The sequence below is a fragment of the Xenopus tropicalis genome, chromosome 10 (genome assembly GCF_000004195.4).
Source record: "Xenopus tropicalis strain Nigerian chromosome 10, UCB_Xtro_10.0, whole genome shotgun sequence".
Classification (NCBI taxonomy): Eukaryota; Metazoa; Chordata; class Amphibia; order Anura; family Pipidae; genus Xenopus; species Xenopus tropicalis.
In genome coordinates, this window is record NC_030686.2 from 383,267 (window position 1) to 452,478 (window position 69,212).

The following is a 69,212-nucleotide window of genomic DNA, read 5'->3' on the forward strand; positions in this document are numbered from 1 at the left end:
TGGTGGAGCCAGAAGAGACCTCCCCTTCAAAGGAGACAGTTTCTGAGAGTGCTGCACATTTTAGTGATGGGAAATCCCAGGCAAGGCGGTAAGTTATGGTTTCTGTGCATGAGACCCCCACACTGTATATATAATATAATATAAGGCCACTGGGTGTGGAGCCTCTGCCCCACTTACTCTGGGTTCCTGCACCCCAAACACATCCCCTCTGTACCGACACGCTGAGCCCATTCTGTAACGGGAGGGGAACACACTACTGACTGAGCCCATTCTGTACCGGGAGGGGAACACCCTACCAACGCACTGAGCCCATTCTGTAACAGGAGGGGAACACCTTACCAACGCACTGAGCCCATTCTGTACCGGGAGGGGAATACCCTAAAAACGCACTGAGCCCATTCTGTACCGGGAGGGGAAAATGTTGCCTTAACTAAGCTCAGGGGGAGTTTCTGTAATGGATCCTGAGATCCTGGTGGGTTGAGGATACAGTCCTGGATGCACTTCTGTTGGTTGTGCTACAGGCCCCAATGGCAGGGTGGAGCCTAAGTTGGGGTTAGATGGCTGGAGGGAATGCCACCTAGTCTAAAGGAGAACTAAACCACCAACATAGAATGTTTATATAAGTGACTTGTTTGCTCCCTCAGTCAGGTGGTCTTTTAGGAAGAAATGTTGGGGGAAAGATGGTTCCATCAGCCAATAAAGCTAGTATGTATGCGCCAGGGGGCGGTCCTTCCCTTTAGGGTTATCCAATGGCCGATACTGCTAGCAAAGCACATACTTGGGCCAATTGCTTATTTGGATGAAGCAGTGTCTTGCATGCAGACATGATGAACATTACAGGTCTCCCTAGTTTTCCCTTTAATACAGTAAAATCCCATTGACCGGAATGTTTCTACTTGTCACTGCCATGTCATGTGACTTCTCCGGCCCTTCCCTCCCAACAGGTCATCCAGGCGCATGTCTAGGAAGCACCGGCAGAAGCTCCTCGTGAAAATGAGAGAGACGCGCCTGGAGAAAGAGACTGCGCAGTCAGACTGCCCGCCAACCAAGAAACTAAAGGGGTATGTGTGCCATTCCGTTAATGAGCCCCAGTGACGGCCATATTCCTTCCTGCTGACAGTCTGTAGGACTTGCCGCCTCTCTCTGCTGGGGCCCAGTAACCCTGGCTGCTCAGGAAAGAATATGGTGCGGTGGGGTTTAATGCTTGTGGGTAGCAAAGGCTGATTTCTAGCTGCCGATATCGGTCCTTTAGACTGTGCCCATACACAGGCAGAGTCAAACACTGGGCCTGGCCAATCAACATCTGGCCTGAAATCGGGCAGATCTCGATCGTGCAGGTTTGATTTTTCCATTGGATAGGGGACCGCATCGGCTTGTTTATGCAGCCCCTAAACAGATTGTGCCTGTACCTACCGTTCTAATTCAATCGACAACTAGCCTGATGTTGCCCACCTGTAAATGGGGGATATTGGGGGAAGATCCGTTTGCTTACCGACCTCGTACCCTGTATGTCCACCTTAAGATTCTCCCACCAGGAGGCGCCAGCGTCCCAATTGCAATCTGAACAAATCTACAAAGTGCTTATTTAGAGGCCCATAAGATCATGTCTTTCCCTTTTAAATGGGTTCTATGGGAATAGGCCCTTGGGCTGGTAACCTGAGGGTGCCTGGCACTTATTCCTTATCATTCATTCCCTCCTTCTGTCTCTTGCAGGTCCAGCACTAAAGGCGCACGTACCCCAGTAATCCGGGGCCAGCCCAGAAGCGGCCATGGCAGCAACACCTCTCCCAGACCAAAAGCTCCACTGACCCTGCCCTCGACTCCGACTGTACTGAAGTATGTCTGCTTTCGTTTCATGATCGATTGGGGCCAGAATTCTTGGCATAGCCATACAAACCCCTGATTGGCTAGGGGAATAGATATACATTGGGGGTAATTGCATCTATGTACCAGTTCTGTTTCTGTATGGGCCAAACAATATCCCAGCTGTGCCTTTAGCTCAGCACTGCTCCTGCCTCCATGGTTCCTTCTCTAATTTAACCACAGAGCTGTACAGTGCCAGAGCCTGATCTGTTCCCAGTGTCTGGGAGTTGGTGCTTATTCCCTTAAGTCATACGGTTTTCTTTTCAGGAGGAAGAATGTAATGGTGAAGCCTAAAAGCTCAGAAGAACAAGAGCTTGAGAGAATGCAAGAACTTCAGAAGGAAATGCTGGAGAATCTAAAGAAAAATGAGCATTCAATGAAAGCTGCCATAAGTGGCACAGGTATGTATAACATATGGGTAGGGGGTGCCATAGTGTTTCCCTTAGACAGTACAGTATGGGGGTACAGCTTATTGTGTGCCCAGAACATTCCCCCTCTGTATATTTGTATTTATACATATGGGTAGGTGGTGCCATAGTGTTTCCCTTAGACAGTACAGTATGGGGGTACAGCTTATTGGCTTTGCATCCCCTGTTTCCCAGGACCCTCAGTGAAGAAGAGTGCCGTACCTATTACAAAACCAGTGGATTTTCACTTTAAAACCGATGACCGGCCCAAGCGGGTTGCTGACCAGCCTAAGGGAGAGGAATATAAAGAGGTGGACTTTGCCGCAGCGTTGAGGAAACACCCACCATCCCCGGTGAGTTAGCATTTAGGGGGCGGGGGGGTAGCATTGGGTTTATATCCCAGATGTGGGGGGGCATAATACTAATTCTCTTGGACTGTATCACAGGTTTCCAAAGCGGCGCTCACAGTCCCTAAACCCTTTAACCTCTCCAAGGGCAAGCGCAAGCACGAGGAGGCCTCAGAGTTTGTCTCCACCGCTGAGCAGGTTATATCCTTCTCCAAGAAAACTCCGGCGCGGTACCATCTGCGCAGCCGCCAGAGGGAGCTAGAGGGTACGGGGCACATCAAGGGTGTGGGTATTGTAATTCTCCCTGTATAATGCACCTACTGATTGTTCTTCTTCCCTCATAGGCCCCTCCCCAGTGAAGATGGTCCGCCCTAAACTGACCAACCCAAAGACCCCACTGCTCCAAACCAAACAGCGGCTCCGGCCTGTTATGTGTAAAAGTGCCGCAGAGCTGGAAGCAGAGGAACTGGAGAGGATCCAGCAGTGAGTAGGGATGGGGAGGGTACAGACTGTTGTGGGGGGTAACCCTGTATATGAGAGCCCACCTACTGTATAATGTAGTGCAGCTGAATGCACTGGGGCCGGGACTGACTGCTTCTGCCTGTGTCAGGTACAAGTTTAAGGCTCAGGAACTGGACAGCAGAATCCTAGAAGGGGCTCAAGTTCTCCCTAGGAAGCCCCCCGTTAAGGAACCCACTAAAGCCATTGGCTTTGACTTGGAAATAGAGAAGAGAATCCAGCAGCGGGAGAAGAGAGACGAAGGGGAAGAAGAGGCTTTCACCTTCCATTCTAGACCTTGTCCTTCCAAACTGCTGACAGAGGTGGTGGTGAGTATTTACCCCCAAAATCTGCCCAACTACCCTCCCCTGCCCCTTCTCATGTATCCCCTTATTGTTTTCCAGGGCGTCCCCCTTAAGAAGCTGCTCCCAGTGACGGTGCCTCATTCGCCTTCTTTTGCTCTTAAGAACAGAGTGCGCCTCCCAGCGCGGGAAGAGAAGGTGAGGAGTGGGGACACTGGGCCCCCATTGGCCACTATTAGGGGAGCCTACAGCTCTGGACTGGGGGTGCGATCGCTGGGAGTGGCGCGGGAGACAGAAAGCCTGGTGCCTGTACTTACTTTGTGCATTTCTGTTCCTGGCAGGAAGAGGAGGTGCCGGCTATTAAAGCCACTGCAATGCCCCACTACGGCGTGCCTTTCAGGCCAAAACTGGTACAACAGAGACAAGTTGAAGTCTGTCCTTTTTCATTCTCTGATCAGGACCGAGAGAGACTTCTGCGGAAAGAGAAACGGATGGAGGAACTCCGCAAAGAGGAGGTGAGTGGGGTATAAGGGTGGGGTCTACTGAGCTCAGGGCAGCAATGGGCATTGGTACAGGCTGAATGGGGTGGGTGCTGGGCAGCAATGGGGGCATGGGTACAGGATGAATGGGGTGGGTGCTGGGCACAGGGCAGCAATGGGGGCATGGGTACAGGCTGAATGGGGTGGGTGCTGGGCAGCAATGGGGGCATGGGTACAGGCTGAATGGGGTGGGTGCTGGGCAGCAATGGGGGCATGGGTACAGGCTGAATGGGGTGGGTGCTGGGCAGCAATGGGGGCATGGGTACAGGCTGAATGGAGTTGGGTGCTGGGCAGCAATGGGGGCATGGGTACAGGCTGAATGGAGTTGGGTGCTGGGCAGCAATGGGGGCATGGGTACAGGCTGAATGGAGTTGGGTGCTGGGCAGCAATGGGGGCATGGGTACAGGCTGAATGGAGTTGGGTGCTGGGCAGCAATGGGGGCATGGGTACAGGCTGAATGGAGTTGGGTGCTGGGCAGCAATGGGGCATGGGTACAGGCTGAATGGAGTTGGGTGCTGGGCAGCAATGGGGGCATGGGTACGGCTGAATGGAGTTGGGTGCTGGGCAGCAATGGGGGCATGGGTACAGCTGAATGGGGTGGGTGCTGGGCAGCAATGGGGGCATGGGTACAGCTGAATGGGGTGGGTGCTGGGCAGCAATGGGGGCATGGGTACAGCTGAATGGGGTGGGGTGCTGGGCAGCAATGGGGGCATGGGTACAGCTGAATGGGGTGGGTGCTGGGCAGCAAATGGGGGCATGGGTACATGGGTACAGCTGAATGGGGTGGGTGCTGGGCAGCAATGGGGGCATGGGTACAGGCTGAATGGGGTGGGTGCTGGGCAGCAATGGGGGCATGGGTACAGGCTGAATGGGGTGGGTGCTGGGCAGCAATGGGGGCATGGGTACATGGGTACAGCTGAATGGGGTGGGTGCTGGGCAGCAATGGGGGCATGGGTACATGGGTACAGCTGAATGGGGTCGGTGCTGGGCAGCAATGGGGGCATGGGTACATGGGTACAGGCTGAATGGGGTGGGTGCTGGGCAGCAATGGGGGCATGGGTACATGGGTACAGGCTGAATGGGGTGGGTGCTGGGCAGCAATGGGGGCATGGGTACAGGCTGAATGGGGTGGGTGCTGGGCAGCAATGGGGGCATGGGTACATGGGTACAGGCTGAATGGGGTGGGTGCTGTTCACAGGGCAGGAATGGGCATCGCCCAGCCTGGGTACTTGTATTTGCAAAGCTCAACTCTGGATCTTTCCCTTGAGGTCCACAAGTTCAAGGCTCAGCCGCTGCCCGAGTTTGGGCATGTCTCTCTGCCTGAAAAGAGGGTGAAGATGCCAACCCAGCAGGAGCCGTTTGTGCTGGAGATTGACAAACGGGGGGCCCCCAGGTTGCAGCGCTGGCAGCAGCAGGTGAGTACAATTACCCTACATTCACTTGGGTAGGACTTGGGGTGCCATCGCCCTCCTGACTCTTTCCATTGGTCAGGTCAAAGAAGAACAAAAGCAGCAGAAAGAAATGGCCGTGTTCAAGGCAAGGCCCAACACTGTGGTCCACCAAGAACCCTTCCTTCCCAAGAAGGAATCCCGTTGCCTCACAGGTATGGGGGTCTGTGCCTGGGGGAGGGGGTGGGGGAATTCACTGACTGGTTATGATCAGGCTTGATATTCTTGGTCTGGCCCCTGGCTTCTCCAGGCAGCAGTACTGTAAAAGAGTATAGCTTCTTAATGGGCAGTATGTCCCCCTCTGCAATGAATAGGGCTCCATTAGCGGAGCAGTGTCCTCTGTGCTGTGCCATGTGGCTAAATAGCCATTACTCCTCCTGTAATTTATTGGCAGCAGCCTGGCACTGAGATCGGTATGGGGGTTACGGCTGTGCCCAATGAGTTCTTGCCCATACTCCGGCTGCCAGGGTCCCTTGTTGCTAAACTCAGCGAGCCTTTCTGGTTCCATAGCTACGGAAGGCTTTGAACTGGCCACAGAGAAACGGGCCAAGGAGCGCCAGGAGTTTGAGAAGAGTTTGGCAGAGATGGAGGCTCAAAAGAGCCTTTTGGAAGAGGAAACCCGGCAGCGACAGGAGGAAGAGGAGAGGGAGGAGATCAGTCATCTGAGGAAAGAGCTGGTGAGTGGCTGTACATGCCCCATGGAGGGGTAACTAGGGGTGGGGGTGCCAGCCAATGACCTCGGTAAGACTGCGCCATGGGAGTTGTGATTGTCCCACCAGCAGCTCACCTTGTGCTCATTGGTATCTGAATCCCACCCATAAGGTATAAATGGCACTCACTGGTGCCCGGGGGGGGATATGTATGGCATGAACTGTACTTACTGGGGGCAGGGGGCTCATGATTCTCCTGTGTTGCAGGTACACAAAGCGCAGCCAATCAGGAAGTACAAAGCTGTGGATGTGAAAGCCAGTGACACCCCCCTTACCATCCCTGAGTCCCCCAACTTCTCAGACAGGTTCAAATGCTGATGCCCCTGCCAATCTGTTTTTCGGGGGTTGCTGCCTGTTCATGCCCTGGATCATACAGTCTGTTGCACAAACCCATATCCTGTGCATAATGGCATGGACGCAGGGGCGTGTCTCTGGGCAATGGGGGCGGGGTTTGTAAATTCTAAATCTTGGATGGCTATTATATTAGATGGAGGCGTCTGTTTTTAGGTCTCCCTGTGTAAATATGTATGCTTTTATTCCTTGTAATAAACTTTGTAAAATGTGTCATTTGTCTAATTGATTCTGGCTCCTCCCATCAGCCAATGGGGCATGTAGCCAGGGGGCTTGTGGGTCCCACTGCAGCAGGAAACTCTGCCATTTGCACCACTGGGGTCTTGGGCCGATGGGCGGAGTTCCAGTAAGGCGGGGCAGCGTGGGGTTCTACCTTGGCTCTATTTGCACAATGGTCATCTAACGGCCAATGGGATTAGTGCTATGTGCCTGGTAGCGCTAATTATTGCCCAGTGGAACATTGCAATGCCCTGAAAGTGTATAAAAGTAATTACAATATAATGTACTGTTGCCCTGCATTGCTACAACTGGGGTGTTTGCTACAGGAACCCTACTATAGTTTATATAAATACCCCGCTGTGTAGCCCCGGGGGCAGCCATTCCTGCACTGGTACAGCTGGGGTGTTTGCTACAGAAACCCTACTATAGTTTATATAAATACCCCGCTGTGTAGCCCCGGGGGCAGCCGTTCCTGCACTGGTACAGCTGGGGTGTTTGCTACAGAAACCCTACTATAGTTTATATAAATACCCCGCTGTGTAGCCCCGGGGGCAGCCATTCCTGCACTGGTACAGCTGGGGTGTTTGCTACAGAAACCCTACTATAGTTTATATAAATACCCCGCTGTGTAGCCCCGGGGGCAGCCGTTCAAGCTGGAAAAACGGCCCAGCCGATAAACCCCCCCGATTATATGGGGCTTATTTACTAGTTATCGGCTGTGTAACCTCTGCCTTTTTTCCAGCTTGAACGGCTGCCCCCGGGGCTACACAGCAGGGTATTTATATAAACTATAGTAGGGTTTCTGTAGCAAACACACCAGCTGTACCGGTGCAGGAATGGCTGCCCCCGGGGCTACACAGCGGGGTATTTATAGAAACTATAGTAGGGTTTCTGTAGCAAACACCCCAGCTGTACCAGTACAGGAATGGCTGCCCCCCGGGGCTACACAGCGGGGTATTTATATAAACTATAGTAGGGTTTCTGTAGCAAACACCCCAGCTGTACCAGTGCAGGAACGGCTGCCCCCGGGGCTACACAGCGGGGTATTTATATAAACTATAGTAGGGTTTCTGTAGCAAACACCCCAGCTGTACCAGTACAGGAATGGCTGCCCCCCGGGGCTACACAGCGGGGTATTTATATAAACTATAGTAGGGTTTCTGTAGCAAACACACCAGCTGTACCAGTGCAGGAATGGCTGCCCCCGGGGCTACACAGCGGGGTATTTATATAAACTATAGTAGGGTTTATGTAGCAAACACCCCAGCTGTACCGGTGCAGGAACGGCCGCCCCCGGGGCTACACAGCAGCTTATTCATATAGTCGCTTTTCTGTGGCAGAAACACCATTATTTTTTGCAGAGCAACAGCACATTATATTTTAATTACTTTAAAACACTTTAATTTTTTGATGTTACTGTTCCTTTAAAGGAGCCGCTCTTTGCCAACTGCCCATTGGAAATAGGGGCCCCAAGGGGCAGTTCTTAAGATGAAATATCCCCTTACTACAGGGGTAGGGAACCTATGGCTCGGGAGGCAGATGTGGCTCTTTTGATGGCTGCATCTGGCTCACTGCCAAATCTTTAATAAAAAAAAATAACTGGGGGCGTGGCCTGCGCTTGGCGGATAGAAGACATATCTATTTACGCCTTAGAACACGCCTTCTATCCGCCGAGCGCAGGCCACACCCTCCTCGGCATCCTTGGGACGCCCCCTCCCTTGCCTCACAGCATCTGCGGCCAATCATATTGTAGGGCTCTGACGGAATTACTTTTTAAAATATGTGGTGTTTATGGCTCTCAGCCAAAAAGGTTCCCGACCCCTGCCTTACTGCCAGAGCCCCCGATCATGTCATTGCTGGAGTATATATCTTTTTGTTTGTTTTTTTTTTTTGTCACCCCATGAGTTTCCTATTGGATGACAGTCGGGGGATTGGGCCCCTCCATAAACTCAGTCTTGTTGGGCCAGAACCAAGATGTTGCTCGGTTACTGGTGTGTTTGGGCATTTCTGCTTTGGCATAAGGCAACATGACCTGTATTCAAACTGCCCCATGGCCCCAGGTATGTGATAAATGCCCCCCCCCCCCCCCCCCAGTATGAGACACCCCCATACCCTGCACCCAAATAGAACAATCAGTTCACAGAACGTTGCACCATTTCTCTGTAGCGGAGCAGCCTATGGCTTTCTTTATATCTGTTCCCCTCTCCAATCAACTTTATTTAAACTTTATTTTTACATTTTCCATTAGTACAGTAACTGTTACTCCATAAATACTGGTCACATGGTATGTTGGGGTAACCGGAAAGGAAAACCAGTAGCACAAAATGGCGCTCTAGCCCCATTGTACTCTGCCACTTTGGGTGCTTACATATTGCTGAAGGAGGAGATATTAAAGGTTGCACCTCTTGCCATTGAGTGACCCCATATTGTACCCTACGATAGCCCAAGGTGGGGGGGCCCTACCCATAGACTTGTGCCCAAGAGAGATGCCCTCTGTTTATTACCCAGGTGCCCCATATATTGAGAGAGAATACTATCTTGTTGGTATTTGACGACTTCATTGCTGATCAACATTTTAATTAAAGTAGTTGTTCCTCAGAGCCCCATAACCCGCCGGCACAGCTCTTGCTGTAAATAGGGGCCGGAATTGATGCCCCCCCCACAGAATGAATGACCCCGCTAACTGAACCCCATACTGTTATTATGAACAATAATCACTATAACGGAATCAATGAATGGTTGAACTACACTGAATCCGCAGCAACAGGTCATGGCTGTTGGCTCTGTTGGTTTTTATAAGCAGTAAATGATGTGCCAGAAATCTCTATTTCCCACCCAAAACAGTGATCCGGTTAGTGATGTCGGCCTGCTGGGGTGTCTGATTCCCAGGGAAGCCTTTGCCCACTGCCAGGTTCCACTCCCAAAATCTCTGGCTGTACGAGAGGGTTTTCTGTTTTCCTTCCACAAAGGGGTTTAACAAGGAAATTAGGGGGGGATATGAGGAAAGGGGGTGAGCAGGAGTGGCTAACCCAGAGCAGTGGGGATTAAAGGAGAAGGAAAGGTACAAACTCAGTAGCTTTATCAGAAAGGTCTGTGTAAATACAGCCATAAGCACTCACAGCTGAGTCCTCTATCAAAAGAAACAGGATTTGTTGTCGGTTTCCCTATGCCAGAGACACACAGCTCTCTCTCCTCCCACAAGAACTCTTGTACTCCTGTGATGGCTCCCTGATAGGATCTTGGCCAAGCTCTTTCAACTTCATATTGGCTTCCCGAGATCTTGGTTTCTCTGAGGATACGGATTTGCACTTTGGAATTGAGTTCAGTTCCAACTTTATATCCTTCTGACAGAATTTTTAAGTGTTTTGAGCCCCTAAATCTTTCAGTCTTCCACCAACTGTGGACAAAGGGATTTCTTTTCAGACTTGAAGCCACTTTTCCCTTGATTCTGGCCCTTGGGTCTCCAAGCTTGTCTAGCAGATGATTTTCTAGGCTTATATTGTTTGGCCTCTTGAAAGGAAAGTCTCCTGAAAGGTTGGCGCTCCTTTTTATCTTGGGGCAGAAAAGCCGACTTGCCTGCCAACTTCTTGGATATGATTTGATCCAACTGTTCTCCAAATAACAAAGATCCTTTAAAAGGATGTGAACAGAGATTGTTTGGACTGCGAGTCAGTGTGCCAGTGTCTGAGCCCGAGTGCCCTGTGTGTGCCAGTGCCTGAGCCAGAGTGCCCTGTGTGTGCCCCTGCCAGGCCCATGGATTTAGCTGCTTCCATCCATGGAAGCCTCTGTAGAAAATGTGTTGCCAGTCTTGATATCCTGAATCCTATCCAGAAGTTTCTCTCTATCTACACCAGGCTGAATCCATTCCCGAGGTCACTGATCCAGATATTATTGGCCCTGGCTAAAGTGATGGCAACTGATGTTTTACACGCCACCAGCCAAATAAAGCTTCTTAGGAATCACATCTTGCCTTCTTTCCATGGCATCTCTCAGACTCCTTCACCCAGAGGTAAGTAGTACATCTGGCTTCTCTCAGAGAGACTCCTTCATCCACAGGTAAGTAGTAAGTCTGGCTTCTCTCAGAGAGACTCCTTCACCCACAGGTAGAGTAGTACGTCTGGCTTCTCTCAGAGAGACTCCTTCACCCATAGGTAAGTAGTACGTCTGGCTTCTCTCAGAGACTCCTTCACCCTCAGGTAGAGTAGTACGTCTGGCTTTTCTCAGAGAGACTCCTTCACCCACAGGTAAGTAGTACATCTGGCTTCTCTCAGAGAGACTCCTTCATCCACAGGTAAGTAGTACGTCTGGCTTCTCTCAGAGAGACTCCTTCACCCACAGGTAAGTAGTACATCTGGCTTCTCTCAGAGAGACTCCTTCATCCACAGGTAAGTAGTACGTCTGGCTTCTCTCAGAGAGACTCCTTCACCCACAGGTAAGTAGTACATCTGGCTTCTCTCAGAGAGACTCCTTCATCCACAGGTAAGTAGTACGTCTGGCTTCTCTCAGAGAGACTCCTTCACCCACAGGTAGAGTAGTACGTCTGGCATCTCTGAGAGACTCCTTCACCCACAGGTAAGTAGTACGTCTGGCTACTCGGGTAACAGCTGCCTCAACTTTTTGGACAACATCCCAGAATGTAGAATATTCTTCACTGAAAGGATCCATTTTTTTAATTATCTTGGAAATCCCAGTGTGTGACCTGCTAATGTGGAAACTTCCATCAGAGGTTCAATATACTCCAAGTTGAAAGACGCAGAACCTTCCTGGTGTTCTCCTTCTCCAGAGAGAAGCCTATTACCCCTACTGCAGAGGTAGATGGAGCACTGAGCTGTTGCGCTTTACTCCATCTGTGACTTTGTCAACCATTTAATTCATAGAACATTTAAAGGTGGGCAGCAGCCATTCCATCATATTGGACAGTTGTTCAGACGAGGATTCTCCTGCTTCTTGGAGACATTTGGTACAAAGCTGCTCCTCAACAACCAACACAATCTCTTCTTGGTGTTTTTCTTCTCTGTGATTCTTCTCTAGAAGACTCCTGAAGAGGAGCAAACCACTCACCATAATCTGAAGTTCTTCTGCTGTTCTCCTTTCAATCAGATATGATACCACATTCTCACCACTTACCCCCTGGGGCCAGAAACGGATCATCTGGAACTCATCCCAGACCTTGTGTATAAGAGAGAAACCAAAACACATCAGGTTCAATAAATTATCTGTGGCTCCAAGTGAATCAGACATTCCCTTACACCAGTGTCCAACGTCTGTGGCACCGAGAGCCAGAATTTTTCTGGAGGGCTGATAATGGAAGCCAGTTTTGACCACTCCCCTTTTTTAAACTGCACCTACTTGAAACCACACCCGTGTTATCACAAGAGCTTTTAAGACCATCCATACCCACATTAATGGTGGTAGGGCAGCAAAAACCCAAATGGTTGGTGCTCACTGTAGGGATATCCCCCTTCATTCATATGTGAAAAAATTATATTATGCCATATTAAGGTGCACCCTTAAATCCATATGGCTCCTCCTCCCCCTGGATAGCACAGCAAGCCCCAGCATATAATTACACACCTTAGGGGACTATATAATGACTATTTCCAAATGCTAACAAGCTCCCAGAAGAAACCCCTGCCAGTACTGCCTGTGTGCCATACTCTGCCTGCCCTATGCTGCCTGTGTGTGCCATACTCTGCCTGCCCTATGCTGTCTGTGTGTGTGCCATACTCTGCCTGCCCTATGCTGTCTGTGTGTGTGCCATACTCTGCCTGCCCTATGCTGTCTGTGTGTGTGCCATACTCTGCCTGCCTTGCCTGTGTGCCATACTCTGCCTGCCCTATGCTGCCTGTGTGTGCCATACTCTGCTTGCCCTATGCTGCCTGTGTGTGCCATGCTCTGCCTGCCCTATGCTGCCTGTGTGTGCCATGCTCTGCCTGCCCTATGCTGCCTGTGTGTGCCATGCTCTGCCTGCCCTATACTGCCTGTGTGTGCCATACTCTGCCTGCCCTATGCTGCCTGTGTGTGCCATGCTCTGCCTGCCCTATGCTGCCTGTGTGTGCCATACTCTGCCTGCCCTATGCTGCCTGTGTGTGCCATGCTCTGCCTGCCCTATGCTGCCTGTGTGTGCCATACTCTGCAGTGGCTTGCAAAACTATTCGGCCCCCTTGAACTTTTCCACATTTTGTCACATTACAGCCACAAACATGAATCAATTTTATTGGAATTCCACGTGAAAGACCAATACAAAGTGGGGTACACGTGAGAAGTGGAAGGAAAATCATACATGATTCCAAACATTTTTTACAAATAAATAACTGCAAAGTGGGGTGTGCGTAATTATTCAGCCCCCTGAGTCAATACTTTGTAGAACCCCCTTTTGCTGCAATTCCAGCTGCCAGGCTTTAGGGTATGTCTCTACCCGCTTTGCCCATCTACAGACTGAAATCCTTGCCCATTCTTCTTTGCAAAACAGCTCCAGCTCCAGTCAGATTAGATGGTCAGCCTTTGGGAACAGCAGTTTCAGATCTTGCCGCAGATTCCCCATTGGATGTAGATCTGGGCTGTGATTGGGCCAGTCTAACACATGGATATGTTTGGGTTTAACCCATTGTTGCGCTGGCTTTATGTTTAGGGTCGTTGCCCTGCTGGAAGGGAACCTCCGCCCCAGTCTCAAGCCTTTTGCAGACTCCAAGAGGTTTTCTTCCAAGATTGCCCTGTATTTGGCTCCATCCATCTTCCCATCAACTCTGAGCAGCTTCCCTGTCCCTGCTGAAGAGAAGCCCCCCCAGAGCATGATGCTGCCCCCCCATATGTGACAGTGGGGATGGTGGGGTCAGAGTGATGTGCAGGGTTAGTTTTCCGCCACACATAGCGTTTTGCATTTTGGCCAAAAAGTTCCATTTTGGTCTCATCTGACCAGAGCCCCTTCTCCCACATGTTTGCGGTGTCCCCCACATGGCTTGTGGCAAACTGCAAACGGGACTTCTTATGGTTTTCTGTTACCAATGGCTTTCTTCTTGCCCCTCTCCCATAAAGGCCAACTTTGTGCAGTGCAGGACTAATAGTTGCCTATGGACAGATTCCCCCCCCTGAGCTGTAGATCTCTGCAGCCCCCCCAGAGTCACCATGGGCCCCTTGGCTGCATTTCTGATCAGCGCTTGTTGGGCCTGTGAGTTTAGGGGGGGCCGTGCCTGGGTAGGGTTACAGTTGTGCCATACTCCTGCCATTTCTGAATGATCGGTGGAACAGGGCTCCGTGGGAGGTTCAAGGCTTTGGGAATCTGTTTGTAGCCTAAGCCTGCTTTATATTTCTCAATAACTTTATCCCTGACCTGTCTGGTGTGTTCTTTGGGCTTCATGGTGTTGTTGCTCCCAATATTCCCTTAGCAACCTCTGAGGCCGTCACAGAGCAGCTGTATTTGTACTGACATTAGATTACACACAGGGGCACTCTATTTAGTCATTAGCACTCATCAGGCAATGTCTATGGGCAACTGACTGCACTCAGACCCAAGGGGGCTGAATAATTACGCACACCCCACTTTGCACTTATTTATTTGTAAAAAATGTTTGGAATCATGTCTGATTTTCCTTCCACTTCTCACGTGTACCCCACTTTGTATTGGGCTTTCCCGTGGAATTCCAATAAAATGGATTCATGTTTGTGGCTGTAATGTGACAAAATGTGGGAAAGTTAAAGGGGGCCGAATACTTTTGCAAGCCACTGTATGTGGTCACAGAACCCCTCAGTGACTGCATATATCCTTATCATTTACAGTAGGGGGTACAGTATCCCTTATAATACATGAGTGATACTCAGAGTTCCCTGTATAACTCAGCCTGCAGCCTTGTGCCTTTATATGGGGGGCACAGAACCCCTCAGTGACTGCTAATATCCTTATCATTTACAGTAGGGGGTACATTATCCCTTATAATACATGAGTGATACTCAGAGTTCCCTGTATAACTCAGCCTGCAGCCTTGTGCCTTTATATGGGCACAGAACCCCTCAGTGACTGCTAATATCCTTATCATTTACAGTAGGGGGTACATTATCCCTTATAATACATGAGTGATACTCAGAGTTCCCTGTATAACTCAGCCTGCAGCCTTGTGCCTTTATATGGGGGGCACAGAACCCCTCAGTGACTGCAAATATCCTTATCATTTACAGTAGGGGGTACATTATCCCTTATAATACATGAGTGATACTCAGAGTTCCCTGTATAACTCAGCCTGCAGCCTTGTGCCTTTATATGGGGGGCACAGAACCCCTCAGTGACTGCTAATATCCTTATCATTTACAGTAGGGGGTACAGTATCCCTTATAATACATGAGTGATACTCAGAGTTCCCTGTATAACTCAGCCTGCAGCCTTGTGCCTTTATATGGGGGGCACAGAACCCCTCAGTAACTGCTAATATCCTTATCATTTACAGTAGGGGGTACATTATCCCTTGTAATACCTGAGTGACAGGCCTAAGCCCAGGGCACATTATGATACAGCATTCAGGGCAGGTGGGTTTGGGGGTGTCAGGCCTTATTGTACCCCAGTTGCTCAGTTTGGGGAAATGCCAGTGCTTAGTAAGTTTCAGTGTTGGCTGGGATATATACAGTAGATGGGATGTTGGCACTGGGCACAGTGGGTTGGTGCCAGCTTGGGGCAATAGACTCAAAAATGAGACATGATGGTTTCAGCTGTAGGTACAAGATGTGCCAATTGCCCTGGCATTATTGCCCTCCTCCCCATATGAATGTGCCAGTCCTAATGCTACCCTGATTCTAGGGGTGCCACTGCCCTTATTCTAGGGGTGCTGCCGCCCTTGCCCCAGGTTGCAGAGCCATGGGCTGGTGAGAGATGCCTCAGGCCCACAAGCTGGCACTGCCCCTCCCAGGGTGGGCATGGGAGATACTAATGATGCGGAGCAGCTGCCTCTGTACATCCCACTAATCCCAGTGCCCAGGTCCCTTCCAGGGTAAACAGAACTGCCTGTCCCAGTCCGTCACACTCTGCACCCTGGGCAGGGAGGCTCTTGGGCTGAGCCCCAGTGAAATGGATCTGTGCGGGCAGCACCCTGGGTGGGACACTGGGGCTCCCAGGAAGATGGATTGGTCACATGGGCAGCGCTTTCAGCAGGAAGAATGGCAAGTTCCTTTGCCCAGGATCTGCTTGTAACAGGTGCAGCCCAGTAGGTTCCTGGGTAAGGGATACAGTGCCCACTCGAGCAAGTGCCCGTCCTGCCCACTGGCACTGCCACCACTGCACCGAGCAAGCTCCCGTCCTGCCCACTGGCACTGCCACCACTGCACCGAGCAAGCTCCCGTCCTGCCCACTGGCACTGCCACCACTGCACCGAGCAGGCTCCCGTCCTGCCCACTGGCACTGCCACCACTGCACCGAGCAGGCTCCCGTCCTGCCCACTGGCACTGCCACCACTGCACCGAGCAAGCTCCCGTCCTGCCCACTGGCACTGCCACCACTGCACTGAGCAAGCTCCCGTCCTGCCCACTGGCACTGCCACCACTGCACCGAGCAGGCTCCCGTCCTGCCCACTGGCACTGCCACCACTGCACCGAGCAAGCTCCCATCCTGCCCACTGGCACTGCCACCACTGCACCGAGCAAGCTCCCGTCCTGCCCACTGGCACTGCCACCACTGCACCGAGCAAGCTCCCATCCTGCCCACTGGCACTGCCACCACTGCTCCGAGCAAGCTCCCGTCCTGCCCACTGGCACTGCCACCACTGCACCGAGCAAGCGCCCATCCTGCCCACTGCCACCACTGCGCAGAGCAAGCTCCTGTCCTGCCCACTGGCACTGCCACCACTGCACCAAGCAAGCTCTCGTCCTGCCCACTGGCACTGCCACCACTGCACCGAGCATCGTATCGATACCCAAGGCTTTCTATTCCCAAGGAGGGAAACTGAGCAACTTCTGTCCTTCCTGGGCACCGACTCACTGGGCAAGGTAGGTGTCTGTCCGGAACCTGCTCTGGAACCCACTATTCAGGGCAATGCCTATTTCATCCACTCTCTACCTACCTACCTGCCCAGCTCAGCCATAACCCCTACTCACTCCTTCCCTGCCCAGCTCAGCCATAACCCCTACTCACTCCTTCCCTGCCCAGCTCAGCCCTAACCCCTACTCACTCCTTCCCTGCCCAGCTCAGCCCTAACCCCTACTCACTCCTTCCCTGCCCAGCTCAGCCCTAACCCCTACTCATTCCTTCCCTGCCCAGCTCAGCCCTAACCCCTACTCATTCCTTCCCTGCCCAGCTCAGCCCTAACCCCTACTCACTCCTTCCCTGCCCAGCTCAGCCATAACTCCTACTCACTCCTTCCCTGCCCAGCTCAGCCATAACTACTACTCACTCCTTCCCTGCCCAGCTCAGCCATAACCCCTACTCACTCCTTCCCTGCCCAGCTCAGCAATAACCCCTACTCACTCCTTCCCTGCCCAGCTCAGCCATAACCCCTACTCACTCCTTCCCTGCCCAGCTCAGCCATAACCCCTACTCACTCCTTCCCTGCCCAGCTCAGCCATAACTACTACTCACTCCTTCCCTGCCCAGCTCAGCCATAACCCCTACTCACTCCTACCCTGCCCAGCTCAGCCATAACTCCTACTCACTCCTTCCCTGCCCAGCTCAGCCATAACTACTACTCACTCCTTCCCTGCCCAGCTCAGCCATAACCCCTACTCACTCCTACCCTGCCCAGCTCAGCCATAACTCCTACTCACTCCTTCCCTGCCCAGCTCAGCCATAACTACTACTCACTCCTTCCCTGCCCAGCTCAGCCATAACTACTACTCACTCCTTCCCTGCCCAGCTCAGCCATAACCCCTACTCACTCCTTCCCTGCCCAGCTCAGCCATAACCCCTACTCACTCCTTCCCTGCCCAGCTCAGCCCTAACCCCTACTCACTCCTTCCCTGCCCAGCTCAGCCATAACCCCTACTTACTCCTTCCCTGCCCAGCTCAGCCATAACCCCTACTCACTCCTTCCCTGCCCAGCTCAGCCATAACCCCTACTCACTCCTGCCCAGCTCAGACATAACTCCTAACTCCTACTCACTCCTTCCCTGCCCAGCTCAGCCATAACCCCTACTCACTCCTTCCCTGCCCAGCTCAGCCATAACTACTACTCACTCCTTCCCTGCCCAGCTCAGCCATAACCCCTACTCACTCCTTCCCTGCCCAGCTCAGCCATAACCCCTACTCACTCCTTCCCTGCCCAGCTCAGCCCTAACCCCTACTCACTCCTTCCCTGCCCAGCTCAGCCATAACCCCTACTCACTCCTTCCCTGCCCAGCTCAGCCATAACCCCTACTCACTCCTTCCCTGCCCAGCTCAGCCCTAACCCCTACTCACTCCTTCCCTGCCCAGCTCAGCCATAACTACTACTCACTCCTTCCCTGCCCAGCTCAGCCATAACCCCTACTCACTCCTTCCCTGCCCAGCTCAGCCATAACCCCTACTCACTCCTTCCCTGCCCAGCTCAGCCCTAACCCCTACTCACTCCTTCCCTGCCCAGCTCAGCCATAACCCCTACTTACTCCTTCCCTGCCCAGCTCAGCCATAACCCCTACTCACTCCTTCCCTGCCCAGCTCAGCCATAACCCCTACTCACTCCTGCCCAGCTCAGACATAACTCCTAACTCCTACTCACTCCTTCCCTGCCCAGCTCAGCCATAACCCCTACTCACTCCTTCCCTGCCCAGCTCAGCCATAACTACTACTCACTCCTTCCCTGCCCAGCTCAGCCATAACCCCTACTCACTCCTTCCCTGCCCAGCTCAGCCATAACCCCTACTCACTCCTTCCCTGCCCAGCTCAGCCATAACCCCTACTTACTCCTTCCCTGCCCAGCTCAGCCATAACCCCTACTCACTCCTTCCCTGCCCAGCTCAGCCATAACCCCTACTCACTCCTGCCCAGCTCAGACATAACTCCTAACTCCTACTCACTCCTTCCCTGCCCAGCTCAGCCATAACCCCTACTCACTCCTTCCCTGCCCAGCTCAGCCATAACCCCTACTCACTCCTTCCCTGCCCAGCTCAGCCATAACCCCTACTCACTCCTTCCCTGCCCAGCTCAGCCATAACCCCTACTCACTCCTTCCCTGCCCAGCTCAGCCATAACCCCTACTCACTCCTTCCCTGCCCAGCTCAGCCATAACCCCTACTCACTCCTTCCCTGCCCAGCTCAGCCATAACCCCTACTCACTCCTTCCCTGCCCAGCTCAGCCATAACTCCTACTCACTCCTTCCCTGCCCAGCTCAGCCATAACCCCTACTCACTCCTTCCCTGCCCAGCTCAGCCATAACTCTTACTCTCCCCTGAGTAATACAGTTAGGAGTAGGAGGTATTTGACCACTGAATGTGCCAGAGAGGGGAATCTCCTTAATGAATTCCCTGACACCATGTGGGGTGAATAGTCTGATACCTGATCCCCTATTTGCCAGCAGGGGGGGGGGGTTTCAAACAGGAAATTGCACTTGCACACAGCTGTTATAGAAGCCCCCCAGCTTGGGACTCCCCTATCTCTAGTTAATTGTAATTAAACATCATTAATACCTCAGTACAGACTGGCTACACTGGGCCCCTTGGTAGCACAGTCAGGGCCTGCCTTTATACTGGGTTTCCTGTTCCCAAGAGCTCACAACTAAAATAGCAAGAAACTTTTTGAGGTGCAGATAAATGTGGCCCTAAGATTTCTAGAAATAATTACCCATGTCCCTGTAAGTACCCTGATCTATTGCAGAAAGAAACCTCAGTGTATTTTTGGGGGGGAGGGGTCAGGGTAGGCCCCCCTAACAGCATAGAAACCCAAGAGACTATGTAGAAATGCAGAGAGGTATAGTCAGGCAATTTATTCCCTCCCCCCAGCGGGTGTGCTTATTGGTTTGGCCTAGAACTCCCCTCCCCACGTGGCATTACTGGGGTGCAAGCCTGACACGTTGGCTTGTATACGCTGACGCCGGTTCCTTCTGCCCCCCCCCAGGGATCACATTTCTCTGAGCTCAGAGAGTCCCAGATCTGTGGGGCAGCTGCCAATGACAGTGCCAATCACTAATGGAATTCACAGGCTCTAAACTTAGTCCTGGAACATGGTCAGGGGCTGCCACCTTGGCACTAGGTCGGGTAAACACGAGAGGGAGGGTAGGGAGTGTAGAAGTTACATACCCTGGGCAGGGGCAACTTTTGAGAATCCAATGTATTGTCTCTGCTCAGTTCTACTAGTTAGTCCTAATCCCACTGGGAAGGTTCCCCCTACCCCACATGTACCGCTACTGTACTGGGCCCAGGAGGGCACCATCTATGTACAAACAATAAAGCGTTCTAGAGGTTCCCCCCAAATCTAACAAGGCCTCTATTTCACAGGGCAAGAGGGTTCCCTTCGGCCAGTCCAGTCACACAGAGAAAGAAGGCTTTACAGCCCCAACAGAACTCAAGGACAAGAAGTAAAAAAAAATTGGGGGCACCAGCACCAACACAACGGCCCCTCTACAAAGACCCCTCCACGGCCTTGTGAGGACACGGTGGAAAAGCAGATCAAGAGTCCACAAATAACAGCCTCTCCCAGTCCTAGTGGGGGCAGGAAGGAACAGGACACTCCAGGGATGGATACAAAATGCACCGAGGGGTAACATTCACAAATAAGCAGTGTAATATTCAGGAGGAACATTATAGCTCTCACATGTGTCCCTCAAAGGTCTCTTAGATACAGAGCTCTTTAACCCCCTACAGGTCTCCATGTACAAGTATAGAGCTCCATGACACTCATAGGTCTCTCAAGTATGAGAACAGAACTTCCAAAACCTCTCAGGTCTCCTTCATGGAAACAGATCTTTATGGGCCTCTTCTTTATGGGTATAGTGGTCTCTAGGAGGCCAACTTCCCATCCCTCCTGTCTGTTCTCTGTATAAGCTTCTCCTCACAGGTATCTCCTCCATGGTTCTAGAATGATCTTGATCTCAAAGGACCTCCCCTTTATAAATATAGGGTCATCCAGCCCTTGTAAGTCTCTCCTTTATGGGGACAGAACTTTTCTTGGAGGACTTGAAGCTCACAGACCCTCCCATGTCTCTCCTTCTCACAGACTCAGGCAGCTTCCTTTAATGGCTTTAGAGGTTCCTCAATACACATGGGTCTCTTCTTCATGCAAACAGTTTTCCAAACATCATGAGTCTCTTCATTCAAGGGCAAGTGGTGCCCCCCTACCATCTGTCATTTCATATTGCCTTCCTTTTTTGCAGACCCGAACAGAGCAGCAGCCAAGTGGTGGAGTCATGTGAGGGTGACAACATCAAGCCCAGTGACATTGACTCCCATGCATGTCCTACAAATGTTCAACCACCAAAAATGCATCTCCCGATTGCAAGAATTAGCAATGAGGAGGCCCCTGTGGAAGCCCTAACAAGCCCAGAGGGCACGGTGAGCGTGCCGCAGAGTCCAACTGTTATAATAGGACAAGACGTGTTTCAGATAATTGGTAAGAAATGGGACATGTTGGCCTGGCCTGGGCGGTTTGAGGTTTTTTGGTCAAATAAATTTTTTGGGGTTATATAAATATTTAGAAATTTTGTGTCAACAAATGCCCCAAACTGGTCCTCAGCGAGGGATTCAATGGATACCCAGGGGAACAAAGAAGCATTCTAGCCAAATGTCACCATCAGTTAAGACCCTCCAGTCATATTGATTCTGGGTCACTTGGGGGAAGGGCTGCCCCCCAGTTTGGGAACCACTAGTTTAAAGGATAAGAAATTCTTTCCTACTAGTTTTGGGTAGTATTCAGCCCTATTTAGGGTTCTTATACACCTTTGGGCACAAGGTTCACTTAATAGCATGTTGGGTGTGAGTGTTGGGTGTGAGTGGCCCTACCCAGGAATATGCCCATGAATATGGGACAATGGGTAGGACTGGGGTAGGTGAGCTCCTTTCTGGATATAATATTTCATATGGAACTGAAACTTTCTAGGGAGTCATGTACAGCCGGGGCCCCCACAGATATTCATTCTTCTTCTCTCTACAAACAGATGACTGTCCCCCACCGGCTGCCCCTTTCCCTCACCACTTTGTCACTTTGCATCCAGGAGATGTCTCCAGCCTGTATGAAATGAACATGGAAGAGACCCTTGGAGGGTATGTTGGTGATATTATCTCTCTCTCTGTCTGTCTCTCTCTCTCTCTATATATATACATACACATGTATGGGAACGACACATGCAAACCATCAATAGACACTTTGTATGGAAACATTATTATCCTTATTTAGACTTCCCTGCAGTCCCATTGGCAGCATGCTATGAGATCATTTCTTGCTACTGGTAGGACAGTGGAGAATTAGAAGGTGATCCCACCAATAAAGGGTTTCACCCCCCCCCCCACCCCTGTTCTTGTGTCCGGCCTAGGTAGGGTGCTGGAGTGAGGGACTATATCGGTACCATTTCCTTCTTTATGTGGGCTCCTACGGACCATAGGGACGTGTCACCCCTGGGGTGGGCCATCCTTGTGTCGAGCCCCTTCGGTTCCATACTTGGCCCAGATCTTGCCCCAGATCTTTATATATAGTGAGGCAAGATGGTACCTCAACCTTCTAAAGCTTCTCCTCAATGCACATGATAATGGATTGCAGCACTGATACATTGATGCCAAAGAAATCCAAGATGGTGGTCCTTACTCTCTTTGGTTCTGAGCTTGCACAGGCTGGTCCACCACAGCCTTCTCCTGAGCGCTTTTTTGATGATGTCACAGATAAGACATCTTGGGGGGAAAAGGTACCTTTGGGAACCCTAATCCTTATTGGCTCCGAATCAGGAGACTTACTTGTCTTCCTCCTTCTCACACCAGTCCCGGGTTAAATCTGTGCACCAGTCCCGGGTTCAAATGAGTTCTTGGTGGCGCATGTTCTGGCCCATTCATGCGTCATGACGCTTGCATGTAATCAGATGCATTGTGACGTCAGACATATCCTGGTGCTCTTGTGTTGTCTGTCACTTTAAAATGCCTGCCCAAACCTACACTCATTGCCCAAGCTGGCCCATGGCTACAGTTCCGTGCCTGAGCCTTCTCCTATGTTATTGCTTCCTGGTTCTGACCTGTGCATGATCCTGACTCCGCTGATTGCTGCCTCCCCTGACCACTACCCTGATATTGACCTTGATTCTATCGGAACCATTGTCTGTACCACATTTCTGGGTTTCTCTTGGCCGTGTTCAGGTTCTCTGTCAGCCCCAAAGGGGTGTCGGTGAAGATTGGAGTTGGCTGGGGCCTCTCATTTCCTAAGCAGCCCCAGGGCTCCTATGTTTCCTGTTCATAATGAACCAAATCCTCCTACTGACTGAATGAAGGGCTTTATACAATCTGTTGTTTAGGAGATGAGTCTCAATCAGTTGCCCCTAGTGCTGCTTGAAGGTATTCTTCCTCTGATGAACTGACTTTGTTTCCTTCTAAATAAACCAACCAACTTGGTAAAACTCTACTACGGAAGATCTAGGCGGCTCTGAATCATGGACCCCACCCTCTTGAATTAAAAAGCCCTTCCCTATGCATGTTGTCATGGAAACCCTAGTGAAAAAGAATGGAAGGACCCTGATAAAGCACCTGTATTTACTAAGGGCGAGTCATCAAAATGGGTTTTCCCCCAAAGGTGGATCTAGTTATGGCTAGTGTTGGGGAAATTAGGTTACTGGAGACCACATGAGGTGAAAGAATAACAAAGTGACTTCTGAACTCACCAAGACTCATAACCCTGAACAAAGAAATGGCAGAGTTTAGAGAGTCTTTTGCTAGGGCAAGGACTGAAGAGGAACATTGGGGTATGTCTCACAACTCTCCTCAGTACAAAACAACAGTGAGAGGAAACTCCCAAGGATGTGATGGAACTCACCATGGACAGCTTGAAAACCGACATCGGCCACTTTAGATGCTTCTATGGGAGAATCTTGTTGAGTTGTCCTCTGTCACTTTCTAGAAACTTATACCAGCAGAAGATGGCTCTGGATTGAGGGACCCCATGGACAGAAGGTCTAAATGTTTATTGAGCACCTCTTTAACTAAATTCAGTATTAAATGTCTAAGATCATGGAGACAACATGTCTACTCTAGACCTTGAGCAGGCCAATCTTTATGTTCGCTGTTCATGCCTCACGTGCCAGGCCAGTTGTCCTTCTTTAGTTGACTCTTCATCACTTTAAGTTTCAAGCCCCTTCCTTCGACATAACTAAGAGCACCTTGAGTTTTTTTTTTTTTTTTTTAAAACAAATATCTTTATTGAACAGCACGGTAATCAAATACAACATTGGCATACATTGTGCATTGGTACTAGTAAGGATCCAAAACCTAAGAGTCCTGTGAAGAGTGGGAGCAGTGGAGGATTTACGGGGAGAGGATTGATATCTATGGGGGATCTCCTGTGGGAAAGGGGACTGGGGTACCGAGGCAGTCCGTCCAGTGACACCAGATTGGCATGTAGGTGAGCAATTTCCCTCTCCTGTCCAGTATAGTTCGCCCTGAAGCAGCAGTTTCGTCCATGGCTTTTTTCCACTCCTGTGATTTTGGGGGTGCTCGGTCGTTCAAGTGCTAGGTGAGTATTCTCCTGGCATGGAACATGGCTTTCAAAATAAACATTTTTGTATGGCTATCAAGAGTGTCATTCAAATCCACAGTTAATAAGCAGTTTCTAGCTATACTCGCGGCCCAACCCAGGATTGCAGCGGTAAGCCACCCGGTTATTTCCTCCCAATATTGTTTTAGGCTCGGGCAGCTCCATAAGGTATGTACTAATGTAGCGGTCTCAGAGCCACATCTCGGGCACAGAGGTGAGGTCAGTACTTTCATGGCATACAGTCTTTGTACAGTATAGTAAGCTCTATGAATTAAATACAATTGCAACAAGCTATGCCTATACGCGAATGAGACCAGCTTTGGGGTGGTAAGTATCCATTCCCACTGAACATCAAAGAGAGTACCCAGTGTGCTCTCCCAGGCATCCCGTCCACGCAGCTCAGGGTCTGTATGCTGTGGTTTGTACAGTTGTTTGTACAGGCTCGAGATCTTGCCCTTGTGGGCGGGTATTAAAAGAGAGTCTATTAATGGAGAATTGGCTACCGAGATGTTGGAGCGGGCAGATTGGGAGGTAAGTGCCCTTGCCAGTTTGTAGTACGTTAGCCACTGCGTGGAGGGGAGCTGCCTGGTGTCACATAGTTGTTGCAGGGGTAATACTGAGCGTGTACAAGATTCTAGGAGGGTTGTGCGATACCAGCTGTGGGAAGTCTAAATTGTGCCAGAGGGGAGTCTGGGGTGGGTATTGTTTTATTAATCTATGCCCAGCCTGGAGTATTGTATTCTGGAGTACCAGTATAGATAGGGCATTGCTTGGTAGTTTTTTAGCCAACAGAGAGGGCCAGGGGGATCCCTGGTTGCCAGATACCAAAGCCCACAGCTGGTGTAGTGGGGGGGAGATGTCTGGGTGAACCATCGGGGGAAATATGTGTTAGTTGGGCTGCCACATAGTAAGTATATACATCTGGAAGTGCCAGTCCCCCCCCCCCATCTCTGGGCCTCATGAGAGTAGTTAAACGTAGTCGGGGTCTACAGGAGCCCCACATGAATTTACTGAGTAGAGAGTTCAGCTGGGTGAATACCTTTTTGGGGATGTATATTGGGGAATGCCATAGCGCATACAGGACTTTCGGTAACAGAAACATTTTGGTCAGTTGAATTCTCCCGGCTGGTCCCACTGGTCAGGTTTCCCAGGTTTTACATTTATTTTGTGCCCACTGGAAGAGGCTTTCTATGGTGAGACTATAGTATTGTCATATCGGAAGGGCTATCTGTATACCCAGGTAGGTGAATTGCTAGAGATCTGCAGCGGGCATGTATCCAGGGGTTTGTTGGGTTGTTGCTTGTCCACCAGAAAGAGTACTGATTTAGCAGTACTGGTTTGTAGCCCTGAGATTCTACCCAATCCCTGTGTGGGGTCAATCAGTGCAGACAGGGAGGGGCCTCTGTCCCCTAGGTACACTAAACTGTCATCGGCACAATCTGGGGGTGTGCCCGCACTGCCTGGGCAAAGGGTTCTATGGCTATGGCAAAGAGCAGGGGAGATAGCGGGCACCCCTGCCTTGTGCCCCTGGATAGTGCAAAAGCTGGGGTGGTGAGGGAATTGATGCGGATACTGGCCATACTGGCCGGCAGGGGTATGAGCTAGGTTTAGGTACAACCGTCTAGTGTTTAGGGCCGCGGTTTTTGCAGGGATGAATCCTATCTGATCGGGGTGAATTATTTTAGTAATTACCTTGTTCAACCTACGGGCTAGAACTTTGGCAAAAATTTTCACATCTGCCGTGAGAAGGGAGATTGGCCTGAACGATTGGCAGAGTAGTGGGTCCTTGCCCTGCTTGGGAATGAGAACAATTGCTGCTTCGTAGAGGGATTCAGGGAACTGACCAAGTTGTATGGCTTCCTTAAAGAGCTTAAGTAAAAGTGGGGTTAGTATTTTAGAGTGCCTCTTGTATATTTCTATGGGGAGACCGTCGGCCCCTGCAGCCTTACCTGTAGTCTCGGGGCAATGTCGGGAGAGCTAGTGAAGCAAGAAAGGAATTCATTTCTGATTCAGGGGCTGCGAGTTTGGTCTTGTACAGGTCCGTATAGAATGAGACCAACATTTCTTGGACCGCCGGGGGGTCAGTATGCAATTTGCCTAGGGAGTCTCTCAGTGCGGGGACTGGAGGGGGGGTGGTATGGGCTTTGGCCAGGTGGGCTAGCATTCTACCCGCTCTCTCTCCCTGTTCGTATACATTCGTTTTGATAAAGTAAAGCTTATTCAGTGCTTTTTGTTTAATGGCTTGGGTTGTTTTGTGCTTCATTAAGCAATTTTAAGTTATCTGGAGAGGGGGAGGCGGCTGCATCTAGTTGGGAGACTCGTGACTCAAGTGTTTGCAGCACCTTGAGTTTTTACAGAAATAGTTAACTCCATGGCATGGTTGGTAACCCTACCTAGCCAAACGTTTTCTTAAAAGGGGACTTTCTTCAAAAAATGGAAATATTAATCTAAGAAGAACCATCCAGTTCCTGGGATTTGTGATTCAAGCAGAAAATATGAAAGAGTTCCCACCAAATGAGGGAAGCAATGAACATCCTGGGTCCCACCACCCCCTCTATAGAAGCAGTTCCTTGGGCCAAGCTCCATATGAGACCCTTAAGCAGAGATTTTGAGGACAATATCACAGCCTAAAGATGTTCTGCAGTCCCATCTCTCAGGACAAGGCAACTACTGAAATGGTCACCATAAGCACTAATGAGAGGAACTTGGCATTATCAATAGGCTCAACAGGCTGGGGTACACATATCGGGCAACTATTTGTACAATGAGAATGGGACCCATGGGTACATTTTAATTGTCCAACCTCAGGTAACATATCAAAGAAAGACAATTCTTGTTTTCCATCACCATCTGAAGAGGAGACCCCTCAGAATTATTCAAGACAACTCAACTATATATAAAAACAAGGGGGTACAAAAGCCCCTTTTTAAAGTCAGAAGTTGAATAAGATCATCTCAGGGGCAGAGAAATATGTCCCTCCTGCAGTTCATATTTAGGGCGAAGACTGTGCATATTGGTTTGGCCAGAAGAGTTTCAGACCAGGAGAATGGACCCTAAATCAAGAGGTCTTCTGCAGAATAACAGATCACAGGGGATCTCCATCTGTAGATTCAATGGCCAAAACTTTGTGTTCAATTTCCAGGAAGGACTATCTGAATTATCTGAAGTCAAGTGGAATTATCCTCTGGTTTATATTTACTCCCATAATTCCCTGTCGTGCCCAGGAAGCTCTACCACAAACAGGTCTCTCATGATCGCTTTGTGCTGGCCCAAGAGGAGTTGGTTTTTACTTCTCTGTCAGATGTACAACAAAGAACTTTGGATTCTTCCTCAGATTCTGAGTCTGTTGACTCAATGGGAAATCCAGTGTCAGGGTTTGTTCTGCCCCATCACTACCAGCACCGAGACTGATGGGCCCGTAATCAAGAACTTTCCTCTGAATCTTCCCTAATAAAGTTCCCTTTGTTATTGTTTTGTCATAAACCTACCCAGCCAGAGGTGGTGATCCCCTTTATAGGGGGGATTACTTATCTCATTCCCATCAGTCCCTGCCCCAGTGAGCTTACAATCTAAGGTCCCTATCACATTCCCATCAGTCCCTGCCCCAGTGAGCTTACAATCTAAGGTCCCTATCCCATTCCCATCAGCCCCTGCCCCAGTGAGCTTACAATCTAAGGTCACTATCACATTCCCATCAGCCCCTTCCCCAGTGAGCTTACAATCTAAGGTCCCTATCCCATTCCCATCAGCCCCTGCCCCAGTGAGCTTACAATCTAAGGTCCCTATCACATTCCCATCAGCCCCTGCCCCAGTGAGCTTACACTCTAAGGCCCCTATCCCATTCCCATCAGTCCCTGCCCCAGTGAGCTTACAATCTAAGGTCCCTATCCCATTCCCATCAGTCCCTGCCCCAGTGAGCTTACAATCTAAGGTCCCTATCCCATTCCCATCAGCCCCTGCCCCAGTGAGCTTACAATCTAAGGTCCCTATCACATTCCCATCAGTCCCTGCCCCAGTGAGCTTACAATCTAAGGTCCCTATCACATTCCCATCAGTCCCTGCCCCAGTGAGCTTACAATCTAAGGTCCCTATCACATTCCCATCAGTCCCTGCCCCAGTGAGCTTACAATCTAAGGTCCCTATCACATTCCCATCAGTCCCTGCCCCAGTGAGCTTACAATTTAAGGTCCCTATCCCATTCCCATCAGCCCCTGCCCCAGTGAGCTTAAAATCTAAGGTCACTATCACATTTCCATCAGTTCCTGCCCCAGTGATCTTACAATCTAAGGTCCCTATCCCATTCCCATCAGTCCCTGCCCCAGTGAGCTTACACTCTAAGGTCCCTATCCCATTCCCATCAGTCCCTGCCCCAGTGATCTTACAATCTAAGGTCCCTATCCCATTCCCATCAGCCCCTGCCCCAGTGAGCTTACAATCTAAGCTCCCTATCCCATTCCCATCAGTCCCTGCCCCAGTGAGCTTACAATCTAAGGTCCCTATCACATTCCCATGAGTCCCTGCCCCAGTGAGCTTACAATCTAAGGTCCCTATCACATTCCCATCAGCCCCTGCCCCAGTGAGCTTACAATCTAAGGTCCCTATCACATTCCCATGAGTCCCTGCCCCAGTGAGCTTACAATCTAAGGTCCCTATCACATTCCCATCAGCCCCTGCCCCAGTGAGCTTACAATCTAAGGTCCCTATCACATTCCCATCAGCCCCTGCCCCAGTGAGCTTACAATCTAGGGTCCCTATCACATTCCCATGCAATCGGGCGGGGTCATTTCTGTCTGTTTTCTTGGGCTGACAGGTTCAAAACCAGATAGGTGGCAAACCTTATATGGACCCTGGGCACATACAGTACCCTGGTACAAAGACACCTGGGCACATACACTAACCCCTGGGCACATACACTAACCCCTGGGCACATACACTAACCCCTGGGCACATACAGTAACCCCTGGGCACATACACTAACCACTGGGCACATGCAGTAACCCCTGGGCACATACACTAACCCCTGGGCACATACAGTACCCCCTGGGCACATACAGTACCCTGGTAAAAAGACACCCTGGGCACATACACTAACCCCTGGGCACATACAGTACCCCCTGGGCACATACAGTAACCACTGGGCACAAATACCACTGGCACACTGCAGAACCCTGGGCACTATACACTAACCCTGGCACATACAGTACCCCCTGCACATACAGACCTGCGTAAAAGCCCTGGGCACATACAGTACCCCCTGGCCACATACAGATACACATACACCCTGGTCAAAGACACCCTGGGCACATACACTAACCCCTGGGCACATACACTCAACCCCTGGGCACAACAGTACCCTCGTACAAAGACACCTGGGCACATACAGTAACCCCTGGGCACATACACTAACCCCTGGGCACATACAGTACCCCCTGGGCACATACAGTACCCTGGTACAAAGACACCCTGGGCACATACACTAACCCCTGGGCACATACACTAACCCCTGGGCACATACAGTAACCCCTGGGCACATACAGTAACCCCTGGGCACATACACTAACCCCTGGGCACATACAGTACCCCCTGGGCACATACAGTACCCTGGTACACAAAGGACACCCTGGGCACATACACTAATCCCCGGGCACATACACTAACCCCTGGCACATACAGTAACCCCTGGGCACATACGAACCCCTGGGCACATTACACTAACCCCTGGGCACATACAGTACCCCTGGCACATACACTACCCTGGTACAAAGACACCCTGGGCACATACACTAACCCCTGGGCAACATTACACTAACCCCTGGGCACATACAGTAACCCCTGGGCACAAAGACACCTGGGCACATACAGTAACCCCTGGGCACATACAGTACCCTGGTACAAAAGTCTGGGGTAAGGGGTAATTATATTTCGCTACGAGACATTATGTTATTCTTGACATATTTTAAACAGACTCTATAAGCTGCGCATGGTTTCTCTCCCATTCTGCCCCAACCCCATAACAATATACATGGAACTAATCAGCCTTTGTTTGTGTGCCAGGGGGCGCTTCGGAGAAGTCCATCTCTGCACAGAAAAGTCCAGTGGCCTGAAGCTTGTGGTGAAAATTCTGAGCAGCAAAGATCGGGTGAGGGTTACTGTATTAGGGTTAGGGTATTTGAGTAAGGGTATTACGTTTAGTGCATTAGGGTTAGGGTAGTATTGGGGTTATGGTATTAAGGTAAGTGTATTAGGGTTAGGAAATTAGAGTTAGCCCCCCACTCAGATATCATTACAATGATCCATGAACTTTCATTTATGGACTTCTGACCTTGACTGGTATCTGGGTCTCTACTGGCACCACCTTGACTGGTATCTGGGTTTCTGCTGACACCACCTTGACTGGTATCTGGGTCTCTACTGGCACCACCTTGACTGGTATCTGGGTCTCTACTGGCACTGCCTTGACTGGTATCTGGGTCTCTACTGGCACCACCTTGACTGGTATCTGGGTTTCTGCTGACACCACCTTGACTGGTATCTGGGTCTCTACTGGCACCACCTTGACTGGTATCTGGGTCTCTACTGGCACTGCCTTGACTGGTATCTGGGTCTCTACTGGCACCACCTAGACTGGTATCTGGGTCTCTACTGGCACCACCTTGACTGGTATCTGGGTCTCTACTGGTACCACCTAGACTGGTATCTGGGTCTCTACTGGCACCACCTTGACTGGTATCTGGGTCTCTACTGGCACCACCTAGACTGGTATCTGGGTCTCTACTGGCACCACCTTGACTGGTATCTGGGTCTATACTGACACAACCTTGACTTGTATCTGGGTCTCTACTGACACCACCAAAGACTGGTATCTGGGTCTCTACTGGCACCACTAAAGACTGGTATCTGGGTCTCTACTGACACCACCAAATACTGGTCTCTCTGAGTCTAAGAGATGCCCTGTGTGTCTCTCTCTGGGTCCAGGAGATGGCTCTGAATGAAATCCAAGTGATGAATCAGTTGGACCACCCTTATATCATCCAGATGTTTGATGCGGTGGAGATGCCCAGCGAGATCTTTCTTGTTCTGGAATAGTAAGTGGAGATTGTTGTGTCTCTGCTACTAATTCATGGGTTGGGTATAACTCATGCTTGCCCCGCACCCTCAAATGACATCAGGGAAGGGGTGGGCACTGCTATATAAATCCCCCTATGCATCACTAGTCCCGTACTGTCCGTGACCCTCCCAATTCTTGCCCATTGTGCCCCCCGTCCTACAGCTCTGTGCCCACTCTGATAAATACCCCAAGTATAAATCTATGTCCCTATAGCTGCCATCCTGTGCCAATAATTGCCCCTCTGGCCATGAGTGACCACACCTAAGATGCGCCCTATGGTACCTCATCCTGTTTATTTTCTGTACCAGTGGCTTTAGCTCCATGTCTCGTTGTGTTCCCCACAGTGTGGAAGGGGGGATGCTCTTTGAGCGGATCATCGATGAGAGTTACCAGCTGATGGAGGTGGATGCCATGGTGTTTGTGCGCCAGATCTGTGAGGGCATCTTCTACATGCACCAGATGTACGTCCTACATCTAGACCTCAAGGTACCTCATCTGGGGGCTGGGGGGCAACAGCACTAGAGTAGCTTGGCCATACAATGCCTTAGGTTGAACTGCCATATCTTCTCATTGAATTTCATGAACATTGGGATAGATTTATAGGGGTAGCAACGCCCTGTGAATAGTCTCCTGATCTCCTGGGGGTACGAGGGTTCTAACGAATCAAGGGGAAGAGATACAACATCAGTAGTGACTGGGGCTAAAGCAGCTGGACTTGCCCTTCCGAGTGGCTTCAGGATTCGCAGTCCAGTTGGAACATACAGTGTTCTGTCACCCAGTGATGCTCAGCAGGCAACAAAATGCCCTGAATTGCCCTGTGTGCCAATACTGTTATTGCACGCCCTAAAGCCATGATCAGTGTCTTCTAGTCCCACCCACTGACTAAACTAGACTCCCTGCCCCTCCCCCTGTAAGCCCCTTGCTTGAGCCACAGACTCAGTAAGTGTTCTAGTCCCGCTTGCCCACACGCATATCAGAGTGTTCTTGCCCATTGCGAAGCCACACAGCCCCTATCAGAGTGTCTCCCGCGCCCATCTGCTTGAGCCACAGATCTCCCTGCCCTCTGTAAGCCCCTATCAGAGTGTTCTTAGTTCCCCATTGCCCATTGCTTGTAAGACAATTGCAGACTCCCTGCCCCTCCCCCTGTAAGCCCCATCATGCTAGAGTGTTCTCCAGCTCCGCCCCAGCCGCCTATGCTTGAGCCACAGACTCCCTGCCCCTCCCCCTGTAGCCCCTATCAGAGTTCTTAGTCCCGCCCATTGCTTGAAAGTCCCGCCCATTGCTTGAGCCGACAACAGACTCCCTGCCCCTCCCCCCCTGTAAGCCCCTATCAGAGTGTTCTAGTCCCCGCCCATTGCTTGTTCTCCTTGCTCCCAGACTCCCCCCAAGCCCCTATCAGAGTTGTCCCTTTGTCCCTGTCCCCCCATTGCTTGAGCGCACAGACTCCCTTGCTCCTCCCCCTGTAAAGCCCTATTCAGAGTGTTCTAGTCCGCCCCATGTGCTTGAGCCCAGACTCCCTGCCCTCCCCCTGTAACCCCCTATCAGAGTGTTCTAAGTCCCGCCCATTGGCTTGAGCCACAGACTCCTGCCCTCCCCCCTGTAAGCCCCCTATAGAGTGTTCTAGTCCGCCATTGGCTTGAGCCACAGACTCCCTGCCCCTCCCCCTGTAAGCCCCTATCAGAGTGTTCTAGTCCCGCCCATTGCTTGAGCCACAGACTCCCTGCCCCTCCCCCTGTAAGCCCCTATCAGAGTGTTCTAGTCCCGCCCATTGCTTGAGCCACAGACTCCCTGTTTCCCTCCCTCCTGTAAGCCGCCTTCAGAGTGTTCTAGTCCCGCCCATTGCTTGAGCCACAGACTCCCTGCCCCTCCCCCTGTAAGCCCCTATCAGAGTGTTCTAGTCCCGCCCATTGCTTGAGCCACAGACTCCCTGACACATAAGAATAAGCACAGAGGGAAAAACTACTAAAATCTTTTCCCTTCTCCTGTCTCGCAGCCCGAAAACATTGTCTGTGTTTCTCCAACCAGTCACATGGTGAAAATCATAGATTTTGGTCTGGCACGAAGGTCAGTCTGTCTGGTACCGTGTGTTCCGTCTGTCTGTCTGGTACCGCGTGTTCCGTCTGTCTGTCTGGTACCGTGTGTTCCGTCTGTCTGTCTGGTACCGCGTGTTCCGTCTGTCTGTATGGTACCGCGTGTTCCGTCTGTCTGTCTGGTACCGTGTGTTCCGTCGGTCTGTATGGTACCGCGTGTTCCGTCTGTCTGTCTGGTACCGCGTGTTCCGTCTGTCTGTATGGTACCGCGTGTTCCGTCTGTCTGTCTGGTACCGCGTGTTCCGTCTGTCTGTATGGTACCGCGTGTTCCGTCTGTCTGTCTGGTACCGCGTGTTCCGTCGGTCTGTATGGTAGCCGCGTGTTTCCGTCTGTCTGTCCCTGGTATCCGCGGCTAGCGGTGTTCCGTCTGTCTGTATGGTACCGCGTGTTCGTCTGTCTGTCTGGTACCGCGTGTTCCGTCTGTCTGTATGGTACCGCGTGTTCCGTCTGTCTGTCTGGTACCGCGTAGTTCCGTCTGTCTGTATGGTACCGCGTGTTCCGTCTGTTCTGGTTATGGTACCCCGCGCGTGTTCCGTCTGTCTGTATGGTAACCTGCGTGTTCCGTCCTGTCTGTCTGGTACCGCCCCGCGTGTTCGCGTCTGTCTGTATGGTACCGCGTGTTCCGTCTGTCCTGTCTGGTACCCGATCGGGCGTGTTCCGTTCTGTCTGTGCTGGTACCCCTTGGCGTGTTTCCGTCTGGCTCTGTCTGGTACCGCGTGTTCCGTCTGTCTGTCTGGTACCCCGGCGTGTTCCCGTCTGTCTGTATGGTATCCGCGTGTTCCGTCTGTCTGGTTATGGTACCGGCGCGTTCCGTCTGTCTGTCTGGTAGCCCAGGCGCGTTCCGTCTGTCCTGTATGGTACGCGCGTGTTCCGTCTCTGTCTGTTCTGGTACCGCGTGTTCCGTCTGTCTGGTCTGGTAGCCGCCGGCGTGTTGCCGTCTGTCTGTCTGGTACCCGCGTGGTTTTCCGTCTGTCTGTCTGGTACGCTTGCGTGTTCCGTTCTGTCTGTCTGGTAAACCGTGCGGTTCAGCGTGTTCCGTCTGTCTGGGTACCGCGCGTTGTTCCGTCTGTCTGGTAGCCCGGCGGCGTGTTCCGTCTGTCTGTCTGGTAGGCGTGTTCCGTCTGGTCTGTCTGTGGTACCGCCGTGTTCCGTATGTTGTCTGGTACCGCGTGTTCCGTCTGTCTGTATGGTACCCTGCGTGTTTTCCGTCTGTCTGTCTGGTTACCGGCGTGTTCCGTCTGTCCCTGTCTGGTACCGCGCGTGTTTCCGTCTGTCTTGTTCTGGGTTACCGCCGATGTTCCGTCTGTCTGTGCTGGTACCGGCGTGTTTCCGTCTGTCTGTCTGGTAACCTGCGTGTTCCGTCTGCCTGTATGGTACTGCGTGTTCCGTTTCTGCCTGTATGGTACCGCGTGTTCCGTCTGTCTGTCTGGTACCGCGTGTTCCGTCTGTCTGTCTGGTACCGCGTGTTCCGTCTGTCTGTCTGGTACCGCGTGTTCCGTATGTCTGTCTGGTACCACGTGTTCCGTCTGTCTGTCTGGTACCGTGTGTTCCGTCTGTCTGTATGGTACCGCGTGTTCCGTCTGTGTGTCTGGTACCGCGTGTTCCGTCTGTCTGTATGGTACCGCGTGTTCCGTCTGTCTGTATGGAAAGCTGATGTAATTTCTATATTTAAAAGGGGTTAACGATCTCAGCCTGGCAATTATAGACCAGTAAGTCTGACATCTGTGAGAAGAAAGTTATTTGAAGGCTTGTTAAGGGATCACATTCAAGATTATGTTTTTGAGAATGGCATTATGGGTAGGGATCAGCATGACCACCTCAGGTTGAAGTTGAACCTATCACGTGTGTATGGCATGTATGTTGCGTGTTGCTGTTGGATGTAGCCCAGTTCAGATGAGGTTATGGGGTCTCTGTATCTGTTTCAGGTTTAAGCCACAGAACAAACTGAAGGTTTCCTTTGGGACATCGGAATTCCTTTCCCCTGAAGTCATTAATTTCGACTTTGTGTCTTTCCCAACCGACATGTGGAGCGTCGGGGTCATCACGTATATGATGTGAGCCCCCCCGAGTCTCACTTTCTCCTATGTGCCCCCCACTTATTATGGTCCTGGGGGCAATTCCTGCTGGGCTGTACTGCATGTCACTACCCGACCACCGCCTGTCTCTCTCCCTCTCCCTCTCTCTATCCTCTCTTACTCTCACTCTCTCTCTCCCTCTCTTACTCTCTCTCTCCTCTCTTACTCTCTCTCCTCTCTTACTCTCTCTCTCCTCTCTTACTCTCTCTCTCCTCTCTCCCTCTCTCTCTCTCTCTCTCTCTCTCTCACTCCTCTCTTACTCTCTCTCCCTCTCTCTCTTACTCTCTCTCTCTCCTCTCTTACTCTCTCTCTATCCTCTCTTACTCTCTCTCTCCTCTCTCCCTCTCTCTCTCTCTCTCTCTCTCTCTCTCTCTCACTCCTCTCTTACTCTCTCTCCCTCTCTCTCTTACTCTCTCTCTCTCCTCTCTTACTCTCTCTATCCTCTCTTACTCTCACTCTCTTACTCAAATCAAATCAAATCATTACTCTCTCTCTCCTCTCTCCCTCTCTTACTCTCTCTCTCCTCTCTCTCTCTCTCTCTCAGGGTCAGTGGATTATCTCCATTCCTTGGTGACAACGAGACAGAGACCCTAAATAATGTTCTGAGCGGTGAGACAGGATTTGATGAGGAGCCGTTTGAGTCGGTCTCATATGAAGCCAAAGATTTTATCTCCAACCTGCTGGTCAAGGAGAAGAAGTGAGAAACTTTCCCTTTGTCTGCTCTCCAGCTAAACCTGACAGCTCTATGGGCCCAATGAACCCCAAATATCTAAGTGGCCTGGGGTACCCACAGACTTAGCCAGAGAGTGAGACAGAATCGGATAGAACCCTTGCACATGACCCACATGAGGAGAGAGAGTTGGGTTTTTGGTTCCTGACACCATATTCTTCCTGTTCCACCAGTGGGAGAATGAGTGCAGCCCAGTGCCTCCGACACCCCTGGCTCAACAACCTGGACAAAAAGGCGAAACTCTGCCACCGTCTCCTCAAGTCACAGATTGAACTGCGCAAGTATATGATGCGGAGACGCTGGAAGGTACTGAACCCCAAAATACAATCTTGCTCTCCTATTAACCCCAACCAACCCCAAGTGTCTGAATTCATCTAATTTTTTCACCTATTTCCACCAACTCTCCCCCAGCATGTGACTGCCAAAGGTCTAACTCCATCATCTCTTCCCCTCGTCCATGTCCCTCACCCAACCCCCAGTATGTGACTGCCAAAGGTCTAACTCCATCATCTCTTCCCCTCATCCATGTCCCTCACCCAACCCCCAGCATGTGACTGCCAAACATCTAACTCCATCATCTCTTCCCCTCATCCATCTCCCTCAACCAACCCTCAACATGTGACTGCCAAAGGTCTAACTCCATCATCTCATCCCCTCATCCATGTCCCTCACCCAACCCTCAGCATGTGACTGCCAAACATCTAACTCCATCATCTCATCCCCTCATCCATCTCCCTCACCCAACCCTCAACATGTGACTGCCAAAGGTCTAACTCCATCATCTCTTCCCCTCATCCATCTCCCTCACCCAACCCTCAACATGTGACTGCCAAAGGTCTAACTCCACCATCTCATCCCCTCATCCATGTCCCTCACCCAACCCCCAGCATGTGACTGCCAAAGGTCTAACTCCATCATCTCTTCCCCTCATCCATGTCCCTCACCTAACTCTCAGCATGTGACTGCCAAAGGTCTAACTCCATCATCTCTTCCCCTCATCCATGTCCCTCACCCAACCCTCAGTATGTGACTGCTAAAGGTCTAACTCCATCATCTCATCCCCTCATCCATCTCCCTCACCCAACCCCCAGCATGTGACTGCCAAAGGTCTAACTCCATCATCTCTTCCCCTCATCCATGTCCCTCACCCAACCCTCAGTATGTGACTGCTAAAGGTCTAACTCCATCATCTCATCCCCTCATCCATCTCCCTCACCCAACCCCCAGCATGTGACTGCCAAAGGTCTAACTCCATCATCTCATCCCCTCATCCATGTCCTCACCCAAGCATCAACATGTGACTGCCAAAAATCTAACTCCATCATCTCATCCCCTCATCTATGTCCCTCACCTAACCATCAACATGTGACTGCCAAAGGTCTAACTCCATCATCTCTTCCCCTCATCCATGTCCCTCACCTAACCCCAAGAATGTGAGCTGTCAGGGTTCCCATAGCATTTAGTAAATGTTGGGGGTTAGTTTGTGTTTATATCACCCCCCCCCCATGAAAGGGGTTCCTTATGGCTGATTGTAATTTATATCCAAGTACTGAGATAATGAGCGCTAATAAGTATGACATCTAAATGCCCCTTTGCTCCACACATTTATTGCCCCCTCCCATTCCGGGGTGCCCTGCGTGACCCACTCGTTTCCTTTCTTTCGGCAGAAGAATGTCTTTGCTGTGACGGCCGCTCACCGACTCATGAAGATCAGCAGCTCGGGGTGTCTCACCTCCATGGCAGAGTGACGGGCTGGGGCAACTGGGGGCAAATGTCTCAGCTGATTGTGCAAAGCTTTTGTCTGTTGGTATAGGGCATGCTGGGAGTTGTAGGCAAGTGCATGTATGGGGAGCTATTTCCCTTCTGTACAGTAACTGGATCTAAATGCCAGGCTTGTGTGGCAGATTTAGTTAGTGGCCAGTTGGCCGGCTGAACCGATCCCTCTCTGTGTAGCAATAAAGTCTCCATGTGATTCAATATCAGCCTGACCTGATGTCACTGTTGCTATGGGGCGCCCATAGTAACGACAGCTGCAAGGACCCAGACACAATGGCACATCTGGAAGGGGCTGTGGGCTGGGCATCCCATAATATACCCTTGGGCTTGTGTGCTAGGGTTGTCACCTCACCCCTTTAATACTGGCTCCCTATTGGTTCCACAAGCTGCAGCTGTGATTGGAGCATCGATGCCTGCTGCAAACAGCATGGTTTCAAGCGGCCATGCAGCCGCCATTCAGTTGCCCCTCGTTCAGTTACCCCTCCCCATCACATAACTGCCCATGCAGCCACGCAGCCGCCATTCAGTTGCCCCTCCATCAGTTACCCCTCCCCATCACATAACTGCCCATGCAGCCACGCAGCCGCCATTCAGTTGCCCCTCCATCAGTTACCCCTCCCCATCACATAACTGCCCATGCCGCCACGCAGCCGCCATTCAGTTGCCCCTCCATCAGTTACCCCTCCCCATCACATAACTGCCCATGCCGCCATTCAGTTGCCCCTCCATCAGTTACCCCTCCCATCACATAACTGCCCATGCCGCCACGCAGCCGCCTTTCAGTTGCCCCTCCATCAGTTACCCCTCCCCATCACATAACTGCCCATTCCGCCACGCAGCCGCCATTCAGTTGCCCCTCGATCAGTTACCCCTCCCCATCACATAACTGCCCATGCAGCCACGCAGCCGCCATTTAGTTGCCCCTCGATCAGTTACCCCTCCCCATCACATAACTGCCCATGCAGCCACGCAGCCGCCATTCAGTTGCCCCTCGATCAGTTACCCCTCCCCATCACATAACTGCCCATGCAGCCACGCAGCCGCCATTCAGTTGCCCCTCGATCAGTTACCCCTCCCCATCACATAACTGCCCATGCCCGCCACGCAGCCGCCATTTCAGTTGCCCCTCCATCAGTTACGCCCTCCCCATCACATAACTGCCCATGCAGCCACGCAGCCGCCATTCAGTTGCCCCTCCATCAGTTACCCCTCCCCATCACATAACTGCCCATGCAGCCACGCAGCCGCCATTCAGTTGCCCCTCCATCAGTTACCCCTCCCCATCACATAACTGCCCATGCAGCCACGCAGCCGCCATTCAGTTGCCCCTCCATCAGTTACCCCTCCCCATCACATAACTGCCCATGCCGCCACGCAGCCGTCACTCGACCCTCGATCAGTTACCCCTCCCCATCACATAACTGCCCATGCCGCCACGCAGCCGCCATTCAGTTGCCCCTCCATCAGTTACCCCATCCCATCACATAACTGCCCATGCAGCCACGCAGCCGCCACTCGACCCTCGATCAGTTACCCCATCCCATCACATAACTGCCCATGCAGCCACGCAGCCACCACTCGCCCCTCGATCAGTTACCCCTCCCCATCACATAACTGCCCATGCAGCCACGCAGCCGCCATTTAGTTGCCCCTCGATCAGTTACCCCTCCCCATCACATAACTGCCCATGCTGCCACGCAGCCGCCATTTAGTTGCCCCTCGATCAGTTAACCCTCCCCATCACATAACTGCCCATGCAGCCACCGCAGCCGCCATTCAGTTGCCCCTCGATCAGTTACCCCTCCCCATCACATAACTGCCCATGCAGCCACGCAGCCGCCATTCAGTTGCCCCTCGATCAGTTACCCCTCCCCATCACATAACTGCCCATGCAGCCACGCAGCCGCCATTTAGTTGCCCCTCGATCAGTTACCCCTCCCCATCACATAACTGCCCCATGCTGCCACGCAGCCACCATTCAGTTGCCCCTCGATCAGTTACCCCTCCCCATCACATAACTGCCCATGCAGCCACGCAGCCGCCATTTAGTTGCCCCTCGATCAGTTACCCCTCCCCATCACATAACTGCCCATGCAGCCACGCAGCCGCCATTCAGTTGCCCCTCGATCAGTTACCCCTCCCCATCACATAACTGCCCATGCAGCCACGCAGCCGCCATTCAGTTGCCCCTCGATCAGTTACCCCTCCCCATCACATAACTGCCCATGCAGCCACGCAGCCGCCATTCAGTTGCCCCTCAGCAGGAGGATTAGTAGCCAAGACTAATGGAGACTCCACACGCGTGTCCCATGTTAAACGTGTTTATTCACAGTGAACCCCCCATAATGGCATCATTCAGTGGGGAGAATGGCTGTTGTTTTTGGCTCCTTGGGGTGCAGTGGGGGCAACCCTGCTTTAGTAACTGCCCCTCGATCAGTTACCCCTCCCCATCACAAAACTGCCCGAGCAGCCACGCAGTCAGCATATCCTTTATGGGGGCTAATGGCAGCTCTCTCTGCTGCACCCCATCTATGAAGGCCTCGCCAGGCTGCAGTGCTGTAATCAGTGGAAGATCAGAGACTGGATGATCCAGCCATAAAGCAAGGCAGAACTGCTGCTACGTTACAATAAGGAAAGCACCCCCATGCAGACGCTAGAACAAACCCCCAAACTGCACTATTCTGCCCCATATTTCTCTTCATTAATATTGTCCTTTCGGCCAATCACACAATAGGCGAGGCCTGCCTACAGGGTGGGAGGGGTTTATACAGGGGGGGTGGGGCTTGCGTCGGGAGGCTGCAAATCCGGAGTCCTGGGTTCTTTCTTCACTTTCCTCTGTGCATTGAGCAGAAGCTCTCGGGCAAACACCGGCTCCACCTGGTGGGACAGAGAGGGGTTGCAACAGGACTCAAACATGGGGGCAAATGACTCAAGCAGTTAGGGGGTATCATTAAACCAAGGGGTGTCCCTTCCTAGCACCCACTTTCTAGCCATGACCCAAGCCTGGGCAGAGGGAGATACAGAATGGATTATGGGACCCCCTACTCCCCATCATGCAGCCCCCCCTACTCACAAGAGCCATCATCAGAATCTTGGGGTTCACGCGTGATGTATCTGGATATTCCTCTCCAAAGCAAAGCTGGATTTGATATTGGGGTTCGGGGGTCCCCTGTGTCACATACATCTGCAGCTCTATCAAGGGGAACAGAAAGATGATGGTATTTATTATGGGGGTTTAACCCCCCCCACTTTCCTATAACAAATATTATTTATAGACAACTGCCCCCAGGGGTTAGAGAGACGGCCCCTTTGCCCCTCACCCTGCAGGAATTGCTCCGTATCCAGCACTTTGCACGTCTTCTCCCTTTCCAGCTTGTTGGGTCGGTCGCTGTGAGGCGCCAATTGGCCGCTCCAATAGACTCGCGCGTTGCACTGGCGCTTTATAAAGACCCCCTCGGGGGCCACCCACAGCAGCACCCCCCGCTCTAGGTGCCAGAGCAGCTTCTGTATGAGGCCCCCCATCTCTGCAGTAAGGTGCCCGGGCAGCTCCTGGGGGGAGGGGAGTGAGACCACCTCTAATGAGAGCGGGGGGCAGGGGCCGCATTGCTGGGGGGCTGCTGACCAGGGGACGATGCGACACCCTTCGGCCGTCTTGGTGGTCACTTCCGTCACCAGTTTGTCCTGATAATAAAGGCGCACGTGGAGCCAGAAATCTGCCGGGAAACACAGGGGGTCACTTCCCACCCACAGACATGGACACTCACACTCACTCACAGACACTCACACTCACCCACACTTACACTCACTCACAGACACTCACTCACAGACACTCCCACACTCACTCACACACTCACTCACAGACACTCACACCCACACTCACTCACACACACACACTCACTGACACTCACTCACACCCACACTCACTCAAAGACACTCACACCCACACTCACACTCACTCACACACTCATAGCCAATGACAGCAGCAGCCCAGTCTGTAGCCACAGTAGGACCCAACTCTAAGTACAGTTAGAGCCATTACGGAGCCTGGCGCCCCACTGGCACAGTGGGGGACACAAATGACGGCTTTACCTGCTGGCGCATAGGAGCCCATAGCCGTCCTGTTGGGGGGTACCCACCTGAGGATGAGGATGATGATGAGGAGGGGAGGCCTTCGTTCCTAGTCGATAGGTCTAACGCTCTGTAATACGAGTGCTGGGCTGTCCAGGGGGAGGGCCCGAGTGTGGGGCAGCCTGAGAGGGGTGGAGACATTGATGGAGTGAGGGGCAAAGGGGCAAAATACAGAATGAGTTAATACCAAAGAATGTTTTGCCCCTGTCAGTTCACTAGGGTACTATGGCAGTTATGGCTCAGAAGGGTCGATCTGGACCCCTTCCACTGGCTAATAGGACCTTGGCCAAAGGGTGGACATTCTAGGGGGCCCCTGACCAAGGGTATACGTTCTAGGGGGCCCCTGACCAAGAGTGGGTCTTCTAGGGGGCCCCTGACCAAGGGTATATGTTCTAGGGGGGCTTTAGCAGAAAAGGTCTGACACCCACTGCTCTACAGCCAAGGACCCCTATAACTCACTTGTTGCTTTTGGGGGACACAGTCTATCACTCTTCCAGCTCTTGGATCCATAAGGTTCTGGGGACCCCTGGCGTTTGCGCACTTGGATCTGAATGGGGGGGATAGAAATGCATTTAGTTGAGAATGGGGGACACCGAGGGGGCTCAGCACATATAAGAATTATATTCATAACCTGAAGCACTTTTCCCGTCTCAGGTTCCTCTGTTTCCTCCTGGGTTGGGTACCGAGGCTCCTCCTTCCCTGGGGCACGAGACTCCTCCTCCTTCATGAAGCTCTTACATTGCCCCCCAACTGTAGGTTTCTGAGCTTGGTCTTTAGTGGGACTCGGAGACGCCTCCTGATCCCCTTCCCCTGGAATGAAGGCAGAAGTAGAAAGAGTCAACCCTCGGGCAACTTGTAGGACTGCCTGTAGGTGGGGGCACTTACCGCTCCTCTCCTCGCTTGGGGTCAATATCCTGTAGAGCTTGTAGGGTTCCGTCAGGTCCAACTGACTGTTCTCCATCACCTCCTGGAAGTCTGGGCTCTTGTTCAACGCGCACCGGAGCCGTGTTTTCCAGACTGAAGGATCAGCCCTTCCCGACCCTTCCCGAAACTTACCCTTGTACATTGCCCAGGCCTGTGGGGGGAAAGAGGCAGTTCCTGGAGTCAGTGTGGGGGCAAATGGGCAAACCAAAGGGCAAACTGATTGGCACAAAAAGGCAACTGGAACCTTGAACAGAGCCGCATCCGCCTGCTGCCTGTAATCCTGCTTGGCCGCGTGTTTCCATGGGATCCGGAATACTGTCTTCTCCGGGTTTTCCCACCGCAAACCCGGGTACCGCCCACTGTCAATCTGCTCCAAAAGCCACTCCTTCAGTCTCATTGGCTGAGCCCGGGATTCTTCCATCTCTGTCTCTGTGCGGGGGGAAAAGGATATACTGGATCAGGATCTGCATTAATATCAGTATCAGTATCTGTGGGGCTCAGTAACAAGCGGTACTCTCCCCTCTCATACTGTGGGGCTCAGTAACAAGCGGTACTCTCCCCTCTCATACTGTGGGGCTCAGTAACAAGCGGTACTCTCCCCTCTCATACTGTGGGGCTCAGTAACAAGCGGTACTCTCCCCTCTCATACTGTGGGGCTCAGTAACAAGCGGTACTCTCCCCTCTCATACTGTGGGGCTCAGTAACAAGCGGTACTCTCCCCTCTCATACTGTGGGGCTCAGTAACAAGCGGTACTCTCCCCTCTCATACTGTGGGGCTCAGTAACAAGCGGTACTCTCCCCTCTCATACTGTGGGGCTCAGTAACAAGCGGTACTCTCCCCTCTCATACTGTGGGGCTCAGTAACAAGCGGTACTCTCCCCTCTCATACTGTGGGGCTCAGTAACAAGCGGTACTCTCCCCTCTCATACTGTGGGGCTCAGTAACAAGCGGTACTCTCCCCTCTCATACTGTGGGGCTCAGTAACAAGCGGTACTCTCCCCTCTCATACTGTGGGGCTCAGTAACAAGCGGTACTCTCCCCTCTCATACTGTGGGGCTCAGTAACAAAGCGGTACTCTCCCCTCTCATACTGTGGGGCTCAGTAACAAGCGGTACTCTCCCTCTCATACTGTGGGGCTCAGTAACAAGCGGTACTCTCCCCTCTCATACTGTGGGGCTCAGTAACAAGCGGTACTCTCCCCTCTCATACTGTGGGGCTCAGTAACAAGCGGTACTCTCCCCTCTCATACTGTGGGGCTCAGTAACAAGTGGTACTCTCCCCTCTCATACTGTGGGGCTCAGTAACAAGCGGTACTCTCCCCTCTCATACTGTGGGGCTCAGTAACAAGCGGTACTCTCCCCCTCTCATACTGTGGGGCTCAGTAACAAGCGGTACTCTCCCCTCTCATACTGTGGGGCTCAGTAACAAGCGGTACTCTCCCCTCTCATACTGTGGGGCTCAGTAACAAGCGGTACTCTCCCCTCTCATACTGTGGGGCTCAGTAACAAGCGGTACTCTCCCCTCTCATACTGTGGGGCTCAGTAACAAGAGGTACTCTCCCCTCTCATACTCAGTAACGGCTCAGGAACAGCTCAGTAACAGCTCAGTAACATCTCAGTAACAGCTCAGTAACAGCTCAGTAACAGCTCAGATACAGCTCAGTAACAGCTCAGATACAGCTCAGTAACAGCTCAGATACAGCTCAGTAACAGCTCAGTAACAGCTCAGATACAGCTCAGTAACAGCTCAGTAACAGCTCAGATACAGCTCAGATACAGCTCAGTAACAGCTCAGATACAGCTCAGTAACAGCTCAGATACAGCTCAGTAACAGCTCAGATACAGCTCAGTAACAGCTCAGATACAGCTCAGTAACAGCTCAGATACAGCTCAGTAACAGCTCAGTAACAGCTCAGATACAGCTCAGATACAGCTCAGTAACAGCTCAGTAACAGCTCAGTAACATCTCAGTAACAGCTCAGTAACAGCTCAGATACAGCTCAGTAACAGCTCAGATACAGCTCAGTAACAGCTCAGATACAGCTCAGTAACAGCTCAGATACAGCTCAGTAACAGCTCAGATACAGCTCAGTAACAGCTCAGATACAGCTCAGTAACAGCTCAGATACAGCTCAGTAACAGCTCAGATACAGCTCAGTAACAGCTCAGATACAGCTCAGTAACAGCTCAGATACAGCTCAGTAACAGCTCAGTAACAGCTCAGTAACAGCTCAGTAACAGCTCAGCAACAGCTCAGCAACAGCTCAGCAACAGCTCAGAAACAGCTCAGTAACAGCTCAGTAACAGCTCAGCAACAGCTCAGATACAGCTCAGTAACAGCTCAGTAACAGCTCAGCAACAGCTCAGATACAGCTCAGTAACAGCTCAGATACAGCTCAGATACAGCTCAGTAACAGCTCAGATACAGCTCAGTAACAGCTCAGTAACAGCTCAGATACAGCTCAGTAACAGCTCAGATACAGCTCAGATACAGCTCAGTAACAGCTCAGGAACAGCTCAGATACAGCTCAGTAACAGCTCAGGAACAGCTCAGATACAGCTCAGTAACAGCTCAGTAAAAGCTCAGATACAGCTCAGTAACAGCTCAGATACAGCTCAGATACAGCTCAGTAACAGCTCAGATACAGCTCAGTAACAGCTCAGATACAGCTCAGATACAGCTCAGTAACAGCTCAGGAACAGCTCAGATACAGCTCAGTAACAGCTCAGGAACAGCTCAGATACAGCTCAGTAACAGCTCAGATACAGCTCAGTAACAGCTCAGTAACAGCTCAGCAACAGCTCAGATACAGCTCAGTAACAGCTCAGTAACAGCTCAGCAACAGCTCAGATACAGCTCAGTAACAGCTCAGATACAGCTCAGATACAGCTCAGTAACAGCTCAGATACAGCTCAGTAACAGCTCAGTAACAGCTCAGATACAGCTCAGTAACAGCTCAGATACAGCTCAGATACAGCTCAGTAACAGCTCAGTAAAAGCTCAGATACAGCTCAGTAACAGCTCAGTAACAGCTCAGATACAGCTCAGTAACAGCTCAGATACAGCTCAGATACAGCTCAGTAACAGCTCAGATACAGCTCAGTAACAGCTCAGTAACAGCTCAGTAACAGCTCAGTAACAGCTCAGATACAGCTCAGTAACAGCTCAGGAACAGCTCAGATACAGCTCAGTAACAGCTCAGGAACAGCTCAGATACAGATCAGTAACAGCTCAGGAACAGCTCAGATACAGCTCAGTAACAGCTCAGATACAGCTCAGTAACAGCTCAGATACAGCTCAGTAACAGCTCAGTAACAGCTCAGTAACAGCTCAGTAACAGCTCAGCAACAGCTCAGATACAGCTCAGTAACAGCTCAGTAACAGCTCAGATACAGCTCAGTAACAGCTCAGATACAGCTCAGTAACAGCTCAGATACAGCTCAGTAACAGCTCAGATACAGCTCAGTAACAGCTCAGATACAGCTCAGATACAGCTCAGTAACAGCTCAGTAACAGCTCAGCAACAGCTCAGCAACAGCTCAGCAACAGCTCAGATACAGCTCAGTAACAGCTCAGTAACAGCTCAGATACAGCTCAGTAACAGCTCAGTAACAGCTCAGCAACAGCTCAGATACAGCTCAGTAACAGCTCAGTAACAGCTCAGCAACAGCTCAGATACAGCTCAGTAACAGCTCAGATACAGCTCAGATACAGCTCAGTAACAGCTCAGATACAGCTCAGTAACAGCTCAGTAACAGCTCAGATACAGCTCAGTAACAGCTCAGATACAGCTCAGTAACAGCTCAGTAACAGCTCAGTAAAAGCTCAGATACAGCTCAGTAACAGCTCAGTAACAGCTCAGATACAGCTCAGTAACAGCTCAGATACAGCTCAGATACAGCTCAGTAACAGCTCAGATACAGCTCAGTAACAGCTCAGTAACAGCTCAGATACAGCTCAGTAACAGCTCAGGAACAGCTCAGATACAGCTCAGTAACAGCTCAGGAACAGCTCAGATACAGCTCAGTAACAGCTCAGATACAGCTCAGTAACAGCTCAGATACAGCTCAGATACAGCTCAGTAACAGCTCAGGAACAGCTCAGATACAGCTCAGTAACAGCTCAGGAACAGCTCAGATACAGCTCAGTAACAGCTCAGATACAGCTCAGTAACAGCTCAGTAACAGCTCAGATACAGCTCAGTAACAGCTCAGGAACAGCTCAGATACAGCTCAGTAACAGCTCAGGAACAGCTCAGATACAGCTCAGTAACAGCTCAGATACAGCTCAGTAACAGCTCAGATACAGCTCAGTAACAGCTCAGTAACAGCTCAGCAACAGCTCAGCAACAGCTCAGATACAGCTCAGTAACAGCTCAGTAACAGCTCAGATACAGCTCAGATACAGCTCAGTAACAGCTCAGATACAGCTCAGTAACAGCTCAGTAACAGCTCAGATACAGCTCAGTAACAGCTCAGATACAGCTCAGTAACAGCTCAGTAACAGCTCAGTAAAAGCTCAGATACAGCTCAGTAACAGCTCAGATACAGCTCAGATACAGCTCAGTAACAGCTCAGATACAGCTCAGTAACAGCTCAGATACAGCTCAGATACAGCTCAGTAACAGCTCAGTAACAGCTCAGCAACAGCTCAGATACAGCTCAGTAACAGCTCAGTAACAGCTCAGCAACAGCTCAGATACAGCTCAGTAACAGCTCAGATACAGCTCAGATACAGCTCAGTAACAGCTCAGATACAGCTCAGTAACAGCTCAGTAACAGCTCAGATACAGCTCAGTAACAGCTCAGTAACAGCTCAGCAACAGCTCAGATACAGCTCAGTAACAGCTCAGTAACAGCTCAGCAACAGCTCAGATACAGCTCAGTAACAGCTCAGATACAGCTCAGATACAGCTCAGTAACAGCTCAGATACAGCTCAGTAACAGCTCAGTAACAGCTCAGATACAGCTCAGTAACAGCTCAGCAACACCTCAGCAACAGCTCAGATACAGCTCAGTAACAGCTCAGTAACAGCTCAGTAACAGCTCAGTAACAGCTCAGATACAGCTCAGATACAGCTCAGTAACAGCTCAGTAACAGCTCAGATACAGCTCAGTAACAGCTCAGATACAGCTCAGTAACAGCTCAGTAACAGCTCAGATACAGCTCAGTAACAGCTCAGATACAGCTCAGTAACAGCTCAGTAACAGCTCAGTAACAGCTCAGTAACAGCTCAGTAACAGCTCAGATACAGCTCAGTAACAGCTCAGTAACAGCTCAGATACAGCTCAGTAACAGCTCAGTAACAGCTCAGTAACAGCTCAGTGACGGCAGAGTCAGAGCAATGACAAACAAACAACGGGACACATTTCGGTTTCTCAGCTCCATAGAAGAGATCACTCTATTTTTTCCCTACCCCAATTCCCTTAGATGCCCCTGAAATTTGCCCCCACCCCTTCCTTTCTGCCCCACCCAGAAACCTGTGCCCACCGGACAAATTTACCTGGTTTCTGTGGCTTTCGGTTGAGCCCAGAATCTCCTCGTTTGGATAAAGAGAAAGTGAAACTGAGAATTTTCTGCTTTCAGTTTCTGGTTCATGAGGAGTTGGTTTGCAGAAGAGCGGCCCCCGGGCGACCCTCCTGCCCCATAGCGACCCTCCTGCTCCAGGGTGACCCACCTGCTCCAGGGCGACCCTCCTGCTCAAGGGTGACCCACCTGCTCCAGGGCGACCCTCCTGCCCCATAGCGACCCTCCTGCTCCAGGGTGACCCACCTGCTCCAGGGCGACCCTCCTGCTCAAGGGCGACCCACCTGCTCCAGGGCGACCCTCCTGCCCCATAGCGACCCTCCTGCTCAAGGGTGACCCACCTGCTCCAGGGCGACCCTCCTGCCCCATAGCGACCCTCCTGCTCCAGGGCGACCCTCCTGCTCCAGGGCGACCCTCCTGCTCCAGGGTGACCCACCTGCTCCAGGGTGACCCTCCTGCCCCATAGCGACCCTCCTGCTCCAGGGCGACCCTCCTGCTCCAGGGCGACCCTCCTGCTCCAGGGCGACCCTCCTGCTCCAGGGCGACCCTCCTGCTCCAGGGTGACCCACCTGCTCCAGGGTGACCCTCCTGCCCCATGGCGACCCTCCTGCTCCAGGGCGACCCTCCTGCTCCAGGGTGACCCACCTGCTCCAGGGCGACCCTCCTGCTCCAGGGTGACCCACCTGCTCCAGGGCGACCCTCCTGCCCCAGGGCGACCCACCTGCTCCAGGGCGACCCTCCTGCTCCAGGGCGACCCACCTGCTCCAGGGCGACCCACCTGCTCCAGGGCGACCCTCCTGCTCCAGGGCGACCCACCTGCTCCAGGGCGACCCTCCTGCTCCAGGGCAACCCTCCTGCCCCATAGCGACCCACCTGCCCCATAGCGACCCTCCTGCCCCAGGGCGACCCACCTGCTCCAGGGCGACCCTCCTGCTCCAGGGCGACCCTCCTGCTCCAGGGCAACCCTCCTGCCCCATAGCGACCCACCTGCCCCATAGCGACCCTCCTGCTCCAGGGCGACCCTCCTGCCCCAGGGCGACCCACCTGCTCCAGGGCGACCCTCCTGCTCCAGGGCGACCCTCCTGCTCCAGGGCGACCCACCTGCTCCAGGGCGACCCTCCTGCCCCATAGCGACCCTCCTGCTCCAGGGTGACCCACCTGCTCCAGGGCGACCCTCCTGCTCAAGGGTGACCCACCTGCTCCAGGGCGACCCTCCTGCCCCATAGCGACCCTCCTGCTCAAGGGTGACCCACCTGCTCCAGGGCGACCCTCCTGCCCCATAGCGACCCTCCTGCTCCAGGGCGACCCTCCTGCTCCAGGGCGACCCTCCTGCTCCAGGGCGACCCTCCTGCTCCAGGGTGACCCACCTGCTCCAGGGTGACCCTCCTGCCCCATAGCGACCCTCCTGCTCCAGGGCGACCCTCCTGCTCCAGGGCGACCCTCCTGCTCCAGGGCGACCCTCCTGCTCCAGGGCGACCCTCCTGCTCCAGGGTGACCCACCTGCTCCAGGGTGACCCTCCTGCCCCATAGCGACCCTCCTGCTCCAGGGCGACCCTCCTGCTCCAGGGCGACCCTCCTGCTCCAGGGTGACCCACCTGCTCCAGGGCGACCCTCCTGCTCCAGGGTGACCCACCTGCTCCAGGGCGACCCTTCTGCCCCAGGGCAACCCACCTGCTCCAGGGCGACCCTCCTGCTCCAGGGCGACCCACCTGCTCCAGGGCGACCCACCTGCTCCAGGGCGACCCTCCTGCTCCAGGGCGACCCACCTGCTCCAGGGCGACCCTCCTGCTCCAGGGCAACCCTCCTGCCCAATAGCGACCCACCTGCCCCATAGCGACCCTCCTGCCCCAGGGCGACCCACCTGCTCCAGGGCGACCCTCCTGCTCCAGGGCGACCCTCCTGCTCCAGGGCAACCCTCCTGCCCCATAGCGACCCACCTGCCCCATAGCGACCCTCCTGCTCCAGGGCGACCCTTCTGCCCCAGGGCGACCCACCTGCTCCAGGGCGACCCTCCTGCTCCAGGGCGACCCTCCTGCTCCAGGGCGACCCACCTGCTCCAGGGCGACCCACCTGCTCCAGGGCGACCCTCCTGCTCCAGGGCAACCCTCCTGCCCCATAGCGACCCACCTGCCCCATAGCGACCCTCCTGCCCCAGGGCGACCCACCTGCTCCAGGGCGACCCTCCTGCCCCAGGGCGACCCTCCTGCCCCTGGGTGACCCTTCTGCCCCCACATGTGGCAACCAGCCCTGGACTACTGCAGGATGCCATAGTCAGTCTCTATTAATTGGGCCAGTGTGGGGGCTGTTTGGGCCTCTGTGTAAATGCCAAGACATATTTATAATCGTAACCACACCTATTGTGGACTACATTTCCCAGCATTCTGTGTAAACTCAGTGCACAGAGCTAGCAGGCATACGAGACACACGCAAGGCCACGTGCTGCTACGTGTAAGCTCACTGGGGTAGGGACTGATGGGAATGTGATAGGGACCTTAGATTGTAAGCTCACTGGGGCAGGGGCTGATGGGAATGGGATAGGGACCTTAGATTGTAAGCTCACTGGGGTAGGGACTGATGGGAATGTGATAGGGACCTTAGATTGTAAGCTCACTGGGGTAGGGACTGATGGGAATGTGATAGGGACCTTAGATTGTAAGCTCACTGGGGCAGGGACTGATGGGAATGGGATAGGGACCTTAGATTGTAAGCTCACTGGGGCAGGGACTGATGGGAATGGGATAGGGACCTTAGATTGTAAGCTCACTGGGGCATTGACTGATAGGAATGGGATAGGGACCTTAGATTGTAAGCTCACTGGGGCAGGGGCTGATGGCAATGGAATAGGGACCTTAGATTGTAAGCTCACTGGGGCAGGGGCTGATGGGAATGTGATAGGGACCTTAGATTGTAAGCTCACTGGGGCAGGGGCTGATGGGAATGGGATAGGGGCCTTAGATTGTAAGCTCACTGGGGCAGGGGCTGATGGGAATGGGATAGGGGCCTTAGATTGTAAGCTCACTGGGGCAGGGACTGATGGGAATGGGATAGGGGCCTTAGATTGTAAGCTCACTGGGGCAGGGACTGATGGGAATGGGATAGGGACCTTAGATTGTAAGCTAACTGGGGCAGGGACTGATGGGAATGGGATAGGGACCTTAGATTGTAAGCTCACTGGGGCAGGGACTGATGGGAATGTGATAGGGACCTTAGATTGTAAGCTCACTGGGGCAGGGACTGATGGGAATGGGATAGGGACCTTAGACTGTAAGCTCACTGGGGCAGGGACTGATGGGAATGGGATAGGGACCTTAGATTGTAAGCTCACTGGGGCAGGGGCTGATGGGAATGGGATAGGGACCTTAGATTGTAAGCTCACTGGGGCAGGGACTGATGGGAATGTGATAGGGACCTTAGATTGTAAGCTCACTGGGGCAGGGACTGATGGGAATGGGATAGGGACCTTAGATTGTAAGCTCACTGGGGCAGGGGCTGATGGGAATGGGATAGGGACCTTAGATTGTAAGCTCACTGGGGCAGGGACTGATGGGAATGGGATAGGGACCTTAGATTGTAAGCTCACTGGGGCAGGGGCTGATGGGAATGGGATAGGGACCTTAGATTGTAAGCTCACTGGGGCAGGGGCTGATGGGAATGTGATAGAGTAACACTAGAGTTATTACTGGGGGCAGGGGGTATTAGTGTAGAGTTATTACTGGGGGCAGGGAGTATTAGTGTAGAGTTATTACTGGGGGCAGGGGGTATTACTGTAGAGTTATTACTGGGGGAGGGGGTATTAGTGTAGAGTTATTACTGGGGGCAGGGGGTATTACTGTAGAGTTATTACTGGGGGCAGGGGGTATTACTGTAGAGTTATTACTGGGGGCAGGGGTATTACTGTAGAGTTATTACTGGGGGCAGGGGGTATTACTGTAGAGTTATTACTGGGGGCAGGGGGTATTAGTGTAGAGTTATTACTGGGGGCAGGGGGTATTAGTGTAGAGTTATTACTGGGGGCAGGGGGTATTACTGTAGAGTTATTACTGGGGGCAGGGGGTATTACTGTAGAGTTATTACTGGGGGAAGGGGGTATTACTGTAGAGTTATTACTGGGGCAGGGGGTATTACTGTAGAGTTATTACTGGGGGCAGGGGGTATTAGTGTAGAGTTATTACTGGGGGCAGGGGGTATTACTGTAGAGTTATTACTGGGGGCAGGGGGTATTACTGTAGAGTTATTACTGGGGGCAGGGGGTATTACTGTAGAGTTATTACTGGGGGCAGGGGGTATTAGTGTAGAGTTATTACTGGGGGCAGGGGGTATTAGTGTAGAGTTATTACTGGGGGCAGGGGGTATTACTGTAGAGTTATTACTGGGGGCAGGGGGTATTAGTGTAGAGTTATTACTGGGGGCAGGGGGTATTACTGTAGAGTTATTACTGGGGGCAGGGGGTATTACTGTAGAGTTATTACCGGGGCAGGGGGTATTACTGTAGAGTTATTACTGGGGGCAGGGGGTATTACTGTAGAGTTATTACTGGGGGCAGGGGTATTAGTGTAGAGTTATTACTGGGGGCAGGGGGTATTACTGTAGAGTTATTACTGGGGGCAGGGGGTATTAGTGTAGAGATATTACTGGGGGCAGGGGGTATTAGTGTAGAGTTATTACTGGGGGCAGGGGGTATTAGTGTAGAGATATTACTGGGGGCAGGGGGTATTACTGTAGAGTTATTACTGGGGGCAGGGGGTATTACTGTAGAGTTATTACTAGGGGCAGGGGGTATTACTGTAGAGTTATTACTGGGGGCAGGGGGTATTAGTGTAGAGATATTACTGGGGGCAGGGGGTATTACTGTAGAGTTATTACTGGGGGCAGGGGGTATTAGTGTAGAGTTATTACTGGGGGCAGGGGGTATTAGTGTAGAGATATTACTGGGGGCAGGGGGTATTACTGTAGAGTTATTACTGGGGGCAGGGGGTATTACTGTAGAGTTATTACTGGGGGCAGGGGGTATTACTGTAGAGTTATTACTGGGGGCAGGGGGTATTACTGTAGAGTTATTACTGGGGGCAGGGGGTATTACTGTAGAGTTATTACTGGGGGCAGGGGTATTAGTGTAGAGTTATTACTGGGGGCAGGGGGTATTAGTGTAGAGTTATTACTGGGGGCAGGGGGTATTAGTGTAGAGTTATTACTAGGGGCAGGGGGTATTACTGTAGAGTTATTACTGGGGGCAGGGGGTATTAGTGTAGAGATATTACTGGGGGCAGGGGGTATTACTGTAGAGTTATTACTGGGGGCAGGGGGTATTAGTGTAGAGTTATTACTGGGGGCAGGGGGTATTAGTGTAGAGTTATTACTGGGGGCAGGGGGTATTACTGTAGAGTTATTACTGGGGGCAGGGGGTATTACTGTAGAGTTATTACTGGGGGCAGGGGGTATTACTGTAGAGTTATTACTGGGGGCAGGGGGTATTACTGTAGAGTTATTACTGGGGGCAGGGGGCATTACTGTACTGGGGCAAGCCCCTCCCACCCCAGCGAATTTCCCCCGAACCCCATTTCCGCCCACCAACACAATGGGGAAGACTCGGCAGTTACGTTTACGTGCTGGAGAGGCGCAAACTATTGATGCGTCATGACGCTTCTGAAAGCGTCCGTTCCCATAGTAACAAACCAGCCGAGGAACCGAGCGGCGCGGTGATTTCTGTATCTGAGCAATGTCCAAAGGAAAGGTCTGTGTGTGTCTGTGCCATATACCCCACTGGGGCCCCCCAGCCTGTGCCATATACCCCACTGGGGCCCCCCAGCCTGTGCCATATACCCCACTGGGGCCCCCCAGCCTGTGCCATATACCCCACTGGGGCCCCCTCAGCCTGTGCCATATACCCCACTGGGGCCCCCCAGCCTGTGCCATATACCCCACTGGGGCCCCTCAGCCTGTGCCATATACCCCACTGGGGCCCCCCAGCCTGTGCCATATACCCCACTGGGGCCCCCCAGCCTGTGCCATATACCCCACTGGGACCCCTCAGCCTGTGCCATATACCCCACTGGGGCCCCCCAGCCTGTGCCATATACCCCACTGGGGCCCCCCAGCCTGTGCCATATACCCCACTGGGGCCCCCCAGCCTGTGCCATATACCCCACTGGGGCCCCCAGCCTGTGCCATATACCCACTGGGGCCCCCCAGCCTGTGCCATATACCCACTGGGGCCCCCCAGCCTGTGCCATATACCCACTGGGGCCCCCCAGCCTGTGCCATATACCCCACTGGGGCCCCCCAGCCTGTGCCATATACCCCACTGGGGCCCCCCAGCCTGTGCCATATACCCCACTGGGGCCCCCCAGCCTGTGCCATATACCCCACTGGGGCCCCCCAGCCTGTGCCATATACCCCACTGGGGCCCCCCCAGCCTGTGCCATATACCCCACTGGGGCCCCCCAGCCTGTGCCATATACCCCTCTGGGGCCCCCCAGCCTGTGCCATATACCCCACTGGGGCCCCCAGCCTGTGCCATATACCCCACTGGGGCCCCCCAGCCTGTGCCATATACCCCACTGGGGCCCCCCAGCCTGTGCCATATACCCCACTGGGGCCCCCCAGCCTGTGCCATATACCCCACTGGGGCCCCCCAGCCTGTGCCATATACCCCACTGGGGCCCCCCAGCCTGTGCCATATACCCCACTGGGGCCCCCCAGCCTGTGCCATATACCCCACTGGGGCCCCCCAGCCTGTGCCATATACCCCACTGGGGCCCCCCAGCCTGTGCCATATACCCCACTGGGCCCCCCAGCCTGTGCCATATACCCCACTGGGGCCCCCCAGCCTGTGCCATATACCCCACTGGGACCCCTCAGCCTGTGCCATATACCCCACTGGGGCCCCCCAGTCTGTGCCATATACCCCACTGGGGCCCCCCAGCCTGTGCCATATACCCCACTTGGGCCCCCCAGCCTGTGCCATATACCCCACTGGGGCCCCCCAGCCTGTGCCATATACCCCACTGGGGCCCCAAATCTACCCTGCCCCCTCAGTCTGTGCCATATACCCCACTGGGGCCCCCCAGCCTGTGCCATATACCCCACTGGGGCCCCAAATCTACCCTGCCCCCTCAGCCTGTGCCATATACCCCACTGGGGCCCCCTAGCCTGTGCCATATACCCCACTGGGGCCCCTCAGCCTGTGCCATATACCCCACTGGGGCCCCCCAGCCTGTGCCATATACCCCACTGGGACCCCTCAGCCTGTGCCATATACCCCACTGGGGCCCCCCAGCCTGTGCCATATACCCCACTGGGGCCCCCCAGCCTGTGCCATATACCCCACTGGGGCCCCCTAGCCTGTGCCATATACCCCACTGGGGCCCCTCAGCCTGTGCCATATACCCCACTGGGGCCCCCTCAGCCTGTGCCATATACCCCACTGGGACCCCTCAGCCTGTGCCATATACCCCACTGGGACCCCTCAGCCTGTGCCATATACCCCACTGGGGCCCCAAACCTACCCTGCCCCCTCAGTCTGTGCCATATACCCCACTGGGGCCTCTATACTGTACTTGGTACCACTATAGGAGGGCACAGGTTGGGGCAGTTGCTGTAATTCTCCTCTGTGTTTCTGATTTCTCTCCCTTTACCCCCAGGGCATGGGCACTAAGGCTCCGTATGGGCACCCGAGGCAGAAGGAGAGGTAAGTGGCACAGACAGTGGTGGCTGGGGCAGTTCATGGGTTTATTGCCCCACTCACTGATCATGTTGTTTCCCCAGGCTGTGCATCCGGTACAAGTGTGCGCTCACAAACACCATCGCTGACGTGCTGAGGCAGCGCCCCGGCTGGACTGAAGTGAGAGAGTAAGGCTGGCACCGACCCCTCTGCCCATCCTGCCCCGCATGTATCTGCCGGGGTATGGGGGGGGGGTAGATTGCGCTTACATCTATTATTAATACATTAGGGGTGTCTGTAGCCTCTAGTTGTACTACAGCTCTCACGCTACAGCTGCTGGGCCTCTATAGGATTCTATAAACATGGGCCCCGGGGCCCCCCAGCCTGAAACTCTTCCCTTTGTTACAGCGACGGTGACTGGGACTTTTACTGGTGCGACGTTGGTTGGTTGCGCGAAAACTTCGACCACATCTACATGGAGGAGCACGTGCGCATCTGCCACTTCCGCAACCACTACGAGGTGAGGCTCCAGCGCTGTGTCTGCCCCATCTTGCCCCATCGGCCACTTGCCCCTAACATCCACTTGCCCCTAACATCCACTTGCCCCATCGGCCACTTGCCCCTAACAGCCACTTGCCCCTAACAGCCACTTGCCCCTAACAGCCACTTGCCCCTAACATCCACTTGCCCCTAACATCCACTTGCCCCATCGGCCACTTGCCCCTAACAGCCACTTGCCCCTAACAGCCACTTGCCCCTAACAGCCACTTGCCCCTAACAGCCACTTGCCCCATCGGCCACTTGCCCCACCGGCCACTTGCCCCTAACAGCCACTTGCCCCTAAAAGCCACTTGCCCCACCGGCCACTTGCCCCTAACAGCCCCTCTCTGTGCAGCTGACACGGAAGAATTTCATGGTGAAGAACCTGAAGCGGTTCCGGAAGCAGCTGGAGCGCGAGTCGGGCAGAACCGAGGCCTCAAAATGTGACTTTTTCCCCAAAACCTTTGAGCTGCCGGCAGAATATCACCTGTTTGTGGAGGAATTCCGCCGGAATCCCGGGATCACGTGGATTATGAAGCCTGTGAGTCTGCGGGGGCTGTTTGTGCCTCTGGGTACTGGGAATGCCGGGGGGGCTGTTTGTGCCTCTGGGTACTGGGAATGCCGGGGGGGCTGTAAGGTGCCACAGACAGTCACTATTTATTGGGCTGGGGGGGCTGTTTGTGCCTCTGGGTACTGGGAATGCTGGGGGGGCTGTAAGGTGCCACAGACAGTCACTATTTATTGGGCTGGGGGGGGGGCTGTTTGTGCCTCTGGGTACTGGGAATGCCAGGGGGGGGGCTGTAAGGTGCCACAGACAGTCACTATTTATTGGGCTGGGGGGGCTGTTTGTGCCTCTGGGTACTGGGAATGCCAGGGGGGCTGTAAGGTGCCACAGACAGTCACTATTTATTGGGCTGGGGGGGCTGTTTGTGCCTCTGGGTACTGGGAATGGCAGGGGGGCTGTAAGGTGCCACAGATAGTCACTATTTATTGGGCTGGGGGGGCTGTTTGTGCCTCTGGGTACTGGGAATGCCAGGGGGGCTGTAAGGTGCCACAGACAGTCACTATTTATTGGGCTGGGGGGGCTGTTTGTGCCTCTGGGTACTGGGAATGCCAGGGGGGGGGGCTGTAAGGTGCCACAGACAGTCACTATTTATTGGGCTGGGGGGGGGGCTGTTTGTGCCTCTGGGTACTGGGAATGCCAGGGGGGCTGTAAGGTGCCACAGACAGTCACTATTTATTGGGCTGGGGGGGCTGTTTGTGCCTCTGGGTACTGGGAATGCCAGGGGGGGCTGTAAGGTGCCACAGACAGTCACTATTTATTGGGCTGGGGGGGCTGTTTGTGCCTCTGGGTACTGGGAATGCCAGGGGGGCTATAAGGTGCCACAGACAGTCACTATTTATTGGGCTGGGGGGGCTGTTTGTGCCTCTGGGTACTGGGAATGCCAGGGGGGCTGTAAGGTGCCACAGACAGTCACTATTTATTGGGCTGGGGGGGCTGTTTGTGCCTCTGGGTACTGGGAATGCCAGCGGGGCTGTAAGGTGCCACAGACAGTCACTATTTATTGGGCTGGGGGGCTGTTTGTGCCTCTGGGTACTGGGAATGCCAGGGGGGCTGTAAGGTGCCACAGACAGTCACTATTTATTGGGCTGGGGGGGCTGTTTGTGCCTCTGGGTACTGGGAATGCCAGGGGGGCTGTAAGGTGCCACAGACAGTCACTATTTATTGGGCTGGGGGGGGGGGGGGCTGTTTGTGCCTCTGGGTACTGGGAATGCCAGGGGGGCTGTAAGGTGCCACAGACAGTCACTATTTATTGGGCTGGGGGGGGGGGCTGTTTGTGCCTCTGGGTACTGGGAATGCCGGGGGGGCTGTAAGGTGCCACAGACAGTCACTATTTATTGGGCTGGGGGGGCTGTTTGTGCCTCTGGGTACTGGGAATGCCAGGGGGGCTGTAAGGTGCCACAGACAGTCACTATTTATTGGGCTGGGGGGGGGGCTGTTTGTGCCTCTGGGTACTGGGAATGCCAGGGGGGCTGTAAGGTGCCACAGACAGTCACTATTTATTGGGCTGGGGGGGGCTGTTTGTGCCTCTGGGTACTGGGAATGCCAGGGGGGCTGTAAGGTGCCACAGACAGTCACTATTTATTGGGCTGGGGGGGCTGTTTGTGCCTCTGGGTACTGGGAATGCCAGGGGGGCTGTAAGGTGCCACAGACAGTCACTATTTATTGGGCAGGGGGGGGCTGTTTGTGCCTCTGGGTACTTGGAATGCCAGGGGGGCTGTAAGGTGCCACAGACAGTCACTATTTATTGGGCTGGGGGGGCTGTTTGTGCCTCTGGGTACTGGGAATGCCGGGGGGGCTGTAAGGTGCCACAGACAGTCACTATTTATTGGGCTGGGGGGGCTGTTTGTGCCTCTGGGGTACTGGGAATGCCAGGGGGGCTGTAAGGTGCCACAGACAGTCACTATTTATTGGGCTGGGGGGGGGGGCTGTTTGTGCCTCTGGGTACTGGGAATGCCAGGGGGGCTGTAAGGTGCCACAGACAGTCACTATTTATTGGGCTGGGGGGGGGGCTGTTTGTGCCTCTGGGTACTGGGAATGCCGGGGGGGCTGTAAGGCGCCACAGACAGTCACTATTTATTGGGTTGGGGGGGGCTGTTTGTGCCTCTGGGTACTGGGAATGCCGGGGGGGGGGGGCTGTAAGGTGCCACAGACAGTCACTATTTATTGGGCTGGGGGGGGGGGCTGTTTGTGCCTCTGGGTACTGGGAATGCTGGGGGGGCTGTAAGGTGCCACAGACAGTCACTATTTATTGGGCTGGGGGGCTGTTTGTGCCTCTGGGTACTGGGAATGCCAGGGGGGCTGTAAGGCGCCACAGACAGTCACTATTTATTGGGCTGGGGGGCTGTTTGTGCCTCTGGGTACTGGGAATGCCGGGGGGGCTGTAAGGTGCCACAGACAGTCACTATTTATTGGGCTGGGGGGGGGGCTGTTTGTGCCTCTGGGTACTGGGAATGCCGGGGGGGCTGTAAGGTGCCACAGACAGTCACTATTTATTGGGCTGGGGGGGGGGGCTGTTTGTGCCTCTGGGTACTGGGAATGCCAGGGGGGCTGTAAGGTGCCACAGACAGTCACTATTTATTGGGCTGGGGGGGCTGTTTGTGCCTCTGGGTACTGGGAATGCTGGGGGGGCTGTAAGGTGCCACAGACAGTCACTATTTATTGGGCTGGGGGGCTGTTTGTGCCTCTGGGTACTGGGAATGCCAGGGGGCTGTAAGGCGCCACAGACAGTCACTATTTATTTGGCTGGGGGGCTGTTTGTGCCTCTGGGTACTGGGAATGCCGGGGGGGCTGTAAGGTGCCACAGACAGTCACTATTTATTGGGCTGGGGGGGGGCTGTTTGTGCCTCTGGGTACTGGGAATGCCAGGGGGGCTGTAAGGTGCCACAGACAGTCACTATTTATTGGGCTGGGGGGGCTGTTTGTGCCTCTGGGTACTGGGAATGCCGGGGGGGGCTGTAAGGCGCCACAGACAGTCACTATTTATTGGGCTGGGGGGCTGTTTGTGCCTCTGGGTACTGGGAATGCCAGGGGGGCTGTAAGGTGCCACAGACAGTCACTATTTATTGGGCTGGGGGGGCTGTTTGTTCCCCTTGGTACTGGGAATGCCAGGGGGTTATAAGGTGCCACAGGCAGTCACTATTTATTGGGCTGGGGGGGCTGTTTGTGCCTCTGGGTACTGGGAATGCCAGGGGGGCTGCTGTAAGGTGCCACAGACAGTCACTATTTATTGGGCTGGGGGGGCTGTTTGTGCCTCTGGGTACTGGGAATGCCAGGGGGGCTGTAAGGTGCCACAGACAGTCCACTATTTATTGGGCTGGGGGGGGGCTGTTTGTGCCTCTGGGTACTGGGAATGCCAGGGGGGCTGTAAGGTGCCACAGTCACTATTTATTGGGCTGGGGGGGGCTGTTTGTGCCTCTGGGTACTGGGAATGCCGGGGGGGCTGTAAGGTGCCACAGACAGTCACTATTTATTGGGCTGGGGGGGGGCTGTTTGTGCCTCTGGGTACTGGGAATGCCAGGGGGGCTGCTGTAAGGTGCCACAGACAGTCACTATTTATTGGGCTGGGGGGGGCTGTTTGTGCCTCTGGGTACTGGGAATGCCGGGGGGGCTGTAAGGTGCCACAGACAGTCACTATTTATTGGGCTGGGGGGGCTGTTTGTACCTCTGGGTACTGGGAATGCCAGGGGGGCTGTAAGGTGCCACAGACAGTCACTATTTATTGGGCTGGGGGGGGGGCTGTTTGTGCCTCTGGGTACTGGGAATGCCAGGGGGGCTGTAAGGTGCCACAGACAGTCACTATTTATTGGGCTGGGGGGGCTGTTTGTGCCTCTGGGTACTGGGAATGCCAGGGGGGCTGTAAGGTGCCACAGACAGTCACTATTTATTGGGCTGGGGGGGGGGGCTGTTTGTGCCTCTGGGTACTGGGAATGCCAGGGGGGCTGTAAGGTACCACAGACAGTCACTATTTATTGGGCTGGGGGGGCTGTTTGTGCCTCTGGGTACTGGGAATGCCAGGGGGGCTGTAAGGTGCCACAGACAGTCACTATTTATTGGGCTGGGGGGGGGTGTTTGTGCCTCTGGGTACTGGGAATGCCAGGGGGGCTGTAAGGTGCCACAGACAGTCACTATTTATTGGGCTGGGGGGGCTGTTTGTGCCTCTGGGTACTGGGAATGCCGGGGGGGCTGTAAGGTGCCACAGACAGTCACTATTTATTGGGCTGGGGGGGCTGTTTGTGCCTCTGGGTACTGGGAATGCCAGGGGGCTGTAAGGTGCCACAGACAGTCACTATTTATTGGGCTGGGGGGGGGCTGTTTGTGCCTCTGGGTACTGGGAATGCCAGGGGGCTGTAAGGTGCCAAAGACAGTCACTATTTATTGGGCTGGGGGGGGGTGTTTGTGCCTCTGGGTACTGGGAATGCCAGGGGGCTGTAAGGTGCCACAGACAGTCACTATTTATTGGGCTGGGGGGGCTGTTTGTGCCTCTGGGTACTGGGAATGCCAGGGGGGCTGTAAGGTGCCACAGACAGTCACTATTTATTGGGCTGGGGGGGCTGTTTGTGCCTCTGGGTACTGGGAATGCCAGGGGGCTGTAAGGTGCCACAGACAGTCACTATTTATTGGGCTGGGGGGGCTGTTTGTGCCTCTGGGTACTGGGAATGCCAGGGGGGGCTGTAAGGTGCCACAGACAGTCACTATTTATTGGGCTGGGGGGGGGGCTGTTTGTGCCTCTGGGTACTGAGAATGCCAGGGGGGCTGTAAGGTGCCAAAGACAGTCACTATTTATTGGGCTGGGGGGGGGTGTTTGTGCCTCTGGGTACTGGGAATGCCAGGGGGCTGTAAGGTGCCACAGACAGTCACTATTTATTGGGCTGGGGGGGCTGTTTGTGCCTCTGGGTACTGGGAATGCCGGGGGGGCTGTAAGGTGCCACAGACAGTCCACTATTTATTGGGCTGGGGGGGCGGCTGTTTGTGCCTCTGGGTACTGGGAATGCCAGGGGGGCTGTAAGGTGCCACAGACAGTCACTATTTAATTGGGCTGGGGGGGGGCTGTTTGTGCCTCTGGGTACTGGGAATGCTGGGGGGCAGTTTGGGCCAGTCTGGGTACTGGGAATGCTGGGGGGCAGTTTGGGCCAGTCTGGGTACTGGGAATGCTGGGGGGGCAGTTTGGGCCAGTCTGGGTACTGGGAATGCTGGGGGGGCAGTTTGGGCCAGTCTGGGTACTGGGAATGCTGGGGGGGGCAGTTTGGGCCAGTCTGGGTACTGGGAATGCTGGGGGGGCAGTTTGGGCCAGTCTGGGTACTGGGAATGCTGGGGGGGCAGTTTGGGCCAGTCTGGGTACTGGGAATGCTGGGGGGCAGTTTGGGCCAGTCTGGGTACTGGGAATGCTGGGGGGGCAGTTTGGGCCAGTCTGGGTACTGGGAATGCTGGGGGCAGTTTGGGCCAGTCTGGGTACTGGGAATGCTGGGGGGCAGTTTGGGCCAGTCTGGGTACTGGGAATGCTGGGGGGGCAGTTTGGGCCAGTCTGGGTACTGGGAATGCTGGGGGGCAGTTTGGGCCAGTCTGGGTACTGGGAATGCTGGGGGGCAGTTTGGGCCAGTCTGGGTACTGGGAATGCTGGGGGGGCAGTTTGGGCCAGTCTGGGTACTGGGAATGCTGGGGGGCAGTTTGGGCCAGTCTGGGGTACTGGGAATGCTGGGGGGGCAGTTTGGGCCAGTCTGGGTACTGGGAATGCTGGGGGGCAGTTTGGGCCAGTCTGGGTACTGGGAATGCTGGGGGGCAGTTTGGGCCAGTCTGGGAATGCTGGGGGGGCAGTTTGGGCCAGTCTGGGTACTGGGAATGCTGGGGGGGCAGTTTGGGCCAGTCTGGGTACTGGGAATGCTGGGGGGGCAGTTTGGGCCAGTCTGGGTACTGGGAATGCTGGGGGGCAGTTTGGGCCAGTCTGGGTACTGGGAATGCTGGGGGGGCAGTTTGGGCCAGTCTGGGTACTGGGAATGCTGGGGGGGCAGTTTGGGCCAGTCTGGGTACTGAGAATGCTGGGGGGGCAGTTTGGGCCAGTCTGGGGTACTGGGAATGCTGGGGGGGCAGTTTGGGCCAGTCTGGGTACTGGGAATGCTGGGGGGCAGTTTGGGCCAGTCTGGGTACTGGGAATGCTGGGGGGGCAGTTTGGGCCAGTCTGGGTACTGGGAATGCTGGTTGGGCAGTTTGGGGCCAGTCTGGGTACTGGGAATGCTGGGGGGGCAGTTTGGGCCAGTCTGGGTACTGGGAATGCTGGGGGGGGCAGTTTGGGCCAGTCTGGGTACTGGGAATGCTGGGGGGGCAGTTTGGGCCAGTCTGGGTACTGGGAATGCTGGGGGGGCAGTTTGGGCCAGTCTGGGTACTGGGAATGCTGGGGGGGCAGTTTGGGCCAGTCTGGGTACTGGGAATGCTGGGGGGGCAGTTTGGGCCAGTCTGGGTACTGGGAATGCTGGGGGGGCAGTTTGGGCCAGTCTGGGGTACTGGGAATGCTGGGGGGGCAGTTTGGGCCAGTCTGGGTACTGGGAATGCTGGGGGGGCAGTTTGGGCCAGTCTGGGTACTGGGAATGCTGGGGGGGCAGTTTGGGCCAGTCTGGGTACTGGGAATGCTGGGGGGGCAGTTTGGGCCAGTCTGGGCCAGCAGCACAGCTAACAGAACCTCTCGTTCCCAGGTTGCCAGGTCCCAGGGTCGGGGGATTTTCCTGTTCAGGAGACTCAAGGACATCACTGATTGGAGGAAGGTAGGGGCTCGGGATTTTGGGAATGCCAAGTAACCCCGCCCCCAGCGGCAGTCTAACTCTAAATCCTCTTCCCTAGGATGGGGGGCGCCCCGATGAGCAGAGAGAGGACATCCCTGTGGAGAATTATGTGGCGCAGCGGTATATTGAAAATCCATATTTGATTGGAGGTAAGAGAAACACAGCCCGCACCCCATTGGCTGGAGCAGCCTCACTTCCTCCTGTCCTGGGATTGTACTTATTATTTAGCCTGGCATTGGCTCCCCTGTGTGGGCACAGTAGGTACTGTATAGGGGGGCACTGGCTGCTCTGTGTGGGCACAGTAGGTACTGTATAGGGGGGCACTGGCTGCTCTGTGTGGGCACAGTAGGTACTGTATAGGGGGGCACTGGCTGCTCTGTGTGGGCACAGTAGGTACTGTATAGGGGGCATTGGCTCCCCTGTGTGGGCACAGTAGGTACTGTATAGGGGGGCACTGGCTGCTCTGTGTGGGCACAGTAGGTACTGTATAGGGGGCACTGGCTGCTCTGTGTGGGCACAGTAGGTACTGTATAGGGGGGCACTGGCTGCTCTGTGTGGGCACAGTAGGTACTGTATAGGGGCATTGGCTCCCCTGTGTGGGCACAGTAGGTACTGTATAGGGGGGCACTGGCTGCTCTGTGTGGGCACAGTAGGTACTGTATAGGGGGCACTGGCTGCTCTGTGTGGGCACAGTAGGTACTGTATAGGGGGGCACTGGCTGCTCTGTGTGGGCACAGTAGGTACTGTATAGGGGCATTGGCTCCCCTGTGTGGGCACAGTAGGTACTGTATAGGGGGGCACTGGCTGCTCTGTGTGGGCACAGTAGGTACTGTATAGGGGGGCACTGGCTGCTCTGTGTGGGCACAGTAGGTACTGTATAGGGGCATTGGCTCCCCTGTGTGGGCACAGTAGGTACTGTATAGGGGGGCACTGGCTGCTCTGTGTGGGCACAGTAGGTACTGTATAGGGGGCATTGGCTCCCCTGTGTGGGCACAGTAGGTACTGTATAGGGGGCACTGGCTGCTCTGTGTGGGCACAGTAGGTACTGTATAGGGGGCATTGGCTCCCCTGTGTGGGCACAGTAGGTACTGTATAGGGGCATTGGCTCCCCTGTGTGGGCACAGTAGGTACTGTATAGGGGGGCACTGGCTGCTCTGTGTGGGCACAGTAGGTACTGTATAGGGGGCACTGGCTGCTCTGTGTGGGCACAGTAGGTACTGTATAGGGGGGCACTGGCTGCTCTGTGTGGGCACAGTAGGTACTGTATAGGGGCATTGGCTCCCCTGTGTGGGCACAGTAGGTACTGTATAGGGGGGCACTGGCTGCTCTGTGTGGGCACAGTAGGTACTGTATAGGGGGCACTGGCTGCTCTGTGTGGGCACAGTAGGTACTGTATAGGGGGGCACTGGCTGCTCTGTGTGGGCACAGTAGGTACTGTATAGGGGCATTGGCTCCCCTGTGTGGGCACAGTAGGTACTGTATAGGGGGCACTGGCTGCTCTGTGTGGGCACAGTAGGTACTGTATAGGGGGGCACTGGCTGCTCTGTGTGGGCACAGTAGGTACTGTATAGGGGCATTGGCTCCCCTGTTGTGGGCCACAGTAGGTACTGTATAGGGGGGCACTGGCTGCTCTGTTGTGGGCACAGTAGGTACTGTATAGGGGGCACTGGCTGCTCTGTGTGGGCACAGTAGGTACTGTATAGGGGGCACTGGCTGCTCTGTGTGGGCACAGTAGGTACTGTATAGGGGCACTGGCTGCTCTGTGTGGGCACAGTAGGTACTGTATAGGGGGCACTGGCTGCTCTGTGTGGGCACAGTAGGTACTGTATAGGGGGCACTGGCTGCTCTGTGTGGGCACAGTAGGTACTGTATAGGGGGGCACTGGCTGCTCTGTGTGGGCACAGTAGGTACTGTATAGGGGGCGCTGGCTGCTCTGTGTGGGCACAGTAGGTACTGTATAGGGGGGGCACTGGCTGCTCTGTGTGGGCCACAGTAGGTACTGTATAGGGGGCATTGGCTCCCCTGTGTGGGCCACAGTAGGTACTGTATAGGGGGGCACTGGCTGCTCTGTGTGGGCACAGTAGGTACTGTATAGGGGGCACTGGCTGCTCTGTGTGGGCACAGTAGGTACTGTATAGGGGGGCACTGGCTGCTCTGTGTGGGCACAGTAGGTACTGTATAGGGGGCACTGGCTGCTCTGTGTGGGCACAGTAGGTACTGTATAGGGGGGCACTGGCTGCTCTGTGTGGGCACAGTAGGTACTGTATAGGGGCACTGGCTGCTCTGTGTGGGCACAGTAGGTACTGTATAGGGGGCACTGGCTGCTCTGTGTGAGCACAGTAGGTACTGTATAGGGGCACTGTGTGGGCACAGTAGGTACTGTATAGGGGGCACTGTGGGCACAGTAGGTACTGTATAGGGGGCACTGTGTGGGCACAGTAGGTACTGTATAGGGGGCACTGGCTGCTCTGTGTGGGCACAGTAGGTACTGTATAGGGGCACTGTGTGGGCACAGTAGGTACTGTATAGGGGGCACTGCGTGGGCACAGTAGGTACTGTATAGGGGGCACTGCGTGGGCACAGTAGGTACTGTATAGGGGGCACTGTGTGGGCACAGTAGGTACTGTATAGGGGGCGCTGTGTTGGCACAGTAGGCATAGGGGGCACTGTGTGGGCACAGTAGGTACTGTATAGGGGGCACTGTGTGGGCACAGTAGGTACTGTATAGGGGCGCTGTGTGGGTACAGTAGGTACTGTATAGGGGGCACTGTGTGGGCACAGTAGGTACTGTATAGGGGGCACTGCGTGGGCACAGTAGGTACTGTATAGGGGGCACTGCGTGGGCACAGTAGGTACTGTATAGGGGGCACTGCGTGGGCACAGTAGGTACTGTATAGGGGGCACTGCGTGGGCACAGTAGGTACTGTATAGGGGGCACTGTGTGGGCACAGTAGGTACTGTATAGGGGGCGCTGTGTTGGCACAGTAGGCATAGGGGGCACTGTGTGGGCACAGTAGGCATAGGGGGCACTGTGTGGGCACAGTAGGCATAGGGGGCACTGGTTGCTCTGACTAATGAATTTCTTATAATCTTTTTCACAGGAAGAAAGTTTGATTTGCGCATTTATGTTCTTGTGACCTCGGTAAGTGCCACAAACCTGGCTTAGATACCCTCTGCCCTGTGCCACCCTTACCCACTGTTCTGTGCCACCCTTACCCTCTGCTCTGTGCCACCCTTACCCACTGCTCTGTGCCACCCTTACCCTCTGCTCTGTACCACCCTTACCCTCTGCTCTGTGCCACCCTTACCCTCTGCTCTGTGCCACCCTTACCCTCTGCTCTGTGCCACCCTTACCCTCTGCTCTGTGCCTCCCTTACCCTCTGCTCTGTGCTGCTCTTACCCACTGCTCTGTGCCGCCCTTACCCTCTGCTCTGTGCCACCCTTACCCACTGCTCTGTGCCACCCTTACCCTCTGCTCGGTGCCACCCTTACCCTCTGCTCTGTGCCTCCCTTACGCTCTGCTCTGTGCCGCCCTTACCCTCTGCTCTGTGCCGCCCTTACCCTCTGCTCTGTGCCACCCTTACCCCCTGCTCTGTGCCACCCTTACCCCCTGCTCTGTGCCACCCTTACCCTCTGCTCTGTGTCTCCCTTACTCTCTGCTCTTTGCCACCCTTACCCCCTGCTCTGTGCCACCCTTACCTCCTGCTCTGTGCCACCCTTACCCCCTGCTCTGTGCCACCCTTACCCTCTGCTCTGTGTCTCCCTTACCCTCTGCTCTGTGCCACCCTTACCCTCTACTCTGTGCCGCCCTTACCCTCTGCTCTGTGCCGCCCTTACCCTCTGCTCTGTGCTGCCCTTACCCTCTGCTCTGTGCCGCCCTTACCCTCTGCTCTGTGCCGCCCTTACCCTCTGCTCTGTGCCTCCCTTACCCACTGCTCTGTGCCGCCCTTACCCTCTGCTCTGTGCCACCCTTACCCACTGCTCCGTGCCACCCTTACCCCCTGCTCTGTGCCACCCTTACCCTCTGCTCTGTGCCACCCTTACCCCCTGCTCTGTGCCACCCTTACGCTCTGCTCTGTGCCGCCCTTACCCTCTGCTCTGTGCCGCCCTTACCCTCTGCTCTGTGCCGCTCTTACCCACTGCTCTGTGCCACCCTTACCCTCTGCTCTGTGTCTCCCTTACCCTCTGCTCTGTGCCACCCTTACCCTCTGCTCTGTGCCACCCTTACCCCTTGCTCTGTTCCACTGTTACCCCCTGCTCTGTGCCACCCTTACCCTCTGCCCTGTGCCACCCTTACCCCCTGCTCTGTGCCAACCTTACAGAGGGTAAGGGTGGCACAGAGCAGGGGGTAAGGGTGGCACAGGGCAGAGGGTAAGGGTGGCACAGAGCAGGGGGTAAGAGTGGAACAGAGCAAGGGGTAAGGGTGGCACAGAGCAGAGGGTAAGGGTGGCACAGAGCAGAGGGTAAGGGAGACACAGAGCAGAGGGTAAGGGTGGCACAGAGCAGTGGGTAAGAGCGGCACAGAGCAGAGGGTAAGGGCGGCTCTGTGTCTCCCTTACCCTCTGCTCTGTGCCACCCTTACTCTCTGCTCTGTGCCACCCTTACCCCTTGCTCTGTGCCACCCTTACCCTCTGCCCTGTGCCACCCTTACCCCCTGCTCTGTGCCACCCTTACCCTCTGCTCTGTGCCACCCTTACCCACTGCTCTGTGCCACCCTTACCCTCTGCTCTGTGCCACCCTTACCCACTGCTCTGTGCCACCCTTACCCTCTGCTCTGGGCCACCCTTACCCACTGCTCTGGGCCACCCTTACCCTCTGCTCTGTGCCACCCTTACCCTCTGCTCTGTGCCACCCTTACCCTCTGCTCTGTGCCTCCCTTACCCTCTGCTCTGTGCCGCCCTTACCCTCTGCTCTGTGCCGCCCTTACCCACTGCTCTGTGCCACCCTTACCCCCTGCTCTGTGCCTCCCTTACCCCCTGCTCTGTGCCACCCTTACCCTCTGCTCTGTGCCACCCTTACCCCTGCTC

At 53.8% G+C, this 69,212-nt stretch overlaps 4 protein-coding genes across 7 annotated transcripts in view; 3 read left to right on the top strand and 1 right to left on the bottom strand.

Moving 5' to 3' along the window:
* The window catches only part of tpx2 (TPX2, microtubule-associated), a 10,417-nt gene extending 3,739 nt beyond the window's left edge, over window positions 1-6,678 (top strand). For both annotated transcript variants that reach the window (XM_031893948.1, NM_001102763.1), the window contains 14 exon segments: window positions 1-88; window positions 945-1,061; window positions 1,714-1,836; window positions 2,131-2,264; window positions 2,466-2,623; window positions 2,717-2,882; window positions 2,962-3,100; window positions 3,228-3,444; window positions 3,520-3,615; window positions 3,759-3,932; window positions 5,225-5,371; window positions 5,448-5,559; window positions 5,915-6,081; window positions 6,322-6,678. The exon segment at window positions 1-88 is cut by the window's left edge and continues 12 nt beyond it. In XM_031893948.1, the coding sequence (XP_031749808.1) occupies window positions 1-88; window positions 945-1,061; window positions 1,714-1,836; window positions 2,131-2,264; window positions 2,466-2,623; window positions 2,717-2,882; window positions 2,962-3,100; window positions 3,228-3,444; window positions 3,520-3,615; window positions 3,759-3,932; window positions 5,225-5,371; window positions 5,448-5,559; window positions 5,915-6,081; window positions 6,322-6,432 (1,949 nt within the window). In that variant the 3' untranslated portion in view covers window positions 6,433-6,678.
* An 8,980-nt stretch (window positions 6,679-15,658) lies between these two features.
* On the top strand, window positions 15,659-38,273 carry xkr7 (X-linked Kx blood group related 7). The gene is made up of 12 exons (XM_031894787.1): window positions 15,659-16,650; window positions 20,069-20,330; window positions 20,944-21,179; window positions 21,724-21,829; window positions 30,348-30,432; window positions 31,269-31,378; window positions 31,746-31,887; window positions 33,395-33,465; window positions 35,417-35,545; window positions 36,111-36,263; window positions 36,470-36,602; window positions 37,964-38,273. The coding sequence occupies exons 2-12, from the start codon at window positions 20,308-20,310 to the stop codon at window positions 38,042-38,044; spliced, it is 1,269 nt and encodes a 422-aa protein (XP_031750647.1). The 5' UTR covers window positions 15,659-16,650; window positions 20,069-20,307; the 3' UTR covers window positions 38,045-38,273.
* A 2,104-nt stretch (window positions 38,274-40,377) lies between these two features.
* irf10 (interferon regulatory factor 10) lies at window positions 40,378-48,921 on the bottom strand. 2 transcript variants are annotated; one of them, XM_031894803.1, is made up of 9 exons: window positions 48,628-48,915; window positions 43,369-43,553; window positions 43,086-43,275; window positions 42,832-43,010; window positions 42,660-42,747; window positions 42,209-42,322; window positions 41,393-41,785; window positions 41,146-41,264; window positions 40,378-40,949 (listed from the first exon to the last, which is right to left on the bottom strand). In XM_031894803.1, the coding sequence occupies exons 2-9, from the start codon at window positions 43,543-43,545 to the stop codon at window positions 40,836-40,838; spliced, it is 1,374 nt and encodes a 457-aa protein (XP_031750663.1). In that variant the 5' UTR covers window positions 43,546-43,553; window positions 48,628-48,915; the 3' UTR covers window positions 40,378-40,835. The 2 variants fall into 2 exon arrangements, with proteins under 2 accessions (XP_031750663.1, XP_031750662.1); XM_031894802.1 differs by having other exon boundaries at window positions 42,832-43,275; window positions 48,628-48,921.
* A 5,357-nt stretch (window positions 48,922-54,278) lies between these two features.
* Window positions 54,279-69,212, top strand: part of ttll9 (tubulin tyrosine ligase like 9) — a 19,560-nt gene continuing 4,626 nt past the window's right edge. Inside the window, exons 1-8 of one of the 2 annotated variants that reach the window (XM_031894667.1) lie at window positions 54,279-54,381; window positions 56,291-56,337; window positions 56,415-56,498; window positions 56,719-56,830; window positions 57,206-57,391; window positions 64,099-64,167; window positions 64,244-64,334; window positions 67,287-67,327. In XM_031894667.1, coding sequence (XP_031750527.1) covers window positions 54,367-54,381; window positions 56,291-56,337; window positions 56,415-56,498; window positions 56,719-56,830; window positions 57,206-57,391; window positions 64,099-64,167; window positions 64,244-64,334; window positions 67,287-67,327 — 645 coding nt within the window. In that variant the 5' untranslated portion in view covers window positions 54,279-54,366. Of the gene's footprint in view, window positions 54,382-56,290; window positions 56,338-56,414; window positions 56,499-56,718; window positions 56,831-57,205; window positions 57,392-64,098; window positions 64,168-64,243; window positions 64,335-67,286; window positions 67,328-69,212 lie in introns of those variants that run through there. The other variant, XM_031894668.1, reaches the window with a different exon arrangement.

Bases quoted from the DNA above. Each gene is read 5' to 3' on its own strand.
- xkr7 (XM_031894787.1), top strand. From the start codon at position 20,308: ATGGATACAAAATGCACCGAGGG. The intron at 31,379-31,745 runs GTAAGTGGAGAT...TGTTCCCCACAG, and splicing joins ATCTTTCTTGTTCTGGAATA to TGTGGAAGGGGGGATGCTCT. The intron at 36,603-37,963 runs GTACTGAACCCC...TTCTTTCGGCAG, and splicing joins TGATGCGGAGACGCTGGAAG to AAGAATGTCTTTGCTGTGAC.
- irf10 (XM_031894802.1), bottom strand. From the start codon at position 43,545: ATGGAAGAATCCCGGGCTCAGCCAATGAGACTGAAGGAGTGGCTTTTG. The intron at 43,276-43,368 runs GTTCCAGTTGCC...TTCCCCCCACAG, and splicing joins CGGATGCGGCTCTGTTCAAG to GCCTGGGCAATGTACAAGGG. The intron at 42,323-42,659 runs GTGAGTTATAGG...CACCCCTCTCAG, and splicing joins GTGTCCCCCAAAAGCAACAA to GCTGCCCCACACTCGGGCCC.